The sequence below is a fragment of the Lycium barbarum genome, chromosome 10 (genome assembly GCF_019175385.1).
Source record: "Lycium barbarum isolate Lr01 chromosome 10, ASM1917538v2, whole genome shotgun sequence".
Lineage (NCBI taxonomy): Eukaryota > Viridiplantae > Streptophyta > Magnoliopsida > Solanales > Solanaceae > Lycium > Lycium barbarum.
Genome location: NC_083346.1, coordinates 25714936 through 25787024, shown reverse-complemented (window position 1 = coordinate 25787024; position 72089 = coordinate 25714936). Strand labels below are relative to the sequence as shown.

General features: G+C 38.6%; 1 protein-coding gene across 1 annotated transcript; it reads right to left on the bottom strand.

Annotated features, from left to right (window-relative positions):
* Positions 1-26293: 26293 nt before the first annotated feature.
* On the bottom strand, positions 26294-27094 carry LOC132612866 (agamous-like MADS-box protein AGL80). The gene has a single exon (XM_060326945.1). It carries the CDS (start codon positions 27092-27094, stop codon positions 26294-26296), a length of 801 nt encoding a protein of 266 aa, XP_060182928.1.
* Positions 27095-72089: the final 44995 nt, after the last annotated feature.

Genomic DNA, 72089 nt, shown 5'->3' with positions numbered 1-72089 from the left:
AACTTAGAAGAGCAGCAACATCCGCAAAGGGGTGAGCGTGATATTGATAGAGGGCAAAGTAAGAGGGCCAGATCTATAGGTGTCGGTAGCGACTATAGAGGGGGATCGAGGAAGTCATATTCTAGACACTCGAGCTAGTCGGCGACTAGTGCACCTCCACGATTTATAGGTAGGATATTTGACCACTCCATTCATTCAAGGCAGGGTCAGAGCTCGAGAGCTTCAGGTTCCCAATTTGGGGGTGATTATAGCCAGAGGAGACCCCTAGTACCGCGATGCAGCCAGTGCGGTAGATTACATTCTGGTCAGTGTCACCGAGGTTCAGATGCTTGCTATGCCTATGGCCAGGTTGGGCACATAATGCGAGATTGCCTATCGATTAGTGGTAGATTTGGGGTTCATCCCATTGGGTCAGCGGCTGGTTATTCTTCTGTGCGCTCGATAGGGCAGACTCCCCAGATTCTAGCAGGTCGAGGTAGAGGCAGAGGGGGAACATCCACTTCAGGTGCTACTCAACCCCGTATCTATGCTTTAGCCGGACGACAGGATCTTGAGTCCTCCCCGGATGTGGTTACAAGTATACTATCCGTATTTTTCTATGACGTATATGCATTGATAGATTCGGGTTCTACACTATCTTATATTACTATGTATATTGTTGATCGTATTGGGTGAAACCCGAGCCAATTAAACCTTTTGAGGTATCTACTCCAGTTGGTGATCCCGTGATAGCTAGACAAGTGTACAAAAATTGTGTAATTGTGATATATGACTGCCAGACTAAAGTTGATTTAGTTGAGCTGGAAATGCTAGATTTTGATGTAATTATGAGCATGGATTTCTTGGCCTCATGTTATGCTAATGTTTATTGCCAAATGAAAGTAGTTCGATTTCAATTTTCGGTAGAGCCTGTGCTCGAATGGAAGGGTAATACAACACCCCCAAGAGGTAGGTTTATTTCTTACCTTAAGGAAAGAAAGATGATAGCAAAAGTCTATATTTATCACTTAGTCCGAGTTCATGACACCGAAGCAAAGCCACCAACTTTCCAATCCGTTCCGGTAGTGAATGAATTTCCGGATGTATTTCCAGATGAACTTCCAGGTCTTCCTTCGGAAAGAGACATTGATTTCACTATTGATGTGTTGCCGGACACCAAGCCTATTTCTATTCCTCCTTACCGAATGGCTCTGGCAGAGTTGAAAGAGCTAAAGGCACAATTGAAGGATTTGCTTGAGAAGGGGTTTATTAGACCCAACTTCATCACCGTGGGGAGCACCAATTCTATTTGTGAGAAAGAAAGATGGTTCCCTACGGATGTGCATCGATTATAGGCAATTGACTAAGGTGACGATAAAGAATAAATATCCTCTTCCGAGAATTCATGATTTGTTTGATCAATTACAGGGTGCCAAGTGGTTTTCCAAAATAGATCTAAGGCCAGGTTATCATCAAGTGAGAGTTAGGGAAGAAGTTATTCCCAAAACAGCTTTCAGACCAAGATATGGCCATTATGAATTTCGGGTGATGTCATTTGGGTTAAATAATGCCCCAGTAGTGTTTATGAATTTGATGAATAATGTATTCAGGCCTCTCTGGGACCTATTCGTGATAGCGTTCATTGGTGGTTTTCTGGTGTACTCACGAACAGAATCAGAGCATGTAGACCATTTACGTATTGTTCTTGGAATTCTTCGAACTCGAGAATTGTATGCAAAATTTTCAAAGTGCGAGTTTTGGCTGAATTCTGTGACATTTTTGGTCCATGTTATTTCCGCTAATGGCATTCGAGTTGATACTCAAAAAATTGAAGCTGTGAAGACTTGGCCAAGGCCTACAACACCCACGGAAATCCGTAGTTTCCTGGGATTGGCAGGTTACTATAGGAGATTCGTGGAGGGGTTTTCATCTATTTCAGCCCCATTGACGAAGCTGACCCAGAAATCAGCTACATTTCAATGGAATGATGCTTGTGAACGCAGCTTCCAAGAGTTGAAGGACAGATTAACTTCAGCCCCAGTCTTGACACTCTCATAAGGGCCAAATGGTTATGTTGTATATTGTGATACTTCTGGCGTTGGGTTAGGATGTGTATTGATGCAGCAGGGTAAAGTCATTGCTTATGCTTCGAGACAACTGCGGAAACATGAAAAGAACTACCCAACTCATGATCTCGAATTGGCTGCAGTTATTCATGCATTAAAGATGTGGAGACATTACTTGTATAGTGTTCATGTTGATATCTATACAGATCACAAGAGTCTTCAATACATTTTCAAACAGAAGAAGTTAAATCTGCGGCAGAGGCGGTGGTTAGAATTATTGAAAGATTATGATGTGAGTATTTTATACCACCCCGGGAAAACAAATGTAGTAGCTGATGTGCTTAGCCGCAGATCAATGGGTAGCCTATGTGAAGTTTCTCCGAAGAAGAAAGGATTAGTTCATGAGCTCCACCAACTAGCTAATCTTGGAGTTCGTCTAATTGATTCAGGCAGTGCAGGAATTGATATCAATAATCCAACTGTTTCATCCTTGGACATGGAGGTGAAAGAGCGTCAATATGAATATCCTCAGTTAAGCCACTATAGAGATACATTTCGTGAGAAAGAGAAGTTTCCATTTGAAACTTCTATAGATGGAGTTCTTAGATACCGAGGCAGGCTATGTGTTTCGAATGTTGCAGAATTATGTCATCGAATTCTAGAAGAAGCTCATTATTCTCGGTATTCTATTCGTCCAGGTGCAACAAAGATGTATCATGATCTCAATTTAATGTATTGGTGGGATGGAATGAAGAAAGACATAGCAGAATTTGTAGCTCAATGTCCAAATTGCCAACAAGTGAAAATCGAACATCAAAAGCCAGGAGGATTATTGCAAGCAATGGAGATTCCAACCTGGAAATGGGAAGTGATCAACATGGATTTTATTGTGGGGTTACCTCGTTCCCGAAGCAAATATGATTCAATATAGGTGATCATGGATAGACTTATGAAAGCAGCTCATTTTCTTCCAGTCAAAACCACATACTCAGCAGAAGACTATGCAAGGTTGTATCTCAAAGAGATTGTGCGACTCCACGGTATCCCGATGTCTATTATCACATATAGAGGAGCACAATTTACAGCTAAGTTCTGGAAATCTTTCCAAGAAGGTTTGGGTACTCAAGTAAAGTTTAGTACGACATTTCATGCACAACCTGATGGGCAAGCTGAACGCACTATTCAGACTTTGGAAGATATGCTACCGGCATGTGTACTAGATTTTGGTGGTAGTTGGGATGACAACTTACCCCTTATTGAGTTTGCATACAACAATAACTACCATTCCAATATCCAAATGGCTCCGTATGAAGCTCTGTATGGAAGGAAGTGTAGATCCCTAATTGGATGGTTTGAGGTAGAAGAAGTACAGCTAATAGGCCCTGAATTGATCCAACAGGCAGTGAAAAAGGTCAAGGTCATCCGAGATCGGTTGTTGACAGCCCAAAGTCGCCAGAAATCATACGCGAACAACCGCCGGCGAGACTTAGAATTTCAAGTTGATGACTGGTATTATTAAAGGTGTCACCAATGAAATGAGTGAGGAGGTTTGGTAAGAAAAGGAAATTGAGTCCTCGATACATTGGACCTTATAAGATTGTCCACAAGGTGGGTCAAGTAGCTTATGAATTGGACTTACGCTCAGAACTTGAATCAGTCCATCCGGTTTTTCATGTCTCAATACTCCGCAAGTGTGTTGGAGATCCTACGAGGATTGTTCCAACAGATGATGTTCAAGTGACAGAAAGGTTGGCTTATGAAAAAGTACCCATTGCCATATTAGATAGGCAAGTACGGAGGCTTAGAAATAAAGAAGTAGCCTCAGTTAAGGTCTTATGGCGAAATAACAACTGAGAAGAAATGACTTGGGAAGCGGAAGAGAATATGAAGTTCAAGTACCCGCACCTATTTCAGCCCCCGGAAGAGATCCTAGATAAAATGTCAAGATTATGAGGTATGTATGCTTTCTTTTTATGATTTCGGGTCGTGTGTGGCCAAATTTTATTGCTATTATGTTGTGGCCCTATGAGGCATTGTTATTGTGGGTTGTTGTGACAGGATGGTAGTGCCATATTTGTCACGACCCAACTAGGGGTCGTGACGGGTACCCGGGGCTAGCCACCGAGCACCACTCGTTCTACTACACACGTACTCATTTAATGCTGTTTTATCAACTTTATACTCAAATTGTAGGAAAATCATATTTTATATGGAAACATAAATACTTTTATTTACATATGCCTCTCGGCCATCAAAATAATAAATACATATAATAGCATCTCGTGAGACCATATAACCCACACTGCGCATCTACGAGCCTCTACTGGAGTGCTACACATAAGGACGGGACACGACCCCGTCATGCCCAAAAATACATATATATGACTATACGAAAAAAGGATCATCATGAGCACCTCCGAACAAGGGAGTGCTTTCAATCAGCTGACAACTACTACGAATCTGGGTCGAGTTCTCCTCTCTGTCTACTTGTGGGCATGACCACAGCGTCCAAAGAAAACGGACGTCAGTATGAACATTGTACTGAGTATGAGAGGCATAAACAAGGAAATAAGGCAATGATATACAAGAAGTATCAATATGGAATAACTGTATCTGATTATCAAGTGTAAAAGAAATAATGCATGCTGACTTACTCATAATCATCATCATGTCATGTGTGCATAATGTATAAGCTTCCCGCCCATATAGGTACGGTGTAGTAATATATAAGCTGCCCGTCCATATTGGATCGGTGTGATAATCATAACATTAGCCTGCGTCCAGGCCTCCCGTATCCGGGGTATCATCTCATGCCGCCCACTAGTGGTGTCTGCCCATGCCATTTGGCCATGGTGTATCGTATAGCTGCCCGCCTTAGCGGGGACTGCCCGGCAAAATAGGGGAGGTGTTATATCATTATCATACATGCTCATCATCATACATTTATCATCATACATGCATAATGCTTATGAACAACTTTACTTTATTGGGGTGACCTAAGGTCGTGATTCCCCCGATTTCATTATGGAGTCATCATTGACATTCTGCCTCACCTTGAAGGAATTAACACATAAGGTGAGTGTAAGCAATAAATAACATCATGTCATATCTTTTATCTTATATAGCTATTCATAGACATACGCTTGTAGCTTTCTCGGATATAGGAACTCATGAGGAGGAAGGAAAATCATGCTATGAGATTCATGCCATTAGAAAGAAAGGACTAGCCTCACATACCTTTGATGTTTAACTAAGCTATCGCTTGCTTGTTCTCCTTCGATATCACGTTTCTACCTTCAAGAGAGAATTCGCACTATCGTTAGTTAATTCGACTATAAGAATGCATTACTAATTCTTGGGAAAATTTGGGTAGTACTTCCTTTGTTTATACTACTTTCCCATATTCTATATCAACTCCCACACGCTCACAACAACATTCACAATATTGAAATCAACAATCGTCATTTGTATACATTGACCACAATCCACCATTTCTCCTCCATTTCTCTACCTTTATTGTTATAGCTTACTATCGCGTTTCCTCGTATATAATACTTATTTCACGGTCTAAATGTCATTTATAACGCATTCATAATCACAACACACCAACATTCATGATTCAACCCAACTACTATCCAACCATGACACTATTCACTCATTAATGACCCATTTCCTATGTCTTTCTACAATTCAAGTATCTTAACCTTCCAATACCTTAAACAACATGGTTTAGTCATGAAACTTACCTTAGATGATGGTTGAACAAGTTTTGAATGGAATTACTCCTCTAGCATCAAAACCCTACTTCACTTCCTTTGGGTTTTCTTGAGAGAGATGAACTTTAGCTAGGTTTCATACACTTTATTTCATGGATTTGGTGTTATTGATCATGGATTTCCCTTGGTTTTTCTTGTGATGAAGAGTAGAGAGTATTCTAGAGGATTCTAGAGAGAAATATCGTGGAAATGAAATGAATTGAATGAGCTTAGGTCTCCTTTTAATGACTTAAAATCTGATCCGGAATGAACAGTAGCTGCATTGCACAGTGGTCGTAAACCCAGTTTACGGTCCGTATTCCAGTTTACGGGCCATATTTCGTGGTCATTTTTAAGCATATCAAAACCAGAAAGGTATGTTGGGGATCATGGTGATTTACGATCACGGTTTATGGGCCGTATTTCAATTTACGGTCCGTATTCCATGTCGTTTTAACCATTCAAATATTTAACAGAAAGTTGAAGTTTTGCGAGTTGAAATACGACATGGTGGTTTACGGGCCGTATACCACTTTACGGTCCGTATCTCACTTTACGCTCGACTGGGCCAAAATGCAAATCTGCGACTTTCAAGTCTTCAAAACCTATAATTAGTCATTGTGGAGCATAACCTATCTATTGTTCCCATTGGCTTTGAAATCTTACATAAGGTCGTCAAACGTCGTTCCCTTCTCATTAAAACATCATATACCCGTATTCTTCGTTATTCTATTCATTGTACGTTCTCAGGGAAATTTTCGAGGTGTAACAATATTACAGGGGAAACTCTAGCGAAATTTTAGTAGAATTCCCAAGAACTTAACATTCGAGGACGAATGTTCAAAAAGGGGGGAAGAATGTTACACCTCGAAAAATTTTCCGCTGATGCACATCAAATAGATAAAAGAAGGGCACGAAGTATATGATGTTTCAATAAGTAAGAAATAGCATTTGATGACCCTAATTGAGATTTCAAGGACATTCGAGGCAAGAGAAGAAATTTGCCAAGAAAGGTAAGGCATACGTTATGTGCCGGAAAGGATTTACGAGTAACAAGTTAATGATTACTCAATGATGTTTTGAAGTGGAGTTATAACATCGCTTAAATTGTTAATGAGGTGTTAAACAAGTGTTAAGAAGGTTCCATAAGGATTGGAGATCAAACGAGTCGACAAGAACGAATTTCGGAAAGCTGGGAAATATACGGTCCAACATACGGACTGTATAAAACATACTGGCCGTATGTTAGGCCATATGTTCTGTCCAGAATGGCAGCCTTCACTTGACCAAAGATATGGCCAGACATACGGTCCTTATAAAAGATACGAACCGTATGTTGGTCCGTAGAATTGAGTCGGGACAACTTTAAAATTTGTATAAGGACTTAAACCTCACTCCATTCATTTCATTTTTCACCCAATACTTCAAGAACTCTCTAGAAAGATCTCCCCACTTCTTCCACAAGAACCCAAGAGAAATTTATGATCAACTTCATCAAACCAAAAAAATCAAGTGTAAGAAACTCATTGGAGTTCATCCAAGTCAAGAAATTCCATAAGAAGTGATTAGGGTTTTACCTCAAGTGAAGTATTTCCACTCAAAGCTCATTCCTACACTATCTAAGGTAAGTTTTATAATCTTTCCATGATGTTTAAGATATTGAGAGGTTGAAAGACTCAGATTATGAAAGGAGATAGAAAATCGGTTACAAAGATGAGAATAATGAGATTTTGAGTAGTAGCTTGGGATAAGTCATGATTCTTGATATGTTGTGATTATGATTATGTTATAAATGATATTAAGGACATGGGATAAGCATTATATTGTGAGTAAATGTAATAGTATATTATGACCATGATTGTGGATGAATTGAAGTAAAAGTGTGAAATGTGAATGAATGAAGATTGTTGGTTATAATGTTGTGAATGTTATTATAGACGTTTGGGAGTTGATATATGATATGAGGAAAGTTGTATAAACAAAGGAAATGCTGCCCAATTTTCTCTAACTTTAGTTGAGCATGTTCATGTGATTGATTAGCTAATGTTAATACGAACTCTCTTGAAGGTAGAAACGTGAGCATTGAAGGAGAACGATCAAGCGATAGAATAGTTAAACGAAAAGGTATGTAAGGCTAGTCCTTTCCTTTTATGGCATGACTCTTATGGCATGAATCTTCCTATTTTTCCATGACTTTCCCATATAACGAAAATTATGAGTCTATGATTGTAAAGAGCTATATATGAGATAAAGAAAGGAGATACGACACGAACATGATAATGATGATGGTGAGTTTAAGTATAAAGAATCCTAAAGTAAGATATCATGTCCATGAGGTTAATGATCCTAAGTGTGGTTCCATTGATGTTGTTCCTTGTGTACACTCACCTTAAATGTTAGTCCCTTCAAGGTGAGATATGATGCTTATGATCACTCCATAATGTAATTGGGGGTTCCCGACCTTACGTCACCCCGATATAGTAGAGATTGTCTTTAAGCTCTAATGCATGTTCTATGACAAATGTATGACGATGATAAGTTTATGATGAGTATATGATGATACGATTCCACCGTGCCTAATTAGCCGGGTATGTCACCGCTAAGGCGGGCTGCGTATGATTCCACCATGCCTAATTGGCCGAGCATGTCACCGCTAAGACGGGCTGCTTATGATTCCACCGTGCTTAATTGGCCGGTCAAGTCACCGCTAAGGTGGGCTGCTTATGATTACACCGGGCCTAGAGGGTCGGGCATGACACCACTAATGGGCGGTGTATGATGGTTACCCGGACGCGGGTTAACGACGAGGGTGTACGTGATATGATAAACATGATATGATGATATATGTGATTTCATGATATATGTGATATGATTAAAATGCTCACATTCTTAAAAGTCAAGCAGGTTATATCTATTCTTCACCTTATGTCTTATGATTTCTCTATTATGTTCATTTCATTCATGCCTTACATACTCAGTACAATGTTCGTACTGATGTCCTTTTTCTTTGGACGCTGTGTTCATGCCCACAGGTAGACAGGGAGGTGATCCAGACTCGTATGAGCTATTAGCAGGCCTTGAGAGCACTCCATTGTTCCGGAGGTGCCATTGATTTATTATTTTGTGCATATATGTTTTGGGCATGATGGGGTCCTGTCCCGTCCATATTTCTAGTACTCTAGTAGAGGCTCATAGATATGCATGTGTGGGTAGTATGGTCTCACGATTTCCCATTGTATATATGTATTATTTTGATGGCCAAAGGGCTTATGTACATAAAAGGTACTTATGTTTCAAAATGAAAAATGGTTTTTTTCTTATGATTATGAGCATAAGATATATGAATGAACGCAAAATGAGTAATAGCATGAGTGGTGCTCGATGGTTAGCCCCGGGTACCGGTCATGGCCCTAGTCGGGTCGTCACAAGATATATATATATATATATATATATATATATATATATATATATATATATATCAGTGTTTTAAAAGGCGAGGGCGTAAGGCGGGGAGTTTTACGTTTGTCTCAGTGAGGCGTAAGCCCCATGGGTTTTAATTTTTAGTATTTTATAAAATAATGTATTTATAATAAATACTTTTAAATAGGTGAAATAGCGTAAAAAATTGAAGAAAACTATAAATAAGTGATATATATATGTTCCACCCCCACAAAAAAACTAATTAGAACAATCTATTATATGCTACTTACAAGTACAAGTGACTGCTCGTTACTTTTTTGAGATAGTAGAAAACAAGATAAATAATTGGAAAATAATAGATATTAGGCATTCTAGCAATAAAAAAAAGTCTTGACTTTTAAATTTAATGTTACAGTTCCTTTTTATAACATTTGAGTAATTACATGTTGACTTTTGAGAATTTGGGCATTATATTAAGGACTTATTTAACAAATTTCGTTTTAGTTTGAAGAAGTTTTCTGGGCTTACGCTCCAACTCGCCCCAACAAAAAAACCTCGCCCCAAACGCCCGGGCGTACGCCCTGAATTGCTGGGCATACGCCTTTGGAGACTTTCGCCCCGACCCATCTCCCCGAGGCATTTTTGGTACGCCCCGCCCCAGGGCTCGCCCCGAAAATGCCTTATATATATATCGTGAGACTTACATTATTAACTTTCTTTCACTATTTTTCTATTATTTGTGAATGTTGAATGCTGAGTTAAGGGTTCGCCTACCTAGGTGAAAAAGGTAGGTGCCCGCATGACTTAGTGAAATTAGGTCGTGACAGAAAGGCCAACTGGAGAAGCTTGAATCGCTGACTGAATAGGGCGGCTCGAATGTGGCTGATAAGTCTTGGTTGACTGGCCCCCACCTCAAGAACTTGACCCACTGTATCCACCATACTGACGGTGGTTCTTCTCGCTATCCTTACCAAGAGCTCGGGTCCTAGGTGACTCAACACTCACGGCATGATCAACTACAGTCTCAAAGGAAGCCTCTGTGGCTACAATTTGAAGACATGAAACGTGTAGTGGAAACACCAACCTATTCATGAACTTTCTAACCCTCTCTGACTCGGTCAGAATCAATTACGTATCTAGCATGCCAAGAATATAAATTGAGCCTCATACTCGGCAACAGACAAGCCCCTTTGATACAAGTGGATAAACTCATCCCTCCTCTGATCTCTTAATGTATGGGGGACGTACTTCTCCAGGAAGGTCTGATGAAACTGTGCCCAATAGAGTGGAGGCGACCTAACGGGCCTGCAATTAATAAAAGACCACTGCCAAGTCCTCGCGTCCCCACATAGTTGGTAAGACACATAGTACACCCCATGCGACTCAAAAATACCCATCTTGTGCAATCTCTCATTCATATCCATCACAAACATTTATGCATCCTCGTTCGGTGTACCAAAGAATCTGGGCGGCTCCATCTTCAAGAATCTGCAAGTAAGCTCCTGATCCCCAAGGGTCATAATGTTACACCTCATAAATTTTTGTGTCGTTTGTGTCATAAGTAAACTATCATAAGCCCAGGCAGGCCATGGAACCCCTATAATATTAAGAAAGACTTTTAACAAATCTTAAGCATGTACCATAATGTTTCAGAGTTAAACGAATCGATGGTGTTATAGCCCATATTTTCAGGGTTAAACTAGGAGTACCTAATCTTCTAAGGAGGTCGTGTTTTAAGGTACTTGAGTCATAAAATATTCGTATGTTAAGTTTTGAAGTCAAGAAAGTTGTAAAATAAAAGTCGGCGAAAAGTATCGCAAGTCACATTCATAAATTTTGCCGAAATTTGGGTCTAATGTCATTGAGATTTTCTCCCAATATACTTGGAGATACGAGGTGTTTCACTCACTGAATTGAAGATCTACGAGTATACTTTCCAACACATTAAACAGTTTGTCAATGCAACATTGAAGTAGAGATATATTCACGTTTTTACGAGACTGCAGATTCAGCCCTTTTTGGGACCCACTTAGGCGGTGGCCGACCTTCTGTGCTATAAAAGAGGAAGCAACCTCATTTTCTATCATTTTCCATCAAACTTATTCCAGGAACTCCCCCAAACCTTATCCTAAAATATCTTCAAGGTTCCTAAGCCAAATCAAAGGGAAAACAATCCAATCTTTCATCAAAGTGTTGGAAACCCCAAAGAACAACAAGTCTATGATGTTGTTATGCTATTAAGGGTAGTTGTGAGCGGAACCAAAGTTGGATTCTAAGCCATAGATGATGCCTAAGGTATGTATAACATGTTATTGGTTGTGATTAAGCATAAATTCCACGTGGGTGAAGTCGTTTGAGGCAAAACACCACAAGATAGCATTGAAATACCCTAAATCTTGGCCAGTGTTTTATTGCACTGTTTTGAACCCTAAATCTTGGCCGGTGTTTGATTGCACTATTTTGAGTATATAAAAATGGTTGCTAATGGATGGAAATTATGGAATATAACATGAATATGTTGTGTTTACTATTTTCAAGATTATTCATGTGTTAGTAGAATGAAATGGAGAAGAAAACATATAGATACCACGAATAGGAAATAAAGATCGAAAGATAAATGCATGGACTATTTTGGAATGTATTTTTGAGAAGTTTTGAGGTGGAAATGACATGGTAAACATTAGTATAATGTTATGAATTTTGTAGACTGATTTGTGAAAGAGGAATTGAACATAGATTATGTTTTGTTATTCATAAATCGAGCTTGCCGCTCAATAAGGTTGTTCAAGTAATCGCAAAGCTTATATTTAATTGTATTGTTGTTGTTGGGCTGTTTCGTAACCCTTAGTGGTCTATGGGATGTAGTATAATTAGGGGAGGTGCTGCCCATTTTCTCGCAGGAAATATGGTTAGCGAAATGTTATGGTTACAACATTTATAACTATGACAATATCGTTTTACATACTGCAGACGCGAGAAGATTGTGTTAAGCTTGGTAGTTGATTGAAGAGAAGATTACAAAGTATGTTTAAGGAAATTTCTATTATTCTTTTATGTTTAAGGCAATTTCTATTATTCTTTTGACTTGACCAGAATGAATCGAAACGTAAATGAACGATATTCATAATGACTTTATTCCTAGAAATGTTAGAAGCTTATGTTTCTTGCCCTCTATGGTAAAACATTGATTCTATCATATGGTGTATTTATCCTTGGAAGTAAGTCCTATTGATGATGTTTGTTCCATAATGTTAATTGAAGGTGCAACGACCTTACGTCACTCCGATAGATTCATACACACACACACACACCCACGCACCCAACATGAGTACAAAGGAGTTATATACGCATATACTATATGATATCTATATGGGTTATGGTATTATATAGGCACCACCACCTGATTAGCAAGTTAGATGATGATTATTATGACCATAGAGGCTGATATGATACGATGGGATACCAGTAGAGGCTTGACAGGCGTTATATATATATATATATATATATATATATACATCCGTGTGTGTCTGTGTGTGAACAGGTATATGGATACATACAATACTTATGCATATCATGGCCCTTAGAGACACTTCAGGCATACAAGTTGATTCCTTCTTATTTCATCTTACTCCTATTCTATCTTATGTTGCTTTCATGCCTTACATACTTGGTACTTTTGTTACACCTCGTAGTTTTGTACATTGAGATTCGTCATATGTTAGTTGTCCTGGTTACGCCTCATAAATATTTGTGCCATTTATGTCATAAGTAAACTAATGTAAGCCCAGAGAAACCATGGAATCCCTATTAGGTTAAGAAAGACTTTTAACAATTGTTAAGCATGAGCGATAAGGTTTCGGGGTTAAGCGAATAAGTGTTATAACCCATAGGGGTTAAACTAGGTGTTATTAATGTGATAAGGAGGTCGTGTTTTAAGGTACTTGAAGCATATAACATTCATATCTTAATCTTTGAAGTCGAACAAGTTGTAAAATAAAAGTCGGCGAAAAGTATCACAAGTTGTGTTCATAAATTTTGCAGAAATTTGGGTCTAATGTTACTGAGTTTTTCTCCGGATATACTTAAAAGTTAAGGGATGATTCATCTATCAAATAGAAGGTCTACGAGTCTTGTTTCTAAATCATTAAACTGTTCATCCATACGATGTCGGAGTAGAGAGATATTCACATTTTTGCGAGACTATGCAGGCAGCCCCGTAAGGACCACTTGAGGCGGCCACCAACTTGACTTCTTTTAAAAGATGTTGCAGCCTCATTTTTGGTCATTTATCACCCAAATTTCGTCCGCAATCTCTCCAATACCCTATCTAACATATATCCAAGATCCTAAAGCAAACAAGAAGAAATTCAGCACCAAATCTTCCTTCAAAAGTAACGGAGAAGATGAAGAAGAACAAGACTTCTATGATGTTGTAAAGAGATTGTGGGCTGTTGTGAGCAAATCCAAGCAAGGGTTTTCAGGAGGAGTTGCTGTTAAAGGTAATATTAATGTGTTGTTGATTATGTTTGAGAATATCTTGATTTTTGTGCAGTTGTCTAAGCAAAAGAAAGTAAAACGACTTGGAAGGAGGATGAGACGATATTGTTGTATTGTTAGACTATTTTGAAGTTTTATTGTTGTGTTGTTGTGGCTAGAAATCACAGTTAATAACCAGACATGATGTGGCTACTGATACATATGTCGTTATGGAAGGAATTGTTAAAGAAAACACGATTAACTTGAAACTAGAAAGTGAAACTAAAACGATATACTTGCAGATTTTGTGATTAACTTGAAACTAGAAAGTGAAACTGAAACGGTATGCTTGCAAATTTTGTTTGGTAATGACTATGGGATCATTTTTGGACTGTTTTGATGGGTTATCTTGTATGTATATTGTTGTTGATATTATGAGGTTGTTTTGGCTGAATTTTGAGTTGGATTGGAGTAAGAAAGATAGGGGAAATACTACCCGAATTTCATTAAGTTAGCTACACATTTACAATGGATTGTAAGAGTTGAATATGGTTTGGTTATGGTGTGTGTTGCCTTTTTTGTAGAGTTACAAGCTCGGGAAGTAGGCGTTGGATGCATAGTAGATGACAAGGTATGTTAAGGCTATCCATCCTTTTGTTTTGGCATGATCTTTATGATATAAACGCACGAACGAATGAACGGACTTTCATATCACTCTACTCTTAGAAGCATTAGGAGTGCTCTAATCTTTGATGTTCCTGTATCCCCTTTATGAGTGTTCCTTCTGTTCATGGGTCTTGAGGTTACGTATATTGATGATATTAGCTTAAAGATGTTTATTGGAGGTAGCACGACTTTATGTCACTCCGAGAGTTCTATATATTCATCATACTTATGCATTCATTCATTTATACATATGCACATTGATCGATGACCCGAAGGTGTTATATACGCGTATATTATATGTATATGGGGTATGGGGAAAGTGATAGGTGTTAGATACACATCACCACCGGATCAACTAGTATACGATGATGATAATGACGATGATGCCCACAGAGCGGTCGATATGATATGATACGATGGGATGCCTTCAGAGGCTTGATGTTGATAAGTGCACATATTTACATACAATTTTATGTTTCATATGAATAAGCATGATACTTGCATATTTCTCTGAGGTATGCAGAAATATACAGATTACACACGCATATGCATAACATTATGTATTTCATGACTTACAGAGATATTCACTCTTACAGGTTGATTCTTATATCTCATTTTTACTTTGTGCCTCATATATACTCTTTTAATGCTTTACATACTCGATAAATTATTCGTACTGACTCTCCTATTGCTTGATGGGTTGGGTTCATGCCGGGTGGTTCAGGTAGACCGGCTGACGGTCTCGCTCAATAGGATCTCCACTCAGCAATTATTGGTGCGCTCCACTTGATCCAGAGTTGCTGTCTTATTTTTGGTACAACATTTTTGTGTACATAGCAGTATGACGGAGCCTTGTCCCGTCTTTTCTATAGTGATGCACTCTCATAGAGGTCTATAGACAGTTGTATATAGCTGGGATATTATGTAGCCTTGTCGGCTTGCCTTTTGGGGTATAGTTGTCCATAGTAGCCTTGTCGGCTCGCACTTGATGTCAGCTTGTTTATATTCATTTGATCTTTACAAACGTTACTTCCATTCGGTTTACTTTCCATATAAGATAGTAGAATGTTATGTAGAGATCTATGTGGCCTACCTTTATTTGCGTCTACATTGCGAATGCATGCTTTGGAGTGTCTGACAAGTATAGCTCGGGAACTTGTCATGACTCATCAGTTTGGGTCCTAACAAAAGTGGTATTAAAGCAGTTCTGTCCTAGGGTTGTCTACATACCGTGTTCAGTAGAGTCTTGTTTATGGGTGTGTTATGCACCACACTTATAAATAGGAGGCTGCTGGACATTCAGGATGTTATCGTTCTTTCTTATCTTAGATCATGCGGTAGAGTTGTGTTAAAATGACTCGCTTCTTGTTAATATGTTATGACTTCAGTGATGCCTCCAAAGAAAGCTACAGCTGCCCAGAAAGGAAAGTCACGGATAGGTGAGGCTACTAACGTACTCCACGGGCTACGTGGGTTAAGGGAGAGTTTCAAAGTGAGTTCTGGTCGCAAACTTCGCATACCCTGCCCTCCCCATGGGGGCACCTGCTTCAATGCCCCCAGTTCCTCAGCCAGACGTACCGAGTCAGGAAATGCGAGATGCCATTAAGTTGTTGACCAAGTTAGTAGCCGCTCAGGCTCAGCGTCAGGGGGTTTGTGTTGACTATGTGAACTGAGCAGTTAGTGCTAGGTTAAAGGATTTCCTTGATTTGGACCCTCCAGAGTTCTTTGGTCTGAAGTAGAATGAGGATCCCCAGGACTTTATCGATAGGGTGCAGAGGATGTTGAGGGTAATGTATTCTAGTGAAACTTAGTCAGTGGAGTTGCTTCTTATAGACTTCGTGATGTTACGATATAGTGGTATGAGACTTGGGAGTTATCTAGAGGGAAGGATGCTCCTCAGCGGTTTGGCGAGATTTTTCAGAGGCTTTTATTTTCCATTAATTACTGCCAGAGATTTGATGGTCTCATGTAGATAGGTTCTTGAACATTAGGCCGGAGAGCATGACTGTCCGAGAGTATAGTTTACTTTTTGATTCTTTGGCTAAATATGCCCCAGCTATAGTGGCTGATATGGAGGACCGAGTTCACCGGTTTGTGGATGGCTTAGGGCCACATCTGATTAATGATTGTATGTCAGTTACACTCCAGACAGGCATGGAAATTTCTCATATACGTGTACATGCACAAAAACTTGAAGAGCTTAAGTGACAGCGGAAGACGAACCATGAGCATGACTGGGGCCATGGTAAGATGGCCAGATCTTTAGATGTTACTAGTGAGTTTAGAGGAGGTAAAAGGTAGCAGTATTTTAGCAATGCGGCCCATCCAACTGACTGTGCGCCTCCTCATTTCTCAGGCAGGAGGTCTGACCGATCTACTTATTCAGGACCTAGTCAGAGTTCTAGGGCTCTCGGTTCACAGTACAGGAGGGATTTTGGTCAAATGAGGCCCTCATTACAATGTTGTACTCGGTGTGGTAAGTTGCATGCTGGACAGTGTCTTTTGGGCTCTGATGTTTGTTATACTTTTGGCTATCCCGGCCATATGATGCGAGATTGTCCGACTATTGGAGTAGAGGTACGGTTCAGCCAGTACGATCTGTAGTTGGTTCTTCTTCATCTGTACGCCCTCCAGAGCAGGTTTCATAGGCACCAACAGGTCGTGGTAGAGGTAGAGGTGGAGCGTCTAGCTCGAGCGGTTCTCAGAACCGTATCTATACACTAGCTGATCGACAGGATCATGAGTCATCTCCTGATATTGTTACAAGTATATTATTAGTCTTATCCTATGATGTATATGCATTGATTGACCCAGTTTTCACCTTATCGTACGTCATGCCATTCATAGTTGGTAAGTTTAGGATAGAGCCTGAGTCAATTAAGCCTTTTGAGGTGTCTACACCAGTTGGAGACCTAGTGGTAGCTCGATGAGTATATAGAGGTTGTGTAGTCGTAGTCTGTAATCGGCATACTATAGCAAATTTGATTGAGTTTGGTATGGTAGACTTTGATGTCATTATGGTTATGGATTGGTTGGCTTCTTGTTATGCTAACGTTGGTTGTAGAACGAAGATGGTTCAATTTCAGTTTCCAGGTGAGCTAGCTTTAGAGTGGAAGAGTAATACTGCTTTGCAAAAAGGTAGGTGTTACACCTCGGAAATTTCCCCGTGAACGTACAATGAAAAGTTGCAGGTCGGCACTTTGATCCAGTTGGTCATAAAGTGGAATACGGCCCGTAAAGTGATTTACGGACCGTAAACTGCTATTGTCCTCCAACCTTTCAAAAATTTCAACTTTCTGTCAAATGCTTCAAATGGTTAAAAACGACTTGGAATACGGATCGTAAATTGAAATACTGCCCGTAAACTGAGTCGTAAACTGCCATGATCTCCAGCATGCCCGTATTCAGACTCTTGAGGATATGTTGAGGGAATATGTCCTAGATTTCAAAGGTAATTGGGATGATCATTTACCTCTTATTGAGTTTTCTTATAATAACAGTTATCATGCTATCATTAGTATTGCACCGTTTGAAGCTCTGTATGGGCGAAGGTGTAGGTCACTGATTGGTTGGTTTGAAGTTGGTGAAGCAGAATTGTTAGGGCCAGATTTGGTCTATCAGGCTATAGAGAAAGTCAAGTTAATTCAGGAGCGTCTGAAAATGACTCAGATTAGCCAGAAGTCTTACATAGATTTGAGGCGAAGGGACTTATAATTCCAAGTTAATGATTGGGTGTTTCTTAAAGTCTCACCCATGAAGGGTGTTATGAGATTTGCAAGAAAGGCAAACTCAGTCCCAGATATATTGGACCTTACAGAATTTTGCGAAAGGTCGGTCTAGTAACTTATGAACTTGAGTTGCCACAAGAGCTGGTTGTTGTACATCCAGTGTTTCATGTGTCCATGTTGAGAAAGTGTGTAGGAGACCCATCGTTGGTTGTTCCTGCTAATACTATAATAGTTAAGGATGATTTGACATATGAGGAGATCGCCGTAGCCATTCTTGATCATCAGGTTCACAAGTTGGGAACTAAGGAAGTGGCCTCAGTAAAAGTGTTATAGAGAATTCAGAAAGTCGAAGAAGCTACATGGGAAGCCGAGGAAGATATGAAATCCAGTTACCCATTTTTGTTTAAAGAGCAAGCAGAGAACGCTCAAGGTAAATTTCCATAGTCCATGTCATGTCTCATATTTCACGCTCATGTCATGTATCCAGCGCTCATGTCTCATGCTTTTGTATTCATGTTTCTATGTAATCACGTCATTTCATGTCCCATGCTTCATGTTATGTTTCCTTCATGTTCGTGTATTCAAGCCATGTCCAGTCCCAATCTTAACCATGACCCATCATTCGAGGATGAATGATCCCAAATGGGAGACATTGTAACATCTCTTAAATCTGTACTAAACCATATTCATGACTTATGAGGTTAGAAACCCAAGAAGGAGAGTGTTGGAATTGAAAATATGTTTCAGTTCAGAGAACCCAGCGTTGCGCTACATGGGGAATGACCATAACGCATGTTACGGACCGTCATTCATATCGTAACGAGTGTGGTTTGGAAAATGCACCATCTCGTAACTTGGACTAAAGGACGGTTCATCATTACGGACCGTAACACATGCTACGGCTCGTAACAGGTCACCGTAACCCAACCTCAAAAATCAGACCCTCACTGGAATTTTGGCACACGTTAAGGTCCAGTGTTACGGACTGTAACCTATATTACGGACCGTAACATAGTCCATAACAGTGTCGCGACTGAGACAATTAAAAGACGGGAATTTCAGTTTTATTTCATAAGTCTCATTCCTCTCAAGCCCTAACACGAAAGTTCTCTCTTCTCAACTTCTCCAAGTATGAAGGTAAGCTCCTTAAGACAATCCTAAGTTAATTTCATCAATTTCCCATGAATCCTAAGTAGAAATTTCATGTTCTTAACATAGGGTTTTCAAGAAAACACACCTAAAGGAATTCAAGGCCAAGGATTAGAATTCGTCTTCCAAGAACAGATTTTTAATACAAGTTTGAAGCATTACCAGTTATATAGGGTTACTAGCTATGTGTGGAAGAATCATTGTTATTCCCCATGCCTCTCCTCCCATAAAGTATGAAGCTTTACAAAGACTAGGGTTTTGACCATGATCATGATAACCCTAGGCACATGTCCCATGATTATAATATGTATGAAATTATTAGTAATTCTTCATTGTGTTCTTGATATTTCATTATGATTATTGAGAATTTGTCTGTAATCCATGAAAACCCATATCTTGTATTCCATGATTTTTTTTTCATGCAATTATATTATACAATTACTCTCATGCCATGATACAAGATACACGCATGCTAAATACAAGTCATGCTTCATGAAACCATGATTACAAGTTATTTCATGAAAACCAAGGGCTTCTTAGCCAATTATATCATGTTCATGTTTTTGAGAGTTGCACAGATTACCAAAAAGGCTAAGACAGCCTGAAAATACGTTTGCCACCGTAGGATAAGTATCGCTCCGCCCAGTTAGGATGATTCCTTCATGTTTTCCCCATTGAGGGATTTGGATGCATTCATATCATGTTCATGTCGTGTACCTCGGCAAGGTACCAGATGGCTCAGCTGATCGGGAAGAGATCAGACGCCACGTGCTAACGTGGTGGCTACATGTCGGTTATACTAATGCTCTCCCACAGATATTTTTACTCATGTTATTATATATATATATATATATGTATGTATGTATGTATGTATTCATGCTCATGTTTATGTCCCGGCCTTAAGTTTCACTTCTTATCATGTTATTCCATATCCTATATTATTTCATTCAGTTGCTTTACATACCAGTACATTCAATGTGCTGACATCCCCTTTTTATTGCCTGGGGGCCTGCATTTCACGATGCATGTACTGATTTACAGGACGATGCTTCTGCTTAGTAGGACTTCGCACTTATCAGCTTGTTGGTGAGCCCCATCTTCTTCGGGGTTTAGTCAGTTATCTTTATGTTATTAGCTATGCATTTAAAGGTATGCTGGGAGCCTTGTCACATCGAGTATGTTTTCCATGTTCAGACTTATGTTAGAGGTTTCATAGACTAGACAAGTCAGTTATGTCAGGTCAGACTTTCAGAGTCGATTAGCCGTTTTGGCTCCTTTATATATTTCCACATTCATGATTCAAACGAGTATGAGCCTGTTTGGATGCGCTTAAAAAAAGCAGCTTATAAGCTGGAAACAGCTTATAAGCCAAAAAAAATAAGTTGGGGTAGTCCAACTTATTGTTTTGGCTTATAAGCTGTTTTCAGCTTATAAGCTGCTTTAGATAAGCTAAGCCAAACAAGCCCAATTAATTTTTTGGGCTTATTTTAAGCATAAAATGACTTTAATCTGGCCAGCCAAACACTCAAAAAAGCTGAAAACAGCTTATAGGCAACTTATAAGCCAATCCAAACGGGCTCTATGTCTATTTAATATTGTGACTTACTATCTCTTACAAAGGTTCACTATTCATACATGTCTTATTCCTCTTATGATACGTCTCATGATGATTCAGCAAGCCATGTGGTTCGCTCGGTCACATTCTGTATGACAACGAGTGTAATGTTTTGCCCAGGTCATAGTTCGGGGCGTGACAGATTCAGACCAGATCTTTGGGCTGTATTTTAGATTCTCCACTACTAGCTATAATTGATTTTTGACTTCTTTTGCTTTTATTTATTTTATTGTTGTTTGGATTAATGATTGAAGGATGGGTTTGCCTACCTGGTGGGAAAGGTTAGGTGCCCGCACGACTAGTCATTTGGGTCGTGACATTCCCTCCTTCTTCTTCCATGTTCTTCCTTGAAAAGCATTTCATTTACTCTCAAATTCTTCCATTCCTTCATTTTATTTAATCGTCATTGCAAGCTAAAATTTATGTGTATTTGCCTGCTGACAAACGTGAAGAAGAAGCTGAAAGCCATTGATGATCGTTCACAGAGCTTTGTAGCTCTAGTTAAAAATGTGCATTACCGTAAACGAGCTACTTTTCGAGTGGATGATACCTTACAAAAACCAAAATATCGAGGAGAATTCATATATGAAATTTAAGGCAATTTTGTTGAAATTTGACAGGGTTCTAGATTGATTTATTACAGCTCTTAAGGTTGAAAAAGATGATTGTTCAAAAAGTGAATTACCAGAAATGAGCTTTTTTGAGTAGGTGATATCTCAAAAGAACTGAAACATCAAGGGGGTTCATATAAATTTTGAAGCAATTTGGTTAAGATTTGACATGGAGTGCAAGTTCAGTGAAGCACCTCAGGAGGTTGGCGTGGAAATTAGGCTTGGTACACAAGCCATCCAGAAGAAAAGTAGTTTCAATAATCTTGGGTCTATCATGCAACGCAGCGGAGAGATTGACGATGATGTCACACATCGTATTAGGTCAGGGTGGATGAAATGGAGGCTCGCTTCCGGAGTGCTATGTGACAAGAAAGTGCCACCACAACTTAAGGGCAAGTTCTACAAAGTGGTGGTTAGACCGACTATGCTGTATGGGGCGGAGTGTTGGCCAGTTAAGATCTCTCACGTTCAAAAGATGAAAGTTGCCGAAATGAGAATGTTGAGATGGATGTGTGGGCACACCAGGAGTGACATGATTAGGAATGAGGATATTCGGGACAAGGTGGGAGTGGCCTCGGTTGAAGACAAGATGCGGGAAGCGAGACTGAGATGGTTTGGGCATGTGAAGAGGAGAGGTACGGATGCCCCATTGCGGAGGTGTGAGAGGTTGGCCATGGATGGTTTCAGAAGAGGTAGGGGTAGGCCGAAGAAATATTGGGGAGAGGTGATTAGACAGGACATGGCGCAGTTACAGCTTAGCGAGGACATGACCTTATATAGAAGGGTTTGGAGGACCTACATTAGGGTAGAAGGCTAGTAGATAGTCTCGTTATCCTTCCTTATTAGTAGGCGGATTATCGTAGTAGAATTTCTTGTGCTCTGATTTCTGCTATTATCTGTTATTTCCTGTACTTTGATTATTCTATCTTATCTGTGTCGCTTTCGTTATTTGCATTTCCATATCGCTTTGAATTTCTTAGCCTATCTGACCTCTTTTTATGCTTTTCATTGAGCCGAGGGTCTTTCGAAAATAGCCGTCCTACCTTGGTAGGAGTAAGGTCTGCGTACACTCTACCCTCCCTAGACCCCACGTTGTGGGATTTCACTGGGTTGTTGTTGGTTAAGGTTTGACATGGTTTCGAATCAAATTAATACAGTTGTTCATTCAAAAGGAAGAAAGCGACACTGCCAGAAATAGTTCATTATAATCTTAATAGATTTATGATATCATGACCCATTTCACGGATCATGATGGCACCCCACTATCCCCCCGGTGAGTGAACCATCCCTTTAATCACATTCATTTATAAGAAAGACATGCGGAACTAAATACCGAAAGTTATACTAAATGGTCTTTCCTTACATATATACAATAAGTGCGGGAGATACTTAACAGTCACAACCCAAAACCTGGCCTTAACTTTTATAAGAGCTTCTAATAATTATTACAATATCTGAATTACTGAAATATAATATTGACTATAGAACAAGAAATAGACAGAAGAAGAGATCCGGGGCTGCAAGTCCGACTAGTGCTCACCCTGACGTCTCTAATGGATAGCCTCGGGATCAGACACGAGATCTTGAACTGGAACCCGGATGAAACTCTACACTCAACAAAAGTGCAACAAGCGTAGTATTAGCACAACACTAGTACTCGTATGCATCATAGGCCGACAACGATTAGATAATGCGTATAAGATATAGAAATTAACAAGTAAGTAGATAAGGAAATCAAGAACAGTCATGAAAACAAACTTCAAGTAAAAGTTCAGAAAGAGTATGTAAATCACCAATTAAGTATCCATGAGTGGATGAATGAAAGTAATGCAATGCTCTAGACAACTCTCCACTCTCGTAACATAGGATAAGAGCAATGCCTTGTAGTCATGACCCATGGGGGACCTGCGAAGTCCATGTACCACTCTCACTCTCCGTAAAGACCCCGGAGGCTATAGATCACTCTCGCTCTCCGGCAAAGACCTCGAAGGATATCACTCACTTTACCATCTTATGAATCAGATATGAAATATATAAGACATGCCATGCATAGAGTAAATTTCAACAACATTGAAAAACATAGATTCGATAGATACATGCCATGGAAACTGATGACAACTTAAGATAGTAATATGCTTCTTCCTTTTTCATGAGATAAATGAGATACCAAGGAGAAGGGATAAATTCAATCAATAATCACAAATATTAGCAAACATGGTAACAATCCTAGATAAAAACATCCGTAACAAACTAGTGGATTCATTACTACAATCATGCCCAACGGCCTATCATGCTTTCTTCGTCGAAATCTATAAACTACATATGATTCTCTAATTGGAGTCTAAAAAGATAAGCCATAACCAACCTTGAATGTCAAATAGGCACCACGAATCTCAAGCCAATTCCTTTCCCCTTCGGAGATCCTGAGAACATCAAAGTCTGACAAATACACATTCGATATTAGTATAGGATTCTATGGATGCCAATATTGCCGAACAGGCCCACGAACCTCAAGCAAATGCCTTTCCCCTTCGGAGAGCCTGCGAATAATCAAAGTCTATCAAATATTAATTTTATGTTAGTATGCGATTCTATGGACACCCATATTGCTATACTTCTAAATAGAACCCAAAAACGCAACCTGAAAAGTGACCCGGGACCCACAACGGAGAAATCTTAAATTTAAGCCAGAAACATGTTTCCCATAGTCTCGATAGTAAAAATCCTAAGTTTCATGAAATTATAACCCCAATTGAGCATTCAATTTCATTATTTATACAAAACCTAACTTCTGTCAAAACCCATAGATCAAATCATTTGGAAACCCAGATCGGAATTTAAATTCGTGTTAGAAATAGTTTACCCAAAGTATTAACAAGATAATACTAGGAAATTTACTCAAAACGAACCATGATAAATAGGGAAACTCCATTTCCAACTTAGGGTTTATAACCTACAATATCCCCATCCTATAACATGATTTCTAGCATGAAATCTCAAACTAATCAAGGACATAATCAGAATAAGATGATGTTCTCCAATATTCCAAACATGTAATATAAATTAACGAATGAGGTTTTTTCAATATAAGATCTAAAAGCATATATTATTCCTTGAGGCTACATCGATACTAAGTACGCTATGATACAATAAATGGAATAGCAATTTAGGTTATATTTAGTGAGAGTTTTGTCTCTTTTTTGTTGTCTTCCTCTTTTCTTGTATAGGTTAAGGAAGGGTCTAAATGAATTTTACAAGAAGTTATTTAAATGAGCAATAAAAGCTAATCTAGATAGTTTTAATTTGGTCATAGTTCTTCTACAACACTTTGAGAATTGAGATCTACATTTCATTATTAAACATCACAAGCTCTAATTGTTATTTAATTAAGGTGTGATTATATTCTTTTTGAACCTCTCTTAACTCTAGTTTCTAGTTGTGAAATTCCTCTAGCTCAATAAGAGATGTTCGTAATCCTAAAATCAAAGAGAATAACTCCTAAACATTTGACCTTCCTTGCAACCTTAGCTAGCAAGCTTTTGATAGAGATGGGGTCTTATAGAGAAACAAATTAAATACTATATTTGATTGAAATAGATCATCCACAACAAGTGAAATGTACATGCATTTTCTTGAGTTGATCATAATTAAAATCATCAGAAGAGATCTACTTCAAGGCACTTAATTAGTACATCTTAGTGTGTATATGTAATGCTGTAGCAGAATGAATTATAGGAATCAACCGAGTTTCTTCACCAAAAGTTCTTAGTTTTAAACAGTTTGGAGGAAAGAAGTCATTTGATTGGGTAAATTGATTTCGTGGCGATTACATTTTTTTAGTTTTAAGCTAAAACTCCTAAAATATATTTATTGTTACACGTAAGAAATCTAAAAATAAAGCAAAAGAAATCTTTGTAAGTTTATTTTCTTCTTTTGTGATTGTAAAAGAGTTAGGTTGAAAAATATCCTCTATTCAGAGTTACAATGATGTTCATATGGAGATACTACGAATGTTTGAGGCAAATACAAAATTTTGATGTCGTTAGATCTTCTAAGCGGCAAACGCGCTACATTGATGTATTCAACGAATTTATAGCCTTGACCGATATGCCTGGGCCGAATTTGAACTATCATCCTTTCCCCACCCCTCTTTTGGTTTCTTTTTCTGAATTTTTTGTGCCTTTCAAATTCTAAGTAAGCACGAAAAGCCTAATTCTTATGCAGGGGATACAGTATTGACTTTGCTCAATATACTTCATATATGGGACGTTTCTATCCTTCGCAAAGGGAAAACAAAAACAAGAAGAAAAAAAATAAAGGAAATCATAAAAGTGTGGGTACAAGTTTAAGTGTATGGAGTCCAGATCAATTCTAGACAAATTACATAAACAAAACACTTGCATTTCTTAATTTAAAAAAGACGGGAAAGTAATGAATCTTCTTTATTGGTTTAATTCACTATCAATTTGAGATCGATTTACTAGTCTCAGCTAGAAAGTTCGGAACTAAAATTTAACCAATATATATACTAATATTTTTTAAAAACAATTATGCAAAGAGGACGTTTCTGGAAATCACACTAACAACTACAACAAAGAAAGTAATAAAGGCACAGAAAAATATTGGAGTATCTACTTATAAACAAGAAATAGAGATTAATCATAGCTTTAAAAAGTGAACGAGACTACAGAATTTGAAAAAAAAAAAGAAAAAACAACAGACGACACAATTTGGACATGCAAAACAATAAAAGACATAGACAGTCCATGGGACAACATGGACATACCAAACATTACTAAAAAAAAGAGCATTGGTCCTAGATAGGTCCTTAGATATTTTTGTCGTTGTTGGAGTCTTGAACATTGTTGTTGAATGATATATCATCAAAAAAATCCACAACATCAGCATTCCAGTTAAACATCTCAGACAATGGAGGACTCTGTGGATAGTCATAGGAATATCTTTGGTAGTTATTCATTGGCATTGATGCACCAATTTGGGGGACTTTCATTGAGGGGTCCATTAATGGTGTCATTGGAGGAAATGCTCGAGCAGACGTTGAAGGAGCTATCATTGGTGAATGACTTGGAGAAGCCATTGTTGTTGGAGCCACTGGAGGGATCATTCCAGGAGCATTTGATGTAAAATCCTCTCTATCAACCTTTATTTTCATCACTTCACGTAACCGTTTAAGGGTTTCATTGATCACATAACTCAGATCGTTGAGATCGTAAGGTTTAATGTCAGTGGGAATATCTTTTCCATTCAACACTTCATGAATCTTGTTCGTGAACTCCTTCACCTTGTTCTCCTTCCTTACCTTCGACAGTTGATTCTCCAACTTCTCAATCCTTTTCTTGATGACATCTTTTAGTGTCGCCATATTTTGAAAATTTTCCAACTCTGGCAGTTCCCTAAACTTTATAAAAGTATTGGTAACAGCTTCATGATTTGGAAATACCTTAGGTTCATCGTGGTATGGACTATAGACGACGGTAGCAGTCTCAACATCACATAGGGTGCTGAGTTCTTGGGCCTTTTTCAAGTATCCTTTTTGTCTTTTTTTGTATGAGACTTTCCTCTCGGTGATATCTTCAATCAAAGCAAGATTCACTCTCGATCTAGTCATGGCTAAAGAGGAGGAAACGGAGGAGGAGAAATGTGTTTGTATATGGGGATCAAATGACTTTGTTGTTGTTGTTGATGTTCTGTGTTTCATTGCTTGGGATTATTTTCTATTTGTAGGGGGAATTTAGATTATATAAATTTTGGAATAGTTTGAATTAGAAGATTCTTAGTTGTCACTAGTAACTATTTTGGCGTGAAATTAAATGAGGGTAGATTAGATACCAAGTTAGGTACTAGTCTATTGAAATATATGTAGTTTATGGTTACAAATCTCCTATTAGGAGAATAATTTAGTTGATTTAAATCTAAATAAGAAAATCCATAAAAGAGGGTCATTGAGTAATAAACATGTGTTTGCTTACTAATTACCCCAAAAAAAGTGTTTGCTTACTAATTTAAGTAGACGTCAACAAAGTAAAAAGAAAAAAAAAAAAAAAAAACATATTCAATCTCTTTAAATTTTTAGGTATGTATGAAAGACTGAAACATGCGAGTATTTTAAATAAAATAAATTGCATAACTTAATTAACTATAGTGACTAAGAATTTTAAATATCAATTTCACCAACATTTGAATATGCGTAAAAACAATAACTTTAATTGTTAACTTTATAAAAATACAAATATTTATTGAATATTAAATGGTGATATGTGTATGATTATAGTCATTTCTGTGATTCATAGAAACACCTTTTAATCTTTTCCAATTTTTCAGAAACCATATTTAGTAAAGAATTTATGGTGCTTTCAAATACATTAAAAATTCAATCCTGCTTTTTTTTTTTACTGTCTGATACTCGCCAACCTGTCAATTGACACACATTGACAAAAATATAAATTGGTTTTGAGGCAAACCAATATTAAATAATTGCACAAAGCACTGATCAAAACAATGCGTTTGCATATAGTGGAAAGAGAAAAAGAGAATTTTAATTATGAGAATTTTAATTATATTAAGAAAAGTACTATGAAACAAATTTAGCATATTGTTTAATAAATGAAATTTTTTAGAAATTTGACGAATTTCCTCCCTCATGGTAACTAAGTTAACTTTCAACCATCTTGGGATCCATATTTAAGTTTATCCGATCTTTTCTAGCTAATGTCTATCTGTATAATTAAATTAGAGGGGAAGAAGAAACAACAAATTCACTGAGTTTATGTGATATATTAGAGTTTTTTCGTCTTAAGTTTGATGGTTAAAAAGTCACAATTTAAATCTAATTAGTGAATTATCTTTCTCCTAATCAATTCTTAGGGTCAGTCAATCAAGATTTGCTATCGAGAAAAGAAAAGGTCTTGGGTTTTAGGTTAGGTTAATCTCTTCATTCACACAATTTTCATGTCCATCATCTAGTGTTATTAACGCTATAAATTCTATTAGTATAAGCATAAATGGAAGAATGAACAACGACCACACATAGAATTTGATTATCCCATACTATAATTTTGCCGAGTTAAAATTAGCGAGAAAAAAAGGGCACAGTTTAACCTAGTTGAATTTTCCGTCTTCCCTTATTCACTCTATAACTATAAGAAAGTCTATGACATATTATAGCCTTTGCAAATCAAGTTTAACGGTCAAAATGCCACAATTTAAACCTACTTGAACCTTCTGTCTTCTTTTATTAAACTTATAAGTAAGTTTGTGTCATTCTATATTTCTTGCAAGTTAATAGCTTAACGGGCAAAAGGCTATAATTTAAGCCTAGCTACATCTTCCGTCTTCTTTTATTAGCCTTATAAGTAAATTTGTGTCGTTCTATGTTTCATGCGAGTTAATAAGCTAAACGGCCAAAAGGTCACAACTTAACCTATTTGGATCTTCTGCATTCTTTATTAACTCTACAATTAAGTTTATGTCATTTTATATTTTTTGCAAGTTAATAAGCTTAACGGCTAAAAGGTCATAATCAAAACCTAGTTGGATCTTCCGTCTTCTATTATTAACCCAATAAGTAAGTTTATGTCATTTTATTCTTTATGTGAGTTAACAAGCTTAACGACCAAAGAGTCACAATTAAAACCTAGTTGAATCTTCCATCTTCTTTTATTAGCCCTCTAAGTAAATTTATGTCATACTATAAATAGAGTATTTGCTCCCTCAATTATTTACAAATTCTAATTTTAGTCCATGTGATACCTCACTAAATTCATTTAACCTGCACTTAATTATAATGTGCACTTTTGGTCCTTTTGCTTATGAATATTCTCAATGTTTAGAATATTCAACCCCTCCACCATTTAATTATTAATGTATTATGTTAAAATTGCATTATTACCATATATTTGAAGGCAATATACTTCTCAAAATAGTCCAAATATAGCATATTTCCTACATAAAGGAGCCAAAAGCACACATTTTAATTAATTGAAGGTTAAATGTGTTGGTCCATATATCACAAGCACCAATATCGTAATTAATCAACAACTGAGGGACCGAAACTGCTATGCTCCCGTATATATTGTAACAACCCGTTTGGTTGTTATTGCACTTTTGACCCATTTACCCTTGTTGATCCTTCCCCGAGCCTTTTTAGTATGATCTTGACTCGCGAAGATCGGCAACACGGTTCCTGTCGTCATCGGGTGAGTCTTAGAGTGAATTGAGGAATATAAAGCTTTAAAGTGGAAAATGTTTGACTAATAGTTGACTTTAGGGTAAACGGATCTTTTTCGGAATTCCATCGATTCCATGAGGTCCAAAGATCAATTATGACTTAGTGGGATGTTTGGTTTGATTTTCTAGGCACTCGGGAGAGTTTTGGGTTATTGGTTGGAAAGTTGGTCTTCAGCCATTGGGTGTTGACCCGGTCAAACAGACCTCCATTGAGAATTCTGAGACCACGAGTGAGTCTGTAGCTTGTTTTTATGTATGGTTGCATGTCTGGTTTGTATCTGGGAGGTCTCGGGTGATTGTTGGGTCTTGAAGTTGAGTGAGTGAAAAATCAGAAATTTTCTGGAGTCTGGTGTCTGCAGTGGTAACACCATAAGCGCTGTAGCGGATTCGCCTCTGTGAGACCTGGTCCACTATGGTAAGTTTGTGTGGTTCGTGGTGAGTCACCATAGCGGATGGGGTTCTGCTGTGGCAGACTAGTGGTAGCTAGAGTCGGGCCGCCGACGCGGGCCCGTTGTAGCTGACAAGCGACCCTTGCAACGAACATCATGGACCGGATTGCTATTAAATGATAAGTTAAGAAACTTTATTTATTATAACTATATTTATTGTTTCTAAGCATCTTTGAGGCGATTTGAGGAGGTCTCAACAAGATTTCTCTTAAGGGTAAGTTCTCTAACCAAGATTGTATTCATTTACCTTCCTTAAGCATGAATCCATGGTAGATAATCTTTAGAACTTAAAAAGGAAGATGGGTTTTGATGTTTACTTCATTATTTGAGTTTTAGTCTATCTAAATGAGATTTTTTATTTTTGGTAACTGAAATATTGCATTTACCAGGGAAATAGATACAGAGTTCATCACAGGACCCCTAGAAACTGGACATAGAGCCCCAGTTCTAGCACTTCAATCATCAGTACATATATACTTCTACTATTACATATACTACCTATGGATAGAAATTAAGTGTAGCCAACTGTTTAACTACTCGAGGTCTTGTTGCGCCTCTACAATGTGTATTTTGTATTATCTGCCTTACTATAGTTTCCTCTGTTCTCTTCTTGCTTTGAAACAGCCTCTGGTTCCTTTCTTGCCATAAGTATGAGACGCAGCCAGCGAGTGCCATTCTATATATCTCTGCTCTATTGTTGTTACCTGCTGCATGCTACTGGGCCCATTCTTGCTCCTCCATGCACCCTTGTACAGGCCTTGACATACCTTGCCAATGCAGTATACTTCTCCAGACACATGCTGAGGTTGGGCATATAAAGAACAGGTGTTGTACGCTTTCATCTATTGCTTCACATAGTGGGCAGTTTGGCCTGTAATTCAGCCCCCATTTTATCAATATATCTTTTGTGTAGAGTTTCCTTTGTAGTGCGAAGTATAAGATGAATACCCATTTAGGATTTCCCTAGTTATTATAAAGGCCAAACCCATCGACGAACACCTGTGGTCGTCTACTTCTTTAACTTGAGCACCTAAAGTGGCCCTTGTTCCATTTAGACACTTCAGGTGGGTCATTCCTATTCCACTTAGACACTTTTTGCACCGTTATCGGAGCAAAACCAACACCAGTCGTCTCCTACGTGGATTAAGTGGCCAATTAAATTGTGTCAACTCATTTTAATTGTAAATTCACTAATTTGTGAATTCGTGGAGTTTTGACCATTAAAAATTGGGGCTTTTGGGCTTTTGGATGTGCAATGAGGTGGCGCCCCGTTTGGTGTTGGTTTTGCTTTGATAACGGTGCAAAAAGTGTCTAAGTGGAATAGGAATAACCCACTTGAAGTGTCTAAATGGAACAAGGGTCACTTTAGGTGCTCAAGTGAAAGAAGTGGACGACCACAGGTATCTGTCGATGGGTTTGGCCTATTACAAACTAGCTTCTTCCACCTCACTTTTGGGTAATCGCCCCTCATGCTGTTGTATGTTTGTCTAATAGAGAATACTTCTTTGTTTAGAAATTCCTCCCTTGTTATCATAGTGTCCTGAAGGTACTGACTTGCCTTAAATATCTTCCTTATGATCAGGAGGCTTGTGGGACCAGAGTAGTCCATATGTCTCTTCCCTTAAGATAGTATTGATGGACCCATTTAATCCACAGGGTATCCTTCTTCATGCTCAGTTTCCAGAAGTGTTTCATGAGGGCAGCTTTGTTCCATAAAACCAGATCAGTGATATTCAGGCCACCTGCAGTTTTTGGCAAGTATAAGGTATCTCATGCCACTAGAGCCTTGTTTGAGGGTTCATTTCTCCCTGTCCACAAAAACATTCTGTAGATAGTGTCAATTTTGCTGATGATCTTCTTGGGTAAAGCAAAGATTTGAGACCAAACATTTTGTATAGCAATAAGCACACTTTTGAATAGTTGAAGTCGACCTGCTTATGATAGGACCTTAGCAGTCCAAGTGGTGATCCTCCTTACCATCTTCTCAATCAGAGGTTGACACTGCCCAATGGATAATCTTTTCGAGCTTAGAGGGACTCCCTAAGGTATCTAAATGGAAGTGTCCCTCTATTAAACCCCAGTTCCTGTTGAATAACCTGTGGTTCTTCCTCTGGGATGCCACCAAAATACACACTGCTCTTGCCTTGATTTGCTCTAAGATTAGAAGCAGATGAGAATAATTGAAAGCAGTCGAACAACATCTTTGTCGAAAGCAATTCTCCTCTACAGAACAGTAGTAAATTATCAGCAAAGCTCAACTGTATGAGCTCCATTTTTTCACACCTTGGATGAAAGTTAAAATTGGGGTTGTCCTTCAAGGTCTTTAACATCCTGCTTAGATACTCCATGGCAATCACAAATAAGAAAAGGGATAAGGGATCCCCTTGGCTTACCCCTTTCTTGGCAGGAAAAGGAGTGGTAGGTTGGCCATTTAGAAGGATGGAATAGGATACAGTGGTTACACATTGCATTATCCACCTAATAAAGACTGTTGGAACATTAAGACCACTAAGTACTTGCTCAAGAAATACCTACTCCACAGAGTCGTAGGCTTTTTGCATGTTAATTTTGAGCATACATCTAGGTGACACTCCCTTCCTCCCATACCCTTTTACTAATTCATGGCATGGAATGATATTGTCTTGGATTATTCTGCCTGACACAAATGCAGCTTGCCCATTATCAATAATACTGTCTATCACACCTTGCATTCTAGTAGTGAGCATTTTAGAAATCAGTTTGTAGATGATAGTACAACAAGATATTGGTCTATATTGTCGAATAGAGGTGGGGTTCTTAACTTTTGGGATCAAAGTCGCAAAAGTACAGTTGATAGCTTTACACATTATATTTGACTGGAAAAATTGTAAAACTGCTTGTGTTACCTCCTTGCCTACAATGTGCCATGATTTTATGAAAAATACTGAATTGAATCCATCTACTCCCGGTGCCTTTGACTTATCAATGCCTTGCAGTGCTTGGTACACATCCTCCTCATTGAAAGGACTGATAAGCTGCATCTGTTGAGTTCTGGATAGGACAGGACCTCTGTTCATAATGTTAGGTTGTATAGCAGGTTAGTTATCACTGGTTGTGCAAAGAAAATGTTTATAGAAATCCATAATCTCCTTTTCTATCTCCTTTTCATGTTGTAGTAAGTTTCCATCATCATCAATCAACGACCTAATTTGATTTTGTGCTATTATACTTTTCATATTGGCAAAAAATAGGCTGTTTTTGCATCCCCTAGCTTCATCCACTGCACTCTGGAATTCTGCCTATGTATGCTTTCCTCTATCACGTGCCATTTCTCTAGTTGTTGCTTGATGTTTTTTTCTTTTGCAAACAGATCATGGGGATGGTGATAGTCCCTTATTTGTTCCTGTAGTTGTTACAGTTGTTCTTTTGCTTGGGTGATTTTATCTATCACTCCTATGAATTCAGCCTTGTTTAGTTTCTTTAAACCTGTTTTTACATGTTTTAGTTTGTTCCAGATGTCTTGTATCTTGGTAGGATTCCTATCAGTACGTCCATTGATCCAGGCCTCCTCTACCAACTCACCAAACTTAGAATGGTCTGCCAAACAGTTGAAAAATTTGAATGGCTTCGCATATTGTTGCCTTGCACTGCCTACCTCTACACAAAAGGGTGAATGATCCGAAAGAGCTGGGTCAAGGATGTGAACTGGTGTAGGGGCCATTGTTAGCATCCATTGAGAATTCACTAAGGCTCTATCTATTCTACTGTAAACATGGGTGTTTGTCCATGTGTAGTCTCTTCCCATAGTCTGCAGCTCAGTGACCCCTGTATCCTCTAAGAACTCCCTAAATCCCTTATTTCATTATATGGAATAGCGGATCAACACTCTATCATCTACCTCCAAAATAGCATTGTAATCACCCATTACAAGCCATGGCCTATTTGTTCTACTGTCCTGGTCTCTTAGACGATCCCACAATGCCACTTTATCATGTATGGTGTGCAGTCCATATATTGCACTAAATAAGAATTTTATACTTGTTTTTGGGCACCTGACATCCATTATTAATGCTTGTGGATTTCTAGTAACTTCAGTAACCACCACTAATCTCGGGTCCTATATCAGCCAGATTCTGCTCTTACATGTGGTAGTAGTATTTGTGATCTAGTCCCATCCTTGTGCAATTTTGTTTATAGTAGTACCAGCCCTATTGTCCTGTGTCCTGTGCTATGTTATTGCAAATAATAATTTAATTCATTCTTATAAATTCCTTCATCTCCTTTTGCTTATAAACTTTGTTCATTCCAAGTAATTATCTTCATTGATGGAGAGGGAGGGTGGGGGGGGGGGGGGGGGCATTCAGTACCATAGTCAGCTGCTTCTTTGCTACTTTGACCCATCTCTGGCTGGTTATCCTTATGCTGCAGTATGTTGAAACCATTCCTAGTGGAAACTCTTCTTTCATTTCCTACCCCTGATTTTGCTGACTTAGCAGCTGCCTTAGTATTCACCTCTATCCATCCATCCTAATTTGCAGTCTGCCTTTGGGGGACAGGTTTTCTCACCATTTGTTGTTCATTCCCCTTATTTTTCCATTGTTGATACTGCTTTTAACCCCTCTGATACTGTCTTTGATGAGTTTTGGGGTTTGGTTTAAGTGGTGGGTTGGGTTGAGGTTGGGATGGGCCTTGTGGTGTTGGCATAGGTTTGTCAAGGCAGTTGTGACCAATTTTTAGACATTTATCACATTATTAAGGTTCCCAATCGTATGCAATCTCCTGTTCAATCACTTCACCCGTTGGGGTTTGTACTGGCATGCTTTTAGGTAAAGGCTTCGTTATATCCATTTCAATAAGAACTCTTGGAAATGAGATCCTAGTGATATTGGTGGTACAGTCATCCGCATAGATAGGTGTACCTAGACCACTACTAATCTTCCCTAAAGCCTTCATCCCCCAACATTCAACAGGTAGAATCGGAAACTTAACCTATATTGGTACAGTTTTTAGCAACTCTTCGTTAAATCTAAATGATGAAGTCCATGGTTTCATGATAACTGGTTTGTTATTAATAGTGCCTGGTCCCGATAATAGTACCCGATCTCTTTCCTCCATAGTTTGGAAGCGGATGATGAAGTAGTTGTCGTTGTGGTAGTACATATTTGGTTTTTCCATGCATATTTCCAAACTTTGGAGAAATCGTTCAACTGCCCCAAATGTCGGTGAATCGCCAATCACATACATAATAAGAGATTTCTGCCATTTTTCGCACTCCTCCTCAATATCCTCTTACTCGTGCACAACCACATACTATCATTCCTTATAGACAGGCGCATAGTAGTTCAAACTCATAGCCTTTGTTGCAAATTTGTTCCTGCTACGACAGTTACCCAGGACTGACCATTTTGTGCAGCTACTGGCGGCTGTTGTGCTTCCTCTACTACTCCCATCGTGGCTTCCGTTGGTTACTTGACCTGCTCATCTGATTGAGGGAAGGTTGGGTTATCAATCGGGGTCGCCACTGTAGTGGTAGTTTTTTCCACTTCTTTCACAGGGGTTTGCTCTTTTGTTGTGTTAGGGTTTGTGGTTGCTCGTGCCTCAACGACTTTCTGTTTGCCCACATCCCTGCGATTTTCTGTCCTTGATTCATTTCAGTCGGTTCTCGCGTTATTGTGACCCGATTTGGTGTGAATTGTCCTGTGCTTCCTTGTCCAATAGGCGAGTTCGTTGTTCCTTCGATTTTGAGTGCTTCGAGTAGTGCGAGATCCGTCGTGATAGCTATTTTTTTCGCTCGTCCCCGCCCCATTCTAACCGACGGAGAACATTAGAAATCACCGCTGATGGCCACCGTCAGCTAGAGAGAAACTTTGTTTTTATATATAAATGAGATTGTTTGATGGATTAGATCAATCTAGGCATGGAATTTGTTGAATTACTGATAAATCTTCCATTTATGTTAATGAATCATGGTTTACACCCAAATTACAGGTTTTGACTTGAATGATGAAATTGACCTAATACTAAGTTAATTTAGCAATTAAGGAGTAGAATTGAACGTCTAGAATGTTGGGTTACCAATTTCGCCTTCGAAATACCCGTTTTGCCCTTATAGGCCCCTTTTCCCTTTTTCATAGTTGCTTTTGATTCAAATGATGGTATAGCAATATGGATATCGTTATTCCTTATTTCTAACTTAGAGTTCAATTATGTATAGACTTTGAGTACTTGGAGGCTCTCCCAAAAGGAAACATGAAGATTCGATTATTCGTGGCTCCCGCTTGGCTGCTAGGTAGGTTACGACTTACCTTATGGTTAGACTTCGGTTAGCGAAGCATATGTTTCCACGAACCAATTTTACTAAGTCGCACGGGCACCTACCATTCCTCACCTCGGCAGGTGTCCCATTTCCTTAACTAGCATACAACTATAAATGCGAAAATACAATGTAAATAACAATAAATCTCAATAACATTTAAAAGTGAATAAGTGTGGAAGACATTACTATCCCCAAGGAACTAGTCTGATTTATACAAGAGCAACTACAAGAATGTCTAATACACAAATTTGAAAGTCAAATAAAAAGTTGTCTGAATGATGGAATATAAAGACAGGATAGATGAGCCTCTGGGTAGTGACTCGTCAGATGCTTACCCAGGATACTCGCAAGCCAGGCCTTAGAATTCAGCCTCAAGAAGTAGGAGCGGAACCTGTCTCAAGGTCTACACCCCGAAAAGAAGTCTAGCAAGGTAGCATCAGTACAAACAACACATACTGAGTAGGCATCATAGGCCGACAACAGTTAGTGAACATATATGAGGGAAACAATTGTGGAATAGACATACTCGCAATCATATATAAGGCATAAACACACATCCAAGAATAACAGTTGGAGCATCGATATATCTAAGAAGCCCTCAGTGAGTTATATCCAGATCGAGCCTATAGTGAACCATATAAACTAAAGTCCTGCCAAGTTTTCCACAATTTCTCAGAATAATCAAACACTAGTACCACCTACAATATTATCCGAAACCTCAACTCTTATCCTAAGAGAAAGTCTCTACTCCTCGACTCCATCATTTCTTAAGTATATACTAATCAAGCCCAAGATGATCTCAAATCAGGAGCCAAACAGGAAATCAATGTTCACGAACACCACACAGTACAAATAATAATCACAACCAGAAATCAGGTGTATGAGTGAATGAAATATGAATGCAATGCTATGCAATGACATACACATGCTCCGAAAGGACGGTGTCCACCATCCGACAGTTATGACCCATAGGGGACCGCTAAGTCTATGTATTGTCATTCTATATCACACAGCCTAAAATGACTCATCCATCCTGATACACATATCCTCCGGGGGGGACGATGTCCACCGCCCAACAGTCATGACCCTTGGGGAACTGCTAAGTCCATGTAGCGTCATTCCGTTTCACACAGCCTAGAATGTCTCCTCCACCAAACTCTCCGCTAGCCACTCCGTATCACACAACTTAAAGATGGCTACACAATATAATAATGTCATAAGAATCATAATTACTTTCCTTCTCATTTATCACTATCGCACCAATATCAAGATCACAACAATATAGCATGAATAAGAAAATGTCTGTCATGCAATGAGAATAACGAATGCAACATATTCATTTCAGTCGTGCCACATAAGGACACTTATCACAACAACAACATCAATAATCTAATATATTTCCTTACCTTTCCAATGACATTAACATATATTAAAATACGATCTCCAACTCATAAGGTCTACCACTAAGCATGCAGTCTAGAGTCATTAAATGTTCATTTCTCTTTTAACATCATCGGTAACAAGTTATGGTTCAATATTAATAAACAAATAAAATGAGTATGGATGCCATGCATGAAGTCATCATCAATTATAAGTCATCAGTCAACTTTCCATCCAACTAGTCTCCTATATTACATAGAATCCTCCAAATCATATATGACATGTTAAGCATGATCCCTAAAGTTTGTAATAGGCCACAAGCCCGACCACATAAAGCCATAATACAAATAGAACATAACAAGGCGACAAGGCACGATCAATTAGCAACCAACCTAGTATAATTCCACCCAACTCCACACTCAAGGGAATACAGGCTGTCTCTAACAATCACTAAATCTACATATACTTCACTAACCGAAGTCTAACCATAATGCAAGCCATAACCTACTTGGAAAGCCAAACAACAATCTTGAACCGTCTAACTTGAGCCTTGCCCTTCCTTTGTACCTCAAAATAATGGAAGTCTAGTCATATCCGAATACGGTATTAGAATCAAGAAGGACAACAACCATAACCCTTACTTCTATTCTGTCACGACCTAATTTTACTAAGTTGCGTGGACACCTACCACTCCACACCTTGGTAGGTGAACCCTTTTTTAACTAGCATACAACTAGAAACGTGAAACAACAATGTAAATAACAATAAATCTCAATATCATTTAAAAATGAATAAGTACGGAAGACATTAGAATCCCCAAAGAAGTGGTCTGACTCGTACAATAGCAACTACAAGAATGTGTTATATAGAAGTCTGAAAGTCAGATAAAAAGTTTTCTGAATGATAGAATATAAAGATATTATAGATGAGCCTCCGAGCAGTGACTCGTTTGATGCTCTCCCTAGATACTCACAAGCCAGGCCTCGGAACTCTTGCCTCGAGAAGTAGAAGCGGAAGCTGTCTCAAACTCTACACCCCGCAATGAAGTGTAGTAATGTAGCATCAGTACAAATAACACGTACCGAGTAGGCATCATAGGCTGACAACAGTTAGTGAACACATATAATGAAAGTGACTGTAGAATAGACATGCTGGCAATCAGGTTTAAGGCATAAACACATATCCAAGAATAACAGTTTAGGTATCGAAACATCCAAGAAGTCCTTTATGAGTTATATCCAAGTCAAGCCTAAAATGAAACATCTAAACTCAGGTCCTGCCAAGTTTTCCACAATTTCTCAGAATAATCAAACACTAGTTCCACCTATAATATTATTCGAAACCTCAAGTCTTTATCCTAGGAGAAAGTCTCTACTCCTCAAATCCATCATTCCTCAACTAAATACTAATCAGGCCCAAGACGATCTCAAATCAAGAACCAAACAAGAAATCAATGTTCACGAACACCACACAGTACAAATAATAATCACATTAAAAAATCAGGGGTATGAGTGGTTTTAACATGAATGCAATGCTATGCAATGATACAAACATGCTCCGGAGGACAATGTCCACCGTAGAAAAATAATGACCCATGGGGAACCGCTAGGTCCCTGTACTGTCATTCCATATCACACAGCCTAGAATAACTCATCTGTCCGGATACACACATACTCCAGAGGGAGGATGTCCACCGTCCAACAGTCATAACCCATGGGGGAACCTCTAAGTCCATGTATCGTTATTCCATATCACACAGCCTAGAATGACTCCGCCACCGCACTCCTCGCTAGCCACTCCGTATCACACAACATAGAGATGGCTACGCGATATAATAATGTCTTAAGAATCATAATTACTTTCCTTCTCATTTATCACCGTCACACAAATATCAAAATCACAACAATATAGCATGGATATGAAAATGAATGTCAGGCAATGTGAATATTGAATGCAACATATTCATTTCAGTCCTATCGAATACAACATATTCATTTCAGTCATGCCACACAAGGACACTTATCACAACAACAACACCAATAATGTCATATCTTTCATTACCTTTCCAACGACATCAACATATGAGAAAATACGGTCTCCAACTTATAAGGTCGACCACGAAGCATACAATCTAGAGTCAATCAATGCTCCATTCTCTTTTAACATTATCAGTACTCAGTTATGGTTCAATATCAATAACATATGAAATACAGATGCATGCCATGTATGAAGTCATCATCAACAGTAAGTCATAACTCAAGTGTCCGTCCAACTAGCCTCACATGATACATAGAATCCTCCAAATCATATATAAAATGTTAAGCATGATTCCTAGAGTTTTTGATAGGCCACAAGCCGAAACACATAAAGCCACAATACAAATAGAACGTAACAAGGTGACAAAGTGCAATCAATCAGCAACCCAGTAGAATTCCATCCCAACTCCACACCCGAGGGCGTACATACTGTCTTCGACAATCACAAACTGTCACGACCAAACCGGAGGGCCATGACGGGCACCCGGTGCTAGCCCACCCGGGCACTTCTTATCATACATTCATATTCATATCTAGGTGAGCCACATGGCCTATTCATGATTTCTATACATCAATAATACTAATATCATTGGGCAATGACATATTTATATCATCATCAACAACTATGACCCTATCCATATACACAAGCCGACGAGGCTAACAAAATAATATATAAAATATTATTTAGCCGACAAGGCTAAAAGACATCTAACTATACACAACTGTCTATGAGCCTCTAAAGAGAGTATGTAACATTATATAGATGGGATAGGGCCCCGCCATGCCCATATGTATGTACACAAGAGCTCCGGATCAAATGGAGCTCCTCTATGCAGTCCCTAAACAAGTAATCTATGGATCAAGTCTATCTCCATGTCCACCTGCGGCCATGATGCAGCGTCCACAAACAAAAGGATGTCAGTACGAATAATGTACTGAGTATGTAAGCATAATCAACATCATAATAAAAATATAAGAAATAACATAAGATAGAGAGTCATGAGATAATAGAGCCATTTGTACCTCTAGTAGAAATCATCATGTTTTCTTACCCCTTTTATAATAGGGACCTTCCATTTCGAATGTTTACTTATATATTAGTACCAAACCCGAACATGAAGGTTCGGTGTTTCACATACCCAGCCATGCCAAGGCTTGGCGTTATACATACCTGGCCCTACTAAGGCTCAGTCTAATCCGTACCCAACTTCAGTGGTGTGCGGGCGATAGACGTCATACCCGGCCATAGAAGCTCGGTGTTACATAATAGCCATACATACTTATAGATTTATACATAAGAGTCCATAAGTATCATCAACATCATCATCATCATCGTTTTCGTTACATTTTTCCTTAGAGGATCAACTATCATATAAAGGAGGTAATAGCATCATGAAAATATTGAATCATGAGCTTTAGTAATTCTAGGGATGGAGTCATTTGGAAGACATTATGGAACCCATGAGAAGGTATATAGCAAAGGAATCATGCCTTAATGAAAGAAGAGTTAGCCTTACATACCTCACCATCTTCTTAACTATTTAACGTTCACCATCAAGCTTGAGAAATCTACATTTAGAAGGATTCATACCATGGTTAAGCCTTAATGATACTCTTAAATTCAAACTAGAATAATTCATGATCTAATGAAAATTTGGCAGCATTTCCCCTATTTCGTCAACTTCCACCATATTACAAAAAAACTCCCAAATAACCATAATAGCATCCATAATATCATAATCAAGTACTCACATTCCATTAAGTCTTCAAATTCAACTTATACTTACAACTTCACACCAACCCATTTCACAATTTCATACAACGCTTCCTCATCACCATTATTACCTTACATAACAAGATTATATCCATATTATATTAAAAATCATAACTTAAATTAGCTTACTACTCAAAAACATCATAAAAGCTACATTTAGATCTCATTTTCTACTTTCTTCTTCTACCCAGGTTGTTCAACAACCAAGCATTCTTGATAACATGAAATAAGCATGAAAAACCTTTTATCTCATAATAATGGGCTTGGAGCAAGATATAAATAACAATATTATATCCATATTATATTAAAAATCATAACTTAAGTTAGCTTATTGCTCAAAAACATCATAAAAGCTACATTTAGATATCATTTTCTGCTTTCTTCTTCTACCCTGGTTGTTCAACAACCAAGCATTCTTGATAACATGAAATAAGCATGAAAACTAACCTTTTATCTCATAATAATGGGCTTGGAGCAAGATATCACCTTGAGTGAAAACCCGAGCTTCAATACTCAAGTTGTTCTTGAAGTCTATTAACCCTAGTGAGCCTTCCAACACATGAACACTTCAATTCTTGCTATTTGATCTTTGTTTTCTCTTGGGTTGGAGTGGAATATGCTTGGAGAAGGATTTGGAGCTCTCAAGACTTTTGGAAATGTGGGAAATGAAATAAAAGAACAACGGTCATCTATTTATACAAAAAAATAAAAAGCTACACGATGGACTTATACGGTCCATATAAGTGGACCCTATAATCCCACCATGAAAATACCCCTCTCTGGTAGGGTTTATACGGACCGTATAAAGTTATATGTACCGTATAAGTGGTCGTATAACCCATTGAATTTTGAGACTTTCTCTCGTTGATTCGTTTGACTTCCAATCCTTGTGGAACCTTCTTGACACTTATATAACACTTTAGTAACCATACAATAGGCCCTATAGCAGCCCTTCAAGACATTACTAAATATTTATCAAATGAACTATCACGAAAATCCCTCTAAACACGTCTTGCATTTCACTTCCTTCAACGAACTTAGGCGCATATATTCATATAACTTTGAAATCTTATGGTGTGCATTTTAATCTATCTAGTACTTCCCTTAATCTCTTAAGGATTTCATATTCACCTTAAGCTCACGTTAGCCTACTCACAAGGCAACAATCCAAAAATTTTGAGATGTAACATTCTTCCCCTCTTAGGAGCATTCGTCCTCGAATGTTAGGTTCTTGGGGATTCTATAAAAATTTCGCCAGAGTTTCCCCTGTAACATGGCACTACCATCCTATCACAGCAACCCAAAAATACATCACCTCACAGGGCTACAACAACAACATCAATAACCATGGCCACAGACGACCAAGAAAGCATCAAGGAAAGCACTATATTCCTGAGGACAATGGCATCTCTGCCTGAGTCTCCTCTAGGGGTGGAAATCAATACGGGTACTGGAACTTCATGTCTTCTTCTACTTTCGAAGTCATTTCCTCTCTATTATTATTTCTCCATAAAACTTTAACTGAAGCTACATATTTGGTTCTGAGTCTTCGTACTTGCCTATCTAGAATGGCAATGGGAACTTCTTTGTAGGATAATTGCTCAGTGACTTGAATATCATCTACCGGTACAACTCTAGAAGGATCTCCAATGCACTTACGAAGCATTGATACATGGAAAGCCGGATGGACTGACTCTAAATCCGAAGGTAGGTCTAATTCAAAAGCCACTTGGCCTACCTTGCGTACAATCTCATAAGGTCCAATGTACTGGGGACTAAGCTTTCCCTTTTTGCCAAATCTTATGATGCCCTTCATTAGTGACACCTTCAAAAATACCCAATCCTTCACTTGGAACTCTAAGTCTCGTTGACGATTATCTACATAAGATTTTTGATGACGCTAAGCTATTAATAATCGATATAAGCTTGACTTTCTCTATAGCTTGCTGGACCAAGTCTAGCCCTATCAATTTAGTCTCTCCTACTTCAAACCACCCAATTAGAGATCTATACTTGCGCCCATATAAAGGTTGATACAGGGCCATTCGGATGCCGGAATGATAACTGTTGTTAAAAGAAAATTCAATAAGTGGTAAGTGGTCATCCCAACTACCTCCAAAATTCAATACATATGCCCGTAGCATATCCTCAAGAGTTTAGATGGTACGTTCAGCTTGCCCATCAGTCTGTGGGTGAAATGTTATGCTAAGACTCACTTGAGTCCCCAAACCTTCTTGGAAAGTTCTCCAGAAATTGGTTGTAAATTGAGTCTCTCTATCGGAGATAATAGATACTGGAACACTGTGAAGTCGCACTATCTCTTTACTATAAAGCTTTGCAAAATCTTCCGCTACGTATGTAGTTCTGACCGGCAAGAAATGAGCTGATTTCGTGATTCTATCCACAATCACCCATATAGAATCATACTTACGTTGAGAACGGGGTAACCCTACAATGAGGTCCATGTTAATTACTTCCTATTTCCAAGTCGGAATTTCTATAGCTTGTAACAATCCACCGGGCTTTTGGTGCTCAATTTTCACTTGCTGACAGTTAGGATATTGAGCTATAAATTCCGCTATATCTTTCTTCATTCCATTCCACCAAGACAAAGATTTAAGATCATGGTACATTTTCGTTGTTCCGGGGTGAACAGAATAATGGAAACAACGGGCTTCTTTCAAAATCTGTTGACGTAGCCCTGCAACATCGGGAACACACAACCTGCCTCGACATCGGAGAACTCCATCTCCCGAAATCTCGAAGGATGACTGCTTCTTCTGGGGAAGTGCACTCCTGTAATGAATTAGCATATGATCCTCGTATTGATGCTCTTTCACTTCAACTACTAGCGACGAGACCGCTGAATTTTGAATGATAGCTCCCATACTGCCTGAGTCCACTACTCGAACTCCTAGGCTAGCTAACTGCTGGAGCTCACGAGCTAACTCTCTTTTCTCTAGCTGTACATCGCATAAACTTCCCATGGATCTATGGCTAAAAGCATCAGCCACAATATTTGCTTTCCCGAGATGATATAGGATGTTAACATCATGATCTTTCAACAACTCCAACTATTGCCTTTGCCGTAAATTCAATTCTTTCTGCTTAAAAATATACTGGAGGCTCTTATGATCTGTATAAATATCAACATGGATACCATACAAATAATTTCTCCACATCTTCAATGCATGTATCACTGCAGCCAACTCAAGATCATGGGTTAGATAATTCTTCTCATGTTTTCGCAACTACCTTGAGGATTAAGCAATCACCTTACCATGTTGCATTAACACACATCCCAACCCAACGCCTGAAGCATCATAATAGATAATATAACCTTCCGGTCCTTCTGGAAATGTCAGGACTGAGGCAGAGCTCAATCTATCATTTAACTCTTGAATTCTACGTTCACAAACATTTGTCCATTGAATTTTAGCTAATTTCTGGGTTAACTTCGTGAGTTGTGCAGAGATAGAAGAAAAACCCTCTACAAATCTTCTGTAATAACCTGCTAAGCCTAGAAAACTACAAATCTCCGTAGGTGTTGTAGGCCTTGGCCAAGTCTTCATGGCCTCAATCTTCTGGGTATCTACCCGAATACCGTCAGCGAAAACAATATGCCCCAGAAAGGTCACTGAGTTCAACCAGAACTCACACTTTGAAAACTTCGCAAATAACTCTCGAGTCTGGAGAATCTTATGGACAATACGTAAATGATCCGCATGTTCTACCTCGGATCGAGAATATACCAAGATATCGTCAATGAACAAAATCATGAATAAATTTAGGAAAGGTCTGAACACATTGTTCATCAAATCCCCAAATACTGTCGGTGCATTAGTTAGCCCAAATGACATTACCCGGAATTCGAAATGGCCATATCTTGTTCTGAAGGCCGTGTTAGGAATATCTTTCTCCTTAACTCTCACCTGATGATACCCGGATCTCAAATCTATTTTTAAGAACCACTTGGCACCTTGCAATTGATCAAATAAATCATCAATCCTAGGAAGAGGATACTTATTCTTGATTGCCATTTTATTCAGTTGTCTGTAGTCAATACACATCTGTAAGGAGCTGTCTTTCTTTCTTAAAAACAACACGGGTGCTCCCCACGGGGAGGAACTAGGCCTGACGAAGCCTTTCTCGAGCAAGTCCTTCAATTGCTCCTTCAACTCTCTCAACTCTGCAGGAGCCATTCTATAGTTATGGGTTTAGTGTCCAATAGCATATCAATAGCAAAATCAATCTCCCACTCTGGGGGAAGGCCTGGAAGCTCATCTGAGAAAATATCCGGAAACTCATTTACTACCAGGACAGACTGAAGAGTCGGTAATTCGGCTTCTACATCTTGAACCCGAACTAGATGGTAAATACAACCTTTAGCAATCATTTTCCTTTCCTTGAGAAAGTAAATAAACTTACCTCTCGGGGATGCTGTATTTTCCTTCCATTCCAAAACTGGTTCTCCCGAAAACTGGAAGCGAACCATCTTTGTTCTACAATCAACATTGGCATAGCATGAAGCCAACCAATCCATGCCCATAATAACATCAAAATCTATCATTTTTAACTTATGTAAATTAGCCATGGTAGGATGATTACAAATCACAATTATACAATTTCTATATACTTGGCTAGCTATTACCGGTTCACCCACGGGTGTCGATACTTCAAAATTTTTAACTGACTCCGGTTTCAACCTAAATAGACCAGCAATATAAGGAGTAACATATGACAATGTGGAGCCCAGATCTATCAACGCATATAAATCATGAGAAAATATCAATAATATACCTGTGACGACATCAGGGGAAGACTCAAGATCCTGTCTCCTAGCCAATGCATAAATACGGTGTTGAGGGCCACTAGAACTGGAAGCTCCTCCTCTACCTCTAATGCGGCTGACTGACATCTGTGAGCCTTGCCTTGGGGGGCTAATAGATGATTAAGATCCAGCTGCTGACCCTAAGGGTTGGACTCTACCCCTTCCACCAATTGAGGGGCAGTCACGCATAATGTGGCCTGGCCGACCACATGTATAGCAAACATCTGAGCCTAATCGACACTGGCCCTAATGTAACTTTCCACACTGAGAACACCGTGGCACGGGTGGCCTTGCCTGACCCGAATCGCCTCTGAAATGAGAACTTGAAGCCCTAAAACTCTGACTCGGCTCGGAGTGAGTAGATCTATCAAATCTCTGGCTCATAAACCGTGGAGGCGCACTAGTCATCAAATGGCCCGAATGCCTAGAAAGCTGCTATCTTTGCCCTCATTTAAACTCTCTAATCAGACCCAAAGATCTAGCCCTCTTGCTATACCCTCTGTCATGCTCATGTTCACTTTTTTGCTGTTGTTGGCTTTCCTCTAAATTCTGGGCATAGGCTTGGATGCGGGAAATATCCATGTTGTCCAAAAGAGACGCAGTCAAGCATTTATCCATCAAATGTGACCCCAAGCCACTCACAAATCGGTGTACTCGATCACCCATATCTGCTACCATGGATGGAGCATACCTAGCCAAAGCGTTGAAGCAAAGACTATACTCTAAGGCACTCATACTTCCTTGCCGAAGATTCAAGAACTCATCGGCTCTAGCCCGCCGAGCCTCTGGAGGCAAGTAATATCGGAGGAAAGCATCCACAAATTTTTACCATACCGGGGGAGGTGCATTAACTCCCCTTGAAGCCATCCAAATTGTATTCCAATGAACCGCGATATCCCGCAATCTATCGGATGCTAACTTTACCGATTCAATGTCTGAAGCATGCATTGACCGAAGTGTCCTCCACATCACATCAATAAAGTTCTGAGGGTCCTCATCCGGCTTTGACCCGAAGAATTCCGCTGGGTTAAAGTAAATAAAATAACGGGCTATTGCACTAACAGCCCTATCACCTTGACCCGTACCTTGTCGCTGGGTCAGAGCGGCAACTAACTGAGTGAGCAAATGAATGGCCTCTTTCATGTCTTGCGCCGAAGCATCTGGTGGAGGAGTTGGGGCTGAAGCTCCCTTATGCTCCTCTGAAGCGGGTAATGAGTGGGAGGATCTTGACGAAACCTGATTCTATGATTCATCCCCCTCTATAGCTGGTGGCAGTATTCTTTCAGCCCACTTTTCCATCACTATCTTGCCCTTTTGGGCTGCCACAGCTCTCCGCTTTACAGGCATTTCTGAAATACATAATACACGGTTAAGGAAAGAAAAATCCTTATATCATTGTTCTATCGCACGATCTATGAAGAAAGAAGGTCATTCATTCCTAGAAAGAAGGTCATTCATTCCTGTTTATAAGTGTGGCGCGCAACACACCCATAAACAAGACTCTACTGGACATGGCTCGTAGACACACCCTAGCACAAAACTGCTCTGATACCGCTATTGTCATGACCGAACCGGAGGGCCATGATGGGAACCCGGTGCTAACCCACCCGGGAACCTCTCATTGTACATTCATATTCACATCTAGGTGAGCCACATGGCCTATTCATGATTTCTATGCATCAATAATACTAATCTCATTGGGAAATGACACATTTATATCATCATCAACAACTATGCCCCTATCCATATACACAAGCCTACGAGGCTAACAAAATAATATACAAACTATGAGCCGACAAAGCTAAAAGACATCTAACAATACACAATTGTCTACGAGCCTCTAAAGAGAGTATGTAACATTATATAGACGGGATAGGGCCCCGCCATGCCCATATGTATGTACACAAAATAATAATACCAACAACTAGAGCTCTGGATCAAATAGAGCTCCTCTATGCAGTCCCTAAACAAATAATCTATGGATCAAGTCTATCTCTCTGTCCACCTGCGGGCATGACGCATCATCCACAAATAAAAGGATGTCAGTACGAATAATGTACTGTTTATGTAAGCATAATCAACATCATAATATAAATATAAGAAACAACATAAGATAGGAGAGTCATGAAATAATAGAGCCATTTGTACCTCTAGTGGCAATCATCATGTTTTCTTACCCTTTTTCTAATAGGGACCTTCCATTTCTAATGCTTATATATTAATACCATACCCTACCATGAAGGTTCGGTGTTTCACATACCCAGCCATGACAAGGCTCGGTGTTATATATACCTGGCCCTACCAAGGCTCAGTATTATCCGTACCCAACTGCAGTGGTGTGCACACGATAGATGTCATACTCGGCCATAGAAGTTCGGTGTTACATAATAGCCATACATACTTATACACGTATACATAAGAGTCCATAAGTATAATCAACATCATCATCATCATCGTTTTCGTTACATCTTTCCTTAGAGGATCAACTATCATATAAAGGATGTAATAGCAACATGAAAATATCGAGAATCATAAGCTTTAGTAATTCTAGGGATGGAGTCATTTGGAAGACATTATGGAACCCATGAGAAGGTATATAGCAAAGGAATCATGCCTTAATGAAAGAAGAGTTTGCCTTACATACCTCACCGTCTTCTTAACTATTTAACGTTCACCATCAAGCTTGAGAAATCTACATTTAGAAGGATTCATACCATGGTTAAGCCTTAATGATACTCTTAAATTCAAACTAGAATAATTCATGATCTAATGAAAATTTGGCAGCATTTCCCCTATTTCGTCAAATTCCACCATATTACAAAAAAACTCCCAAATAACCATAATAGCATCCATAATATCATAATCAAGTACTCACATTCCATTAAGTCTTCAAAATTCATTCTCATATTCAACTTATACTAACAACTTCACACCAACCCATTTCACAATTTCATACAACGCTTCCTCATCGCCATTATTAACTTACATAACAAGATTATATACATATTATACTAAGAATAATAACTTAAGTTAGCTTACTACTCAAAACCATCATAAAAGCTACATTTAGATCTCATTTTCTACTTTCTTCTTCTACCTTGGTTGTTCAACAACCAAGCATTCTTGATAACATGAAATAAGCCTGAAAACTAACCTTTTATCTCATAAGAATGGGCTTGGAGCAAGATATCAACTTGAGTGAAAACCCGAGCTTTAATACTCAAGTTGTTCTTGAAGTCTATTAACCCTAGTGATCCTTCCAACAAATGAACACTTCAATTCTTGTTGTTTTGTTCTTTGTTTTCTCTTGGGTTGGAGCGGAATATGCTTGGAGAAGGATTTGGAGCTCTCAAGACTTTTGGAAATGTGGGAAATGAAATAAAAGAACAAGGGTCATCTATTTATACAAAAAAATAAAAAGCTACCCATTGGACTTATACGGTCAGTATAATATTATATGGTCCGTCTAAGTGGACCGTATAATCCCACCATGAAATTACCCCTCTCCAGAAGGGATTATACAGACCGTATAAGTGGTCATATAACCCACTGATTTTCGAGACTTTCTCTCGTTGATTCGTTTGACTTCCAATCCTTGTTGAACCTTCTTGGCACTTATATAACACTTCATTAACCATACAATAGGCCCTATAGCATCCCCTCAAGACATTACTAAATACGTATCAAATCCACTATCACGAAAATCCCTCTAAACACGTCTTGCATTTCACTTCCTTCAACGAACTTAGGCGCATATATTCATATAACTTTGAAATCTTATGGTGCATACTTTAAGCTATCTAATACTTCCCTTAATCTCGTGAGGATTTCATATTCACCTTAAGCTTACGTTAGCCTACTCACAAGGCAACAATCCGAAATTTTTGAAATGTAACAGTAACACTATATATGCTTTACTAACCAAAGTCTAACCATAAGGTACGCCGTAACCTACCTGGAAAGCCGAACAACAGTCTTGAACCGTCAAACTTAAGCCTTGCCCTTCTTTTGTGCCTCAAAGTAATGGAACTCTAGTCGTATCCTAATATGGTATTAGAATCAAGAAGTTCTACACCTATAAGCCTTACTTCTATTCTGTCATAAGCTAATTTTACTAAGTCTTGCGGACACCTACCATTCCCGACCTCGGTAGGTGAACCCTTTCTTAACTTGAATACACCTAGAAATGTGAATAAACAATGTAAATAGTAATAAATCTCAATATCATTTATAAATGAATAAGTGTAGAAGACATCACAATCCCTAAAGAACTGGTCTGACTCATACAAGAGCTACTACAAAGATGTCTAATGCAAAAGTTTGAAAGTCAAATAAAAAGCTTTTCGAATGATGGGATATAAAGATAGTATAGATGAGCCTCTAGACAGCGACTTGTTAGATTCTCTCCCTAGATACTCGCAAGCCAGACCTTGAAACTCAGCCTCGAGAAGTAAGAGCGGAACCTGTCTCAAAATCTACACTCCGAAAAGAAATGTAGCAATGTAGCATCAGTACAAACAACACATACTAAGTAGGCATCATGTGTCGACAACAGTTAGTGAACATATATAACGAAAGAGACTGTAGAATAGAAATGCTAGCAATCAGATATAATTCACAAACACATATCCAATACTGATTGTTCAGGTATCGAAGCATCCAAGAAGTCCTCTGTGAGTCATATCCAGGTCAAGCATATAATGAGGCATCTAAACTCAGGTCCTGCCAAGCTTTCCACAATTTCTCAGAATAATCAAACACTAGTACCACCTATAATATTATTCGAAACCTCAAGTATTTATCCTAGGAGAAAGTCTCTACTCCTTGAATCCATCATTCCTTAACTATATACTAATCAAGCCCAAGACGATCTTAAATCAAGAACCAAATAGGAAATCAATGTTCACGAAAACCACACAGTACAAATAATAATCACATCAAAAAATTAGGGGTATGAGTGGTTTTAATATGAATGCAATGATACACGCATGCTCCGGGAGGACGATGTTCACCATCGAAAAATCATGACCCATGGGGAACCGCTAAGTCCATGTACCGTCATTCCGTATCACAAAAACTAGAATGACTCATCCATCCGGATACATACATACTCCGGAGGGATGATGTCCAAGTCCAACAGTCATGACCCGTGGGGGAACCTCTAAGTCCATGTATCGTTATTCTATATCACACAGCCTAGAATGCGTCCTCCACCGCACTCCCTGCTAGCCACTCCATATCATACAACATAGAGATGGCTACGCGATATAAAAATGTCATAAGAATCATAATTACTTCCCTTCTCATTTATCACCGTCGCAAAAATATCAAGATCACAACAATATAGCATGGATATGAAAATGTATGTAATCCAATGAGAATATCGAATTCAACACATTCATTTCAGTCGTGCCACACAAAGACACTTATCACAACAACAACACCAACAATGTCATATCTTTCCTTACCCTTCCAATGACATCAACATATGATACGGTCTCCAACTCATAAGGTCAACCACTAAGCATCCACTCTAGAATCATTCAATGTTCCATTCTCTTTTAACATTATCGGTGTTGACACCTGATTTTTGACCTCCCATAATTTATTTTTTCATTACTCGGAGTCCTTGGATAATAAATAGAATAATTGCACACTCACGGAGGACCTGAATGATTCTTATATGATTATTCAAGCCAATATTTTACTTCTCTAAATTAATAGAGGAACCTTCAGGGATCTATTAATCATTTAGAAATTTATCGGCATTTTACAGCATTTTTATAGCCTTTTATGGAATACTTTTATAATTTATCAGCAACAGAACAATTTTAAAAAATTGTTCATTTAATTAATCAAAATCAAGAAAATTAGACAAGAAGAAAATTTATCTTATTTTATCCAAGGAATTCTAGTAATTAAGAGAATTTACCATTTTACCCCTCAAAGTGTTGAATTTTGTATGTTTACATAACTATTCCAATTTGAAAATTTTGTTTTGACAAAATTGTAATTTAGTTTTAATTGTTGTGTTTTTGCATACATGACCACCTCATAATTAACCAAGTCATGGTTTAAGATAGCTGGGGTCATTTTGCAAATTTAGCCCCCTAATACCTTTAATTGAGATGCCCAATCCATTGGCAAATCAATTGAAGTCATTAACGCAAATTAGTTTTAATTGGTTAAATTAATACCAAAATAAGGCTATATTTGCAACAATTAAATAATAAGATTAGTCAAGGGTATTTTTTATTTTTTATTGTAATTAATCACATAAAAGGCCTGATTGCAACCCTTATTTAATTTACGGGTCGATTAAGTCCATGTATGTAAAAAGCAGGTTAATAATCACTTTGTTTTTATAAAAATTAATTACGTCTTTATTTATGTAATGACCCGTCTGGTCGTTATAGTCTTATCGGCATTTTCACCTTTTTTCGAGCATTAATTAGCTCATTTTTTACCCGAGGGGACCGTTAGCACGCTTCTCGAGGTGTCTAGGTCGGATTCAGACAAATTTTGTGAAATATAGGCTTAAAGTGAAAAATGGTTGACCCAAATTGAATTTTGGGTAAACGGACCTTTTTCGAAATTTCGTCGATTCTAAGAGGTTCAGATGGTCGTTTAGAACTTGTGTGCGCATTTGGTCCGGTTCCTAATACACTCGAATGCATTTTGGGACATAGGTTGGGAAATTAGAATTAAGGTATCGGGGGTTGACTCGGTCAAGGAGATCTCCTTGAAAATTTAGAGGCCACAGCCATGTTCGTAGCGTGATTTAATGTGTGTCTATGTGTATGGTATGTGAGCAGATGGCCTCAGAAATTAGTCAAAAAATCGGATCTAATGTTGAAACTTGGGGTAAGTTTCTGTTGTCTGGTTCCACTGGAGCGGTCAAAGGATTTTTGCAGTGACCGTTGAAGCGGCTACGTTGTGGTAGTCCCAGTGCCGCTAAAGCGGGTGACGGGAAGTGTGTATAATTAATGGATTGTTAAAAGCCTTTAGACCCTCATTTATTTCCATTTCAAAATTAGAGCTTGAGGGGACTGTTCTTGGAGTTATTTGGGAATACTCTTGGAGGTAAATCTTGCTATCTCTCTTCTATTTCATTAATCCTTGTCATCATAGATTTTCCGTATGCTTTAATCTCATTGTAATGGAAGATGAAAGTGCGTTTTGATGAACTTTTTCCTAGGCTTATTAATTATTAAATTGGTGGTGTTTATGTTAGATTTTGATAAATCTAAGCTTGTTCACCATATATCTTCCATTGTTAGTGTTGAATTTCGGAATCTAAGAGTTAGGGTTTATAACCAAATTGGGGGTTTTTTCTTTAAATTTGAAATTGGGAGAATCTATGAGTTAATTTAGCAATTAGTGGGTGGGTTGTGATCACCTAGTACTTAATTTGATATTTTTCTTTTGAATTTCTCATTTTGCCCTTATGGGCCCGTGTCCCTAATTTCTAGGGTTAGAATTGACCTAACTTCAATGGTGGCAATATTAGTATCATTCTTCGTGATTTCTAATCTAGATTTCGATTATGCTTAGACTACTTTGGTTCTGAGGCTCAGCGGAAAGGCAAGGCAAATGAGTGAGTTGTTGATGTAGCGGTTCGGCTATCCATGTAGGTTATGGCTTACCCTTGGTGTGACTTCATATAGCGAAGTACATAATTAGATTATATTATCGGAGTCAACGTGAGAACCTTGGGTATGAAGTTGAGTTGGATATTGCCTTAGGTTGGGCCCTGTTGTGTATTTGGGGCTAGCCACCCCATTGTGTTGTCTTGATGCCATGAGTTTGTTGATAGATACTGGGTTCTGTTTTATCATTTTGACTTCGATTTTGTTGGCATACCCATTGTTGGTACTGGTGATTCAGATATATTGTTGGCGTACCCACTGTTGGTATTTGTGATTCGGATATATAGTTGGCATACCCCTTTGTTGGTACTTGTGATACTGAGTCTGATTATTGATGTTGATACATGCATTGCACGCACTCCTATTTTCATGATACATTGTTGAGATACTGATGATATTGATAAAACATCTTGATTGTTATATCCCGCGTTTTCATGTGTTGGAAAGCGTGCGAGTTAAATGACATTAGTAATGGAAACGAGGTTATCCCCCAAGCTTATAGGTGGTTAGAGTGATGGTACAGATGTGTTGTAAATATTAGAAGTTAAACAAATCAATGAAAATAAGTTTCATCAAGGTTCAAAATTTATTGGAATGAAATACGGTCCAAGCTATAATATCCCGTATAATGGACCAGGAAATTGAACCGTCCAACATGAGCAAATTTACCCGAGCCCGGAGAATTTGATCATATCCAAGGATGGAAAGCAAGAGCTCGGTGTATACAAGGGATGAAGTCCCGAAATGATTTGAGACGAAAAACTGTGACGACGATGATTGCAAATAATATTTTGTGTATGCCCAAAATAGGGCTACGGACTACAGCTATATCATGTGATTATGATAATGAGTATATGAAGTGTGTTAGAGGTGATTAATATTTAAGTAAAATGAGATCAAGAAATTAATTATATGGATAGTCGGTAAAATATTGCAATAAAGTGGGAGAGTAAGGAATTAATTTTGGTATTATTGGATGAAGGAATAAATGTTATGGTAATAATAACATTTCCACGTGGCTTTGTAGTAAGTGCAGCTAAATGACCAAACTTGTAGGTGGAGGGATCTCCTTTAAGATAAGAAAGTCTTTCATGAAAAGTAAGAATAAAGTGGACCCCATTAACCACTAAATGTTGTAAGCATTGTCATTTTACTTTGGTTTGAGACATATATATACATATATATATATATGTATTTCTTGGCATATAAGGTATGAAATCCTCTCTCCTAGACATATTTGAGTTATCCAAATCATATCTACATTTCTAGATGAAAGGAATACGAAAGTTATATCAGAAATCAGATAAATTGTTGTTATCGTATGGGCGGTTCGATGGCTGTTTTGGAACTTGTTATTGTTGTTAGTATTGTTGAGAAATTTCGGGATGAAGATGGGGTTTAAACTATTGTTTAATTGACAAGCCGAGCTTGCCGCTCGTCGCATTATTGTTTGAATTATTGAAACTATTTCAATATTGTTGAGGGGCTAGATCGATGGGATTAATTATTGATGTTGTTAATGTAGTTGTTGGCATTGTTGTTGATGATTATGCCGAGTTGAATTCTTAGGGTTTGTTGAATTTATAAAGGAAATGCCGTCCGAATTTCTATAAATGACGTGCTAGCTTAAGGTTGGATTCCTAAGTACCTATAGCTAATGTTTGGTATCTACTGACATTGTTGTTGTTACACCTCGGAAATTTTTCGTGAGCCAACAATGAATAGACCAATGAAGGGCATGAGTGTGCGATGTTTTACTAAGAAGGGAATGACTATTTATGAACTTTGGAAATAAGAAAGTTGCAGAATTTCATTTCAGCCCAGTGGTCGTAAAATGGAATACGGCCCGTAAAGTGCCATCGTCCTTCAACATTCCAAAATTTCAACTTTCTGTCAAATGCTTCAAATGGTTAAACACGACTTGGAATACGGACCGTAAATTGAAATACAGCCCGTAAACTGAGTCGTAAACTGCCATGATCTTCAGCCTTCCTTTCTGGTTTTGATATGCTTAAATACGGTCGCGAAGGACTGACCGTAAGCCAGAATACGGCCCGTAAAGTGGGGTTTACGACCACTGTGCATCCCGACTACTGTTCATAAAAATCAGATTTTGTGATTACTATAAGGGACCCTTCTCATTCATTTCACTTCATTTTCTCATCTACACCACTCAAGAACTCTCTAGAAAATTCTCGAAACACTTCAACCATAAGAATAACAAGGAAATCAATGATCAACAACACCAAATCCATGAAACAAAGTGTGTGAAACTCAAGTGAAGTTCATCCAAATCAAGAAATTCCAAAAGAGGTGAAGTAGGGTTTTAGTGCTAAAGGAAGAAATCCACTCTAGGCTTGTTCCACCACCATCTAAGGTAAGCTTCATGAATTTATCATGTTGTTTAAGGTATTGGAAAGCTAAGATGCTTCAATTGTAGAAAGACATGAAAAATGGGTCTTAAATGGGAGAATAGTGTCATAATTGAATAGTAGTTGAATGGAACCATAAACGTTGATGTGCCATGCTTATAAATATGTTGTCAATGATGTTTAGACCAGGAAATAAGCATTATATATGAGAAAACGCGATAACGAACTATAACCATAAATGTGGAGAAAATGGAGAAATGGTGGATTTTGCTCAACGTATATGAATGACGATTGTTGATACGATATTGTGAAGTGTTGTTGTAAATGTTTGGGAGTTGAAATAGAACGTGGGAAAAGTAGTAGAAAAAAAGGAAATGCCGCCCAATGTTTTTTCCCTAGAAATAACGATACGTTCTCATAATCGATTAACTAACGTTAATGCGAACTCTCTCGTGAAGGTAGCGTCGTGATATTGGAGGAGAACACATGAACGATAGCTTAGCTAAACGAAAAAGGTATGTGAGGCTAGTCCTTTATTTCTATGGCATGAATCCTATGACATGATTCTTCTTTCTTCTTCACGACTCTCCTATGCTCCTAAAAGCTAAGAGTGTAAGATCATGAATAATGACACGAGATAAGAGCAATGTCATGAGTTCAGTAGCGATATGATGGAATTCCTTGCTTACACTCACCTTACATACTAATTCCTTCAAGGTGAGGTAGAATGTTTATAAATGTTCATAATGAAATCGAGGGTTCACGACCTTACGTCACCTCGATAAAGTATGGTTGTCTTAGAGTCCTTATGCATATGTTATGATGAGCATATTATAATGAGAATATTATAATGAGCATGTTATGATAATATTACACCGCGCCTAGTTGGCCGGGCAGTCACCGCTAAGGCGGGCAGCTTATACACCATGGTCAGTTGGCATGAGCAGATACCACTAGTGGGCGGCATGAGATGGTACCCCAGACGCGGGAGGCCTGGACGCGGGCTAATGTTTCTGATTATCACACTGCACCTATAGGGTCGGGCATTTTATATATATATGATATGCATACATGAGATGATGATAAGCTTAAAAGTAAGTCAGCATGCATTACTTTTCATGTAATTCCCAGTCAGGTACAGTTGCTCCATACTTGATGCCTCCCTTATTTCCCTGATGTATTATTATTGTTCATGCCTCTCATACTCAGTACAATATTCGTACTGACATCCGTTTTCTTTGGACGCTGTGTTCATGCCCACAGGTAGACAGGGAGGTGAGCTCGATCCAGATTCTTAGTAGCTGCCAGCTGATTGCGAGCACTCCATTGTCCAGAGGTGCTCATGATTATTCTCTTGGTATATGTATATTTTGGGCATGGTGGAGTCTTGTTCCACCTATATGTATAGTATGTCCGTAGAGGCTCGTAGATGCGTAGTGTGGGTTAGATGGTCTCACAAGATTACTATGGTATATTTGTATATTATTTTGATAGCCTAAAGAGGCGTATGCATATAAAACCAATTGTACTTTCAAACAGAAAATGATTGTTCTACGATTATGAATGATAAGGAAACATAAAATGGTTATGACGAGTGAGGAACTAAGTGGTGCTCGGTGGTTAGCCCCGGGTACCCGTCGCGGCCCCTAGACGGGTCGTGACAGTTGTAGATCTGGGGAAGCCCAAGACTTAGGTTTGGATTAGCTTAAGAAGTGGACGAGGTATGTTAAGGCTATTCCCTTTTTTTCTTTTAGCATGGTCTATATGAAACAAACGGACAATGAACGTATAAACTCCAAAGAAGCTCCTATTCTTAGAAATACTAGAATGGCTAATGTTCTTGATTTCTAGAAGATATTTCATTATGTCCTGATATGTGTCTATGATTCCTGATGTCCTATTTTGATATAATCCATAGTGACATTCGAGGGTGCTTCCAGGTGATTCAAAGCGTTTCGAAATAATCTTATGAGTCTCACTTACATTCATTTGCTTCTATATATATGTATACACTATTTTACTTCACCAAGGCCCTTACTAAAGGGCCGGGTACGGTATATATTTATATTTCACCGAGTCCCTGACTAAAAGGCTGGGTACGGTATATATTTACATTTCATCGAGTCCCTTACTAAAGGGCCGGGTACGGTATGTATTTACATTTCACCGAGTCCCTTACTAAAGGGCCGGGTATGGTATATATTTACATTTTATCGAGTCCCTTACTAAAGGGCCGAGTACGGTATATATTTAAATTTCACTGAGTCCCTTACTTAAGGGTCGGGTACGGTATATATTTACATTTCACCGAGTCCCTTACTAAAGGCCGGGTACGGTATATATTTACATTACTAATCTTTGCCTTTAGGGCTATTTACATTATTGTTCTCTGCCTTCAGGGCTATTCATATTACAGGTTGTTTCTCATACTTTCATTATGACTTATATGTCATTCCTTATGATTACTGCCGCCTTACATACTCGGTACATTATTCGTACTGACGTCCCTTTGCCTGGGGGCGCTGTGTTTCATGCCACACAGCCCCATATTGCTTTGCAGGAGTGTTATACAAAATCTTGACTATAGGATGTCCCAGGCTATCCGCTAGATTAGTAAACTCCATTTCATTCGGAGTATGGCCGAGTCAGAGTATTTCCTTATGATTTGAGTTAGACGCATTATGGGTATGTTGGGGCCCTGTCCCAAATTGTGTTTTTATATCATGTTCTACATTAGAGACTTTTGCAGGCAGAGTTATGTATACAGTATGTCAGTCTTGTAAGCGGCTATGTAAGCTGACAAATCATTTTTCATTACTTTACGGATTCATATTATTACAGACTTTACTTGATTTAAGAAAGACGAAAAGAATGTTTTGAAAAGCTTTCATTATGCATATCATTTCATGATTAAGAGTCCTGTAAGATTATGAGTATAACGAGAACCAGCGGGTTCGCTCGGCTCTATGTAAGGGTCGGGTGCCCATCATGCCCTATCACGATTGGGGTGTGACAAAGTGGTATCAGAGCAGTTCGTCCTAGGGGTTGTCTGCAAAGTCGTGTCTAGTAGAGTCTTGTTTATGGTGTATTGCACGCCATATTTATAAACAGGAGGCTACAAGACATTTAGGATGGTTACTTTCTTTCATATCTAAGATCGTGCGATAGAGCCAAGCTATAGGAAATGAGATTCCTTATACTAACCCTTGATTTCAGCAGAAGAACGACATCAACAGAAGAAAGTGATTGATGATATTGCAAGTTACAGAGGTAAGTCACTTCGTTGAGGCTACATTATTAGAATATGTATTTATATGATAATGGATTGGTTGTCATAGAAGTAAGTCAGTGTTCGTACAACAGAGGAATTGATTAAATGTATCTCTTGATGATAAGTTCAGTTATAAGTTTGTGAACTAAACAAATTGAATTAATCAGTACAAAGGTAAGCAACGACACGAAAGATGTATGTCGGGTAAGGTAAGAATATTGAGGTATGATTGAAATGTAAAGCTGAAGAATGAAAGGGAAAGTAAATAGGAAGGTATAACAGGGCAGATCGCTAAAGGATCAGGTACATCTCGAGGTGTGATTTATGAGGTAAGTTCGACATCTTTGTACTTTACTTGAAATTGGGAGCCCTGTGTGGCTGAGATATGTCGTATATATATATATATATATATATATATATATATATATATATATATATATATATATGTTAGCCCTGTGAGGCATTGGTGGTATTTGTTGCGTGCACGTTTTGGATAGTAAGAAATATAGAGGAAACTCTGCCGAAATTTTCCTTGAATTTAAAGGAGATAAGATATAAGCTTATAATATGTCCTAACGGGAAAAAATGTTGTGAAAAAAAGTAATGGCAGGACAAGATTAAGTTAGGAGTATCGTCAACAACTACAAGAGATGAGTTAAATGCTGTTGAATTGATAGTAACGGTAGCTATAAGATCAACATTGATATGGTAAAGAGAAATGCTAGGGTAAATTAGGGAGACGGGTAGTCCTAAAGCATGACATAGAAGAGAAAGGGTAACTCCAATAGAGTGTGATATTGAAGTATTGATTGGATGGATAAGCACAAGTAAAATACGACATACCTATTAGTAAAATAAAGTAACAACATGACAGGGGTACGAAATACGAAGGGTTATAGCGAATGTGAATACATTGGTAAGATTACTTATGTGATAAGTGTAATAGGACTGATTAGAAAATGTAACAGGTTAAGTATGCTTACTTCGCGAGGTTTATTCTATTTTATAAGCAGGCTTACAAATGAGATCAAGAAGTGGCACTCTATAGAGTAGATTATGATCAGCATATAATGAGAACATAGCAAGAACTGTAATACAAAGTAAGTAAAGTATAGAAAGGAAATGACTAAAGATGTGACATGTTCTATATGAATAAAGAGTGAATGCAAGTGTGAAACCAATAAGAGAGCCATGGGGCAATAGATAAGAAAACTTATAAGTCCTTGTTAGGGGAAAGTCCAGCATAGAGGATTCATAATGACAGAAATTATAGCAAGCAAAGGGAAAAAGAAAGTCAACTTGAAAAAGAAATCAGAGAAAAGTGATATGGCAAAGTAGTAACAATTTATGATTTGTATAATCGAGATCACGAGCGATATCTTTGGCAGGATGTAAAAGACCAAGACCACGAAAAGATGAATAATGAAATAGAACGATTGTTAGGAAAAAGATCACCATAATAAGGATGAGTAGGGATGATCAGAATGAACAGAATAAGTTTTGGAAGTGAAGAATGGATTGTATAGACGTAATATATTCTAAAGGACAAAGTGGTACTGAGTTAAGAATAGGGTTCCTTGTGCAAGGAATGAACGATTAATTATAATACGGGAGGTAATAAGATAAATTGAGGAGGAAAGAATGTAAAGGAATAATTATGGGTATAGAAAGAAAAGGAAATATGTGAAGTACGCGTGCTTGAGAAGTAGTCGTATAATGAAAAAAAGAAGATGCATCTCCGACGAATATTCTATACCAAGACAGAACGAGTAAAGTATATAAAGGAACAATTTGGAAAGAAAAATGTGTCCATGAGTTATGAGTTTACCGTACGACGATAAAGCGATAAAGCAAGGCTATCATTAACGACAAATACGATATGATTGGTTTTGAAATCAATGTTGAGTGCAGCACAAAAGTAAAAGAGTATAAGGCATAAGGGGTATTAGTTGCGCATGAAACTTATCCTTGAAAACAAAGATGGCGGGTTTAAGGGAAAATGCATTTACGGTTACTATAAGTCGATTACGGGAAACAGAGGAATAATTTGAGGTGGGAAGAAAAGGGAAACAAGACTCTATAAGTAAAATCTGAGTATCGAAAAATGGGATAAGTGACATTACATAGATGGTACGGATAGCTAGACATACTACTATTTCGAGTATCCCTATGGGACAGAAGTTGTTAATTGGAGCGGATGTAAACATTGACTCATAACTAACTGTTGAGCTAATACATCCTTGTTTGTATTTCTATGTTGGTTGTATTACTTGATCACAAAATTGCAAGATGAGTATGTTAAGACTTCACACATGAATTACTGTAGCTATGGATTATGAGAAATGGCATGAATATGATGTAATATAATAAGGGAATTGAGGAAAAGGGATACATGAATTCAAGATTGGAAGTGAGGTAACAGATTTGGGAATGGTATAAGACCCTTAAAGGGGGGAAGCGTGTAAGTAAAATACAAGTGTAGAGATTGAAACGATGAATCCTAAGATGTGACAGATATAGACTCTAAAATAGAAAGTGAGAGTTATGTAGAAATGAGTCTAATAGCTAGTAAATAAATGAACAAGAATCGAGCGGGTATCTGAGACTGTACTGAAAATCATTCGTGAAGACCTTGAACAACATGACATTGGGAGCAAATAACCCAAGGAATATTGTAAAGGATAGCGATGCTATACTGGAATAGAGGCAAAAGAATTGACAGTAGAGTCGTTTGTTAATGATATTGCGAATTATGAGCGACAAATAAGAAGGGACATAAAGTTCTCTATAGTAGAATATAAGATGTGATAATCAAGGGACAAATAAAGAAAAGAAACGAGTATGACGAGATAAGTTACAACAGATAGACGAAAGATTTTTGGTATGTATGATATACGTAAAATAGAACTGAGCAAAGGAAAGGAAGTTTACGAATAAGATTAGATGTTCATACATGAATCACACAAGAACGGTCATGTAACCTGCAATTATTTACATGTAGAGAATGAAACCAATTGGGTACTTACAAAGTGGAGTAAGAGGTAAGCAAGAATAGTATGTTTGTGTCTGGGTCAATTGAGCGAAAATATATGGTAAATTGACTAGAAATGTTGAGTTTGGAATTATCATTTAAGAAAAATAGGACAATTACTCTGAATATGATATAAGTATATGTTATATGTTTCCTACGATAGCCCTGGAGTGTGCTAGATTACTTACAAATTTGATAGGATCATTGAATAAAGGGGGTTTTACTAGAAGAATATCATGCTTTGGAACTTTCATTTTTGTATCATTGTGGTTATAGCAAATTTCCAACAGTTTACCAAAGGGTTATGAAATTCTCGAAAACTATGAAGTCTTTAATGAGTGGACGAGGGACACCTACGACAGGACATTTCAAATTAAATTTATCTAGACTCTACAGATGTAAATCAATACCATTATCATGGTCATATGGAAGCAAGGAAGCGGGAGAGATTTGAAAACCATGTGAGACTTAATACCATTATTGAGCAAGAAAATGGATCGACGATTCTGAGTATCAAGGAGGATTATATCAGGAAAGTAACTCACTTATATCTCTGGAAAGGATATTCCTGAGGAATCAAGGGAGTATTGCAACCGAGAGTCATTACTAAGAAGGAAACTCATTTTTAACTATTCAAAAGGAATGTTATAGATAGTGCATGTAAGAGGATTAAAATGATGACTCCAATAAGGATGTACGTTGTTGACTATGTGACCTAAATAAAGAGTGGAAGTAGACCTAAAAAAATTAGAAGAGAGAAAAAGAGGAACCAATATGCGATGGTAACCAACCTAAGGGAAAGACAGCTCCTGTTCTATAGTGTTACTGGAAAGATAACTCCAGAACAAGAAAAACTTGACCTAAGCTTCAAACGTTGATGGATATAGTAAGTTGCAGTCAATTACAAGAGTAGCTGAATTATAACCACTTTCTTTGGAAATTCAATATTAACAGATGTCAAGTGGAGAAAGGAATTAGGCTAAGTAAGGAGAGGCACAACATGATAGATGATTTCGAGTTAGAATTGATTCGTGATAAGAACACCATAATCAGTATACTTATACAGGACTAGTTTAACATTCAAGGACAAATGTTCTAAAGGGCGGAAGGATGTTATATCCCGTGTTTTCATGCATTGGAAAGCGTGCGAGTTAAATGACATTAGTAACGAAAATGAGGTTATCCCTCAATCTTATAGGTGTTTAGAGTGATGGTATAGATGTGTTGTAAATATTAGAAGTTAAACAAATCGAAGAAAATAAGTTTCGTCAAGGTTCGAAATTTATTTGAATGGAATACGGTCCAAGCTATAATATCCCGTATAATGGACCAGGAAATTGAACCGTCCAACATGAGAAAATTTACCCTAGCCCGGAGAATTTGATCATATCCAAGGATGGAAATCAAGAGCTCAGTGTATACAAGGGATGAAGTCCCGAAATGATTTGAGACGAAAAAGTGTGACGACGATGATTGCAAATAATATTTTGTGTATGCCCAAAATAGGGCTACGGACTAGAGCTATATCATGTGATTATGATAATGAGTATATGAAGTGTGTTAGAGGTGATTAATTATGTAAAATGAGATCAAGAAATTAATTATATGGATAGTTGGTTAAATATTGCAATAAAGTGGGAGAGTAAGGAATTAATTTTGGTATTATTGGATGAAGGAATAAATGTTATGGTAATAATAACATTTCCATGTGGCTTTGTAGTAAGTGCAGCTAAATGACTAAACTTGTAGGTGGAGGGATATCCTTTAAGATAAGAAAGTCTTTCATGAAAAGTAAGAATAAAGTGGACCCCATTAATCCCTAAATGTTGTAAGGATTGTCATTTTACTTTGGTTTGAGACATATATATATGTATATATATGAGTGCAACTTCAACGTGCAAGATATGTAGAGAAATATAAATGTAATTTTTCTTTCCTTAGTTTAGAGGAAGTTAGAGGTGGGCAGCAACTTTGGTTTTTTCCAAGCCAAAAGAGTAACATGAAAGCCTTGTCAAGCAGCAACGTTATTCAATTTCGTATCGGGTTTCGTTTACCGCTTTCATCTCGTTGTTCCATTTTATCGTTGTTGAATCCGAGATTTCTTTGTAGTGAAGTAAGGTCCAAGAAGAGTATTTCTTGGCATATAAGATATGAAATCCTCTCTCCTAGATATATTTGAGTTATCCAAATTGTATATACATTTCTAGATGAAAGGAATACGAAAGTTATATCAATAATTAGATAAATAGTTGTTATCGTAAGGGTTGTTTGGTGGTTGTTTTGTAACTTGTTATTGTTGTGTTGTTGTTGTTAATATAGTTGAGAAATTTCGTAATGAAGATGGGTTTTAAAACTATTGTTTAATTGATAAGCCGAGCTTGCCGCTCGTCGCATTATTGTTTGAATTATTGAAACTATTTTTATATTGTTGAGGGGCTGGATCGATGGGATTAATTATTGATGTTGTTAATATGGTTGTTGGTATTGTTGTTGTTTATTATGCCGAGTTGAATTCTCGGGGTTTCTTGAATTTATAAAGGAAATGTCGTCTGAATTTCTATAAATGACGTGCTAGCTTAAGGTTGGATTCCAAAGTACCTATAGCTAATGTTTGGTATATACTAACATTGTTGTAGATCTGGGGAAGCCCGAGACTTAGGTTTGGATTAGCTTAAGAAGCGGACGAGGTATGTTAAGGTTATTCCCTTTTCTTCTTTTGGCATGGTCTATATGAAACAAATGGACAACGAACGTATAAACTCCAAAGAAGCTCCTATTCTTAGAAATACTAGAATGGCTAATGTTCTTGATTTCCAGAAGCTATTTCATTATGTCCTCATACGTGTCTACGATTCTTGAAGTCCTATTTTGATATAATCCATAGTGACATTCGAGGGTGCTTTTAGGTTATTCAAAGAGTTTCAGAAATAATCTTATGAGTCTCACTTGCATTCATTTGCTTCTATATATATGTATACACTATTTTACTTCACTGAATCCCTTACTAAAGGGTCGGGTACGGTATATATTTACATTTCACCGAGGCCCTTACTAAAGGTTCTCCATTTCATTCGGAGTATGGCCGAGTCAGAGTATTTCCTTATGATTTGAGTTAGACGCATTATGGGTATGTTGGGGCCCTGTCCCAAATTGTGTTTTGATATCATGTTCTGCATTAGAGACTTTTGCAGGTAGAGTCATGTATACAGTATGTCAGTCTTGTAAGCGGCTATGTAAGCCGACATATCATTTTGCATTACTTTACGGATTCATATTATTACAGACTTTAATTGATTTACGAAAGATGAAAAGAATGTTTTGAAAATCTTTCATTATGCATATCATTTCATGATTAAGAGTCCAGTAAGATTATAAGTATAACGAGAACAAGCGGGTTCGTTCGGCTCTATGTAAGGGTCGGGTGCCCATCATGGCCTATCAGGACTGGGGTGTGACATTGACGAGCTGGGCTCGATTTTACTTGAGTGATGTGAGATGGCCGATATTCGATTTTAGTTCCAAAATAATTAATTGAGGGAATGCATAGACTCTACTGGTCCCCCAAAGTGGTACAGGGGAGAACCCCTTGTGGGCAAAGATCTGGGGTCCCGTCTCTTTGTTGGGCAAAGATCCGGGATGGGTGGCACATAGACTTCGCGAGTCACACTGGGTTGTGCTACCGAGATGTCGATATTTCTTTCCGCGGTACATGTGTACACAGCATTTGCATGGCATTGCATTGCATTCATGCACTATTGCATTGCACTGCATTATTGCTTGATTTTGAGATGTTTTTGGTGTTGTACTTGTGATTATTGGATTCGGACTTGATACATTTAGACTTGGCATATTTGAGATTAGATGCTTCACTTAGGCGATGACGTGTACTTGGATTCGATTACATTTGATTTACACTTGTTGGTTTGCCTGCTTATCTGCTTTATTATCTAGATTGTGTTAGCTATATTTAGTCGGCCGATGATGTCTACCAGTACTGCTGTCTTTTACTGACCTGCACTTGCTACATTCCTTTATGAATGCAAAGCATCAGGTTGGATACGCTTCTGTTACATTTGGCTGATAGTCGCTTTAGTATTATCTTCGAGTCTTCAGGGTGAGCATGGCCGTTCGCTGCCTTGAATACCTCTCTATCATTATGTCGTACTTCTATTCAGAGACATAGACACTTTATGTATTATTATTTCAGACTTGTATTATTTCCCTTTTAAATGCTCTTGTATTAGTCAGACTAGACCCTGCGGTTATTATTATTATTCCACACTATTCTACAGCTATATATATATATATATATATATATATATATATATATATATATATATATATATATATATATATATATATATATATATATCGTAAGACTTACCTATTTATTCTATTCCACTGCCTGATTTAATTATTTATGTCTAAATTATTATTGGGTTAAGGGTTCGCTTATCGATGTGGGAGAGGTAAGTGCCCGCACAACTTATGCCAAAATAGGTTGTGACAAGTTGGTATCAGAGCCCTAGGTTACCCAGTCTATAATACAAGAACGTGTCTAGTAAAGTCTCGTGGATCGTTACGATGAGCTCCATACCTATCTGCGAGAGGCTATAGGACATTTAGGAAATCTCACTTTCTTTTCATTCTTTGTGTTAATTTTACCTAATTGGTATCTGGAAAGGTCAAATTGGTATCTGACTCTTATCTCTTCTCTCACAGATGGTGTGGACTCGAGCTACGATAAACCGAGGTCAGGTTCCAGAGCTCACAGCTATGGCTGACACCCGCTGGCGAGCGACAGCTAGAGGGCGTGACAGAGCGAGAGGCCGTGGGGCTGCCCCTGCTAGGGTTAGGGCTCCTGCAGTAGGGCAGCAGCGAGAGAGGTCTCCATCTCCCGTGGCCGACTATCAGCTGGATAGAGGTCAGGCCGTAGAGTATGATGTGGCCCCAGCATAAACCCACCCTAAGGTTACTTCTGACCGGGTCGTGCATGACACTATAGCTATGATTCTACTTCATCTTGATGCCCAGCAGGCGGCAACTGGTGTTACTACTCCCGGCGGGGGTTCACAGACCAGAGTTGGGGCACAGACCCTGAGGAAGGACCTACACGGGTAGCATACCTCGCTGTAGCTATGGATTCTCACATTGATGAGATACCCGTTCCTAGTGATGATATTAGGCCCATGGAGGGCACTGATATCACTGATCAGAACCTTGTTGAGAGATTCAGGAAGTTAGAGCCGCCGAGGTTTGCTGGTACTTCTTCTGAGGATGTTTATGAGTTTATTTTTTATATGCACGAGTTGCTGCACCATATGGGGATCGTGGATAACCACGTTGTTGATTATGTGTCCTACCAGCTTCGCGGCGATGCGAAGACGTGGTGGAGGTATTTCGTGGCTTGCAGACCAGAGGGTTCCCCTTCTTTGACTTAGACTCAGTTTTATCGAGCTTTCCCCTTGGGGTATGTGTCCCGATCTTTGCAAGAGACGTGTAGGGAGGAGTTTTTGCATCTTGAGCAAAGGGGCATGTCATTGGAGTCTTATGTAACCCGCTTCCTGTATTTGGCCTGCTATTCTACTCTTTTGATCCCTACTGAGGCCGATAGGATCAGGCATTTTTTTAGGGTACTAGTGGGATCTCTATAGATTCCTTGTCTTTAGATGGAGTCTATGGCGGCTTCCTTCCAGTCCATTATCGAGCAAGTTTCTACAATTGAGGGCACCAGGGCCCATGCTTTTGGTGGTAGTGACAAGAGGCGACGTTGGACTGGCAGTTTTGGGGGTCATGGTTTGAGGGGCACCGGTCAGTTTTTGAGGCCAAATCAGCCATATTCCGGACATCCTGTTCATTCTGCGTTATAGGCTTCCCCTAGTGAGCCACCCAGGTAGAGAGCTCCTGAGAGTTCGTTCTCCAGACTAGTGGACTGGGCTATTTTATCCGGGTCTTCAGCTTTTATTTCTAAGCATTCGTCTCCTATTGCCTGTTATTTTTATGGAGAGGTTGGGCATGTTGCTAGGAGATGTCCCCAACCCAGGCGAGATTATCTGCCGCCGACTACTCCTATATCATCTCGTGGTTGAGGTGGGAATTCTTAGAGAGGTGGTGCTTAGTCAGGCCGCTGTAGTTTCATGGTTCTAGAGGTGGTTCCCAACCAGCTAGAGGTGGTTCTCAGAGTACGAGAGGGGGATCTCAGATTGGGCATGGTGGAGCTCATTATTACTTATTTCCTTGTTGACCCAAGGTAGAGGCCTCAAATGCTGTAATTTCAGGTAGTACTTTTGTCCGTCATAGAGCAGATTCTATATTATTTGATCCTGGATCCACCTATTCATATGTATCTGCATTTCATGTCGTTGGTTGGGATTTTCCTTTTGATAGCATAGATATATCTGTTCATGTGTCTACTCTAGTCGGAGATTCTGTGATTGTTGATCGAGTCTACCGGTCTTATTTGGTTACTTTTATAGGGTATGACACTTGGGTAGATTTAATGATTCTCAATATGGTGGACTTTGATGTTATATTGGGTATGTCCTAGCTTTCTCCTTATCATGTGATCTTGGATTGTCACGTCAAGACAGTCACCTTAGCCATGCCGGCTATTCCTAGGCTTGAGTGGAGAGGTACTCTTAGTCCCACTCCGGAGAAGATTATTTCCTTCCTTCGGGTGAAGAAGTTAGTAACTAAGGGGTGTTTTGGTTTATTTAGCTCATGTTCGTGATACGACGGTTGTATCTCTACCCCTTGAGTCTATCCCTATTGTAAGTGAGTTCGCGGAGCTATTCGCGTCATATTTGCCAGGTATGCCACCCGATATCGAAATTGATTTCTATATTGACTTGGATGGCACCGACTGAGTTGAGAGAGCTTAAGTAGCAGTTACATGATTTGTTAAGCAAAGGGTTCATTAGACTGAGTGTCTCCCCTTGGGGTGCTCCTGTGTTATTTGTGGAGAAGAAAGATGGGACCATAAGAATGTGTATTGATTACTGCCAGTTGAACAAAGTCACTATTCGGAACAACTGCCCTGTGCCTCGTATTGATGATCTGTTTGACCAGCTTCAGGGTGCTTTTGTATTTTCGAAGATTGATTTGCGTTCCGTCTATCACCAGTTGAAGATCGGGGCGAAGGATATTTCGAAGACAGCATTTCAGACGAGATATAGCCACTATAAGTTTCTAGTAATGTCTTTTGGGCTTACCAATGCCCTGGCTATATTTATGACTTTGATGAATAGCATCTTTAGGCCATTCCTTGATTCCTTCGTGATTATGTTTATTGATGACATCTTGGTGTATTCCAAGAGTAGGAAGGAGCATGCGAGCCATCTTCGTTCTGTTCTTGGGTTGTTAATGAAACATAGCCTATTCGCTAAGTTTTCTAAGTGTGAGTTCTGGTTGGAGTATGTAGCATTCTTGGGCCATGTTGTGTCTGAGGATGGGATTATGGTTGACCCATAGAAGACTGAGGCTGTGTGGGGCTGGGCGAGGCCTACTACTGTTACTGAGATTCGTAGTTTTGTGGGTTTGTCCAGCTATTACCGTTGCTTTGTGACGGGTTTTGCTGCTATTGCTTCATCCTTGGCTAAATTGATTCAGAAGGATGTTTCCTTCCAGTGGACGGATGATTGTGAAGGGTTCTTTCAATAGCTCAAGCTTCTTTTGACTACGACTTCGATCTTAGCATTACCCGTGGAGGGTAAGGATTTCCCTGTCTATTGTGATGCCTCCCGCTGTCTATTGTGATGCCTCCCGTATGGATTTAGGTGTTGTGTTGATGCAAGAGGGTAGAGTGATAGCTTATGTGTCCCATCAGTTGAAGGTTCATGAGAAGAATTAAGCTACCCATGATTTGGAGTTGTTGGCGGTGGTCTTCGCTTTAAAGATTTGGAGGCATTATTTGTACGATTTTCATTATGAGGTTTTCACCGATCACCCTAGTCTTCAGCATGTGTTTACCCAGAGAGATCTAAATTCCTTGTAGTGCTGATTGATGGAGCTCCTGAAGGACTATGACATCTCCATTCGGTATTATCTCGGGAAAGCCAATGTGGTGGCTAATGCTTTCAGTTGCAAGGCAGTGAGTATGGGGAGTTTAGTTCGATTGATTGTTTCTGAGCGTCCTTTGGCGATGGAGGTTCCAACTCTGGCTAACAGTTTCGTTCGCCTTGATATTTCAGCCCCGGGCAGGATTTTGGCTTGTATAGACGCAAGGTCGTCTTTATTGGATCGAATCAGGACTTATCAATTTAAGGATGCTCAGTTGAGCAAGATTCGAGATAGAGTTTTTAGGGGTGACGCCACGGAGGCACTGGTTGATTCTGAGGGCATTTTGAGGATTAGAGGATGTATGTGCATTTCTCGTGTTGGTGATTTGATTAAGTTGATCCTGTCTGAGGCTCAAAGTTCCCGCTATTCCATTTATCCGGGGGTGACTAGGATGTACCGTGATTTAAGACAACACTATTGGTGACGTCGGATGAAGAGAGATATAGTTGATTTAATGGCTAAGTGCGGAAATTGTCAGCAGGTAAAGTATGAGCACCAGCGACTCGGGGGGTGCTTCAGAGGATGCCCATTGCCGAGTGGAAGTGGGAGAGAATTACCATGGATTTTGTCACGGGTCTTCTGAAGACACTTGGCAAGTTTGATTCTATATGAGTGATAGTTGATCGGTTGACTAAGTCCACTCACTTTGTTCCAGTTCAGATTTCTCATACCGCGGAGAAGTTAGCCAAGATGTACATTCAGGATATTGTGAGATTGCATGGGGTTCCTCTTTCTGTTGTATCTGATCGGGGTACTATCTTCACTTCCCGCTTCTGGAAGGTGTTTCATGAGGATTTGGGTACCCGATTGGATTTTAGTACAACTTTTAATAGGTGGATCAATGGCCAGTCCGAGTGGACCATTCAAGTGGTCGAGCATATGTTGAGAGCGTGTGTTATTGATTTTGGTAGTCATTGGGATCAACACTTGCTATTGGTAAAGTTTGCGTACAATAACAGTTATCATTCGAGAATTGGCATGGCGCCCTTTGAGGCTTTATATGGAAGGAGATGTAGGTCTCCGACTGGTTAGTTTGATGGATTCGAGGCTCAGCCTTGGAGTATATATTTGTTGAGAGATTCCTTTGGCAGCTCAGAGTCGGCAAAAGGTGTATGTTTGAAGATTTCTATTGGTGACCAAGTTTTATTGAAGGTTTCACCCATGAAGGGTGTTATGAGGTTTGGCAAGAGGGGAAAGTTGAGCCCCAGGTATACTGGTCCGTTTGAGATTG

Bases quoted from the DNA above. Each gene is read 5' to 3' on its own strand.
- LOC132612866 (XM_060326945.1), bottom strand. From the start codon at position 27,094: ATGACTAGATCGAGAGTGAATCTTGCTTTGATTGAAGATATCACCGAG.